General features: G+C 41.5%; 2 protein-coding genes across 7 annotated transcripts; one reads left to right on the top strand and one right to left on the bottom strand.

Moving 5' to 3' along the window:
* Positions 1-2642: 2642 nt before the first annotated feature.
* On the top strand, positions 2643-4178 carry SLN (sarcolipin). Its single transcript, XM_014877586.2, has 2 exons — positions 2643-2732; positions 3833-4178. The coding sequence occupies exon 2, from the start codon at positions 3940-3942 to the stop codon at positions 4033-4035; it is 96 nt and encodes a 31-aa protein (XP_014733072.1). The 5' UTR covers positions 2643-2732; positions 3833-3939; the 3' UTR covers positions 4036-4178.
* Positions 4179-23875: 19697 nt separating this feature from the next.
* ELMOD1 (ELMO domain containing 1) lies at positions 23876-65194 on the bottom strand. 6 transcript variants are annotated; one of them, XM_088159435.1, is made up of 12 exons: positions 64428-64629; positions 49790-49884; positions 40647-40782; positions 40145-40290; positions 39965-39993; positions 38699-38796; positions 34754-34883; positions 31607-31740; positions 30329-30397; positions 27919-27969; positions 26300-26433; positions 23876-25473 (listed from the first exon to the last, which is right to left on the bottom strand). In XM_088159435.1, the coding sequence occupies exons 4-12, from the start codon at positions 40287-40289 to the stop codon at positions 25301-25303; spliced, it is 963 nt and encodes a 320-aa protein (XP_088015561.1). In that variant the 5' UTR covers position 40290; positions 40647-40782; positions 49790-49884; positions 64428-64629; the 3' UTR covers positions 23876-25300. The 6 variants fall into 6 exon arrangements, with proteins under 6 accessions (XP_088015561.1, XP_088015557.1, XP_088015559.1 ...); XM_088159431.1 differs by lacking the exon at positions 40647-40782 and adding an exon at positions 55417-55577 and having other exon boundaries at positions 64206-64486; XM_088159433.1 differs by lacking the exons at positions 40647-40782; positions 64428-64629 and adding an exon at positions 64966-65194.
* Between the last annotated feature and the right edge of the window lie 651 nt (positions 65195-65845).

Raw genomic sequence — 65845 nt, 5'->3', positions numbered from 1 at the left:
TAAACCCAAACTGTTTGTAGTCCCTACCTAGAAAGCCCAGCAGACTGAATCCCAGATGTTTGAGGATATCTAGGCAAAGATCCTGTTATATTTTCTGTTTCTATATGCATTCCCCAGATTTCCTTACCAGTCAATGTGTTGGATTAGATGAACTTTCTTCTCATTCAACAATGAATGCTTGTGATTCTCTGTGCTCATCCATGGTCTACTGCAAATTCTGTGCCTGTAGAGGTGAGTTAGGGTGTATATTGTGTGTATTGTGATTAATGACATTTATAGTGCTGTTTCCCTGCTTTGAAGAAGGGAAATTTTCTAGCTGTCATGCAGAACATTAAAGAAGAAGGAGATGAACTGGCACAGAGGAGGAAGGAGCTCTCTGCCAGTGTGGAAGTGCAGGGGACCTGAGCCTGAGGATCGGATGGGTTCTAAGTTAAAAAATACACTTTTGAGTTTTCTGTTAGCAGAGAGTAAAATAAATCCCAAGGTTTCCATAGCCCAAGGGGAATATTTAGGCAGTGCTGTGTAACATTTAATAATTAGGGTGAATGGCATTCAAATGTTTCTCCATTTCTCTGGTGAAGATTTATGTGATTCAAGGTGAAGTAGATGGGTATAGCATGAGACATCCACAGATTTCTGCTTCAGAACATGCCAAGGGAGGAAATAGTCTAGGCTAGGCTCATGGTAATCATAATCTTGCTTCCCTCTGGCTAAAAGGAGCATTTTCAACCTGGATTTCCCAAATCCCTCTAAGTGTGGGATGTTTGTCCAATTTTTCCCTAAAGGGATGGCTCAGCAGTGCACGCATCATAACGGGACCCTGCAAACCTGCTTAGGCATGTAACTCCTGAAAGAGGCATGGGTCCTGAATGGGCCTTTGCTGTTTGATCCGTGTACTTTAGCACAAGGCTCCCAAGCAGCACAGTGGCTTTTTTGAACGTGCTGCCTGGCTGTGTAGGAGGGCAGTGGCAAGGCACTCAAACCAATGAAGAAGAAAGCTTCTACTGTTCTGATCCCCCTCCTACCTCCACTGATCCTGTGGGAAGACTATTTAGGGAGATCATCCAGCAAAATCCAAGCAGCAGTCCCCTCCACCCCCCTGGTTACCCACAGCTATTTGTTTTGTTGTGTTTTCCACCGGGTAGGTTTCCAGCCAGCTGGCCTCGCTCACCGGGCCACGGTCCCGTGATGTGAGTGCCAGCGATGGTGCAGAGGGAGAAACCTGGGAGCTCAGGAAGGGGGACGGTGACAAACAAACTTGGATACTGTCAGCTAAAATATGTCCCAGCATGCCTGAATATAAATATATGGAAGGCATCAGAATCAATAAATAATGTGCATGCTGTATGTCACACGGTGTTTGGCAGTGAGAATAAGGTCAGTGTTGTGGATAGCCTTACACACCTAAACCTGAGCAGGATCCCCCCACTCCTCCGGAGGCAGTGTTGCAGAAGTGGCCCCTCTGACTTCAGTGGAAATACTTGTATTTTCCAAGTAGGGGGAAACCCATGGCACTGTCTGCTCAGTGCATTCCAGCTCGATCTGCTGTGTCAATTCCAAGGGAGCATACAGCCACTTCTTCTTGTTCATGTTTACAGCAAGTTCTAGCAGTGCCTTGAGCAAAGATAAGGGAATGTGGGGGTTACAGCTCCCTAGGCCACAGAGCAGTCTCTTTCTGGACTGAAACACTGCAGGGTGGCAGAAATACTTCTCTGTGTGCTCACATAGGTGAAGCATTCACACCAGCACTGAAATCCAATGGGGGAAGAGCATACAAGAGTTTCAGCAGTTCTTTAAAGAAATGCTTTGTATTTTTCAGCACAAACTAGTCCCAAGCTTTTCTATCCAGCAAATGATCCTGTTTCAGTTATTTGCATTGAAATAAAAAGTGTATTTTGCTCCTATTCACTTTCTTTTAAATACATAAGAAGCTATGCAGACTATAGGTATGTGGAACAGCAACAGCTGCACTGTACTCAAAAAAGGTAGATATGTAGACAGGCTCCATATCCTGGATCCTTGAGATCCTTAGCTCTGCACACAGAACTCTTCAAGTGGCTCTTTCTTTCCCTTTCCCCACACTGGGGAAGACACCAACAGGCCAAAGGAAAGAATGTAGTGACAGAACATGGGGAAATGGCTTCCAGCTCAAAGAGCAGGTTTAGATTAGATATTAGGAAGAAATTCTTCACTGTGAGGGGGATGAAACACTGGGACAGGCTGCCCAGAGAAGCTGGATGCCCCAATTCCCAGAAAGACTCAAGGCCAGGTTGGATGGGGCTCTGAGCAACATGGTCTAGTGAAAGGTACCCCTGTCCACAGCAGGGGAGTTGGAACTAGATAATTTTTAAGGTTCCTTCCAACCAAAACTATTCTATGATTGTATGAAATTCTCTGTCAAACCCAAATGACTCCCAAGGGATGCACACAGCTCTGCTGTTAGTACAGCACCATGGCAAAAGAAGCAAATCAGCCCACAGAGCCCACTGCATAAACTGCCTTAACCAAATTTGCAGCCCAGCTTAGCCCTTTAAAAATATTTGGGGGGGGTGATGTCAGCACCTGGATTGCCAATGCACTTGTTGGTCTCCACCCTCAGCCTACTTTAGTGCCCACGCAGGGACAGAGCATTCAGACCGAGTGGGAGATAGGCAGAAGCTTGGAGGGAAAAATTATCTGCAGTGACCCAGAGTCCAGAGGGAGAACCACTGGGCTCCATTTACCTCCTCAAGGTAAAAGAATTGGCTTACTTATTAGGTCAGATTTTCTCATGTGCAAGGACATAGAAGGCTGGCAAAACAACTTGAAAATGTAGGAATTTGTTAACTGCATGCACTAGGCTTTTAATATTTAATCTGCAAACTAAAGTAATTTCAGTTGAAACTGTCTTCGTGCTGGTATGGTCCCAAGGCTTCTCATTTGCACCAGAGATGTTACAGCCTAATCTGGTTGTGTAGCTGAAATTCTTTGTCTAGACTTAATGCTTCATTTGTTAAAGGGTTCTTATTTTATTTATATGGTATGCAGAGATTAATGCATGATATTCATGATAAAATATTCTCTTTTTTCTGCATGAACTCCAAAATCACATAAAATTCGAAAATCCCTGTCATAAAGTAAATAAAAGCAATAACCAACAGAAAAGTTTTTGAGTACTACTTGAGTGGGATTTTTGAAATATGAGATTTTTAGCATTTTTCAATTCATTTTTTTTCTTTTTTTCAATTTTTCAATTCAAAATTTCAGGGAAGGCAGAAATTTTCTTGAGTCTTGGGTATTGAGTAAAGGCAGAGTATTTTCTTGAGAAAATACTATTTTATCTGTGGAAATGACTCTCAAAATTTGAGGAGTTCTTCAGAAATTAAAATGTCAAACCTTAAGTTCTCCTTGTATTTTTAGTAGTAACAAGTAATTCAGATTTATTTGTCTTTCTCCATAAAATAATAGTTTGCACTTAGTTTCTTCAAAACAATACACTGGCAAATATAGGAATTTCAAACCTCTTAACAGTACTATATTTACAATGTATACTTGTTGAAAGTTTCAAACCGGGCTTGGGCATTATTTATTTGAAAATGCTTGCAGAAAGCAGCACTGATTTCCACAGCCTGCTCACCTCTGTGCACTGTATTTTGGGTTGACACCGGGAATGTCCTTGCTGGGAATCAAAGAAGGTGATAAGCTGCCAAAGATGGCTCTCACTTCTTGGCACCCCAGTGCTTACTGACTCCTGGCCACTGAAACAACATTTATTTAGACCAACATAAAAAGCTCTACTGAATCTGCCACCTTCATGCATCTGTCCCTTACATATTTTATTTTCTTTTTTAAGAGCCTGTGACCTGAAGGTTGAGCTCAAGGACACATCCCAGCAAGTCACCGGAGTTTTCCCTTTGCTCTGCCTGCTGACCCCTGCTCTCTCCTCATTACTCCCAAAAAATGGAACTTAACACACGAGAAATTTGCCTCAACTTCATGGTTGTCCTGATTACTGTGATCCTCATGTGGCTCCTTGTGAAGTCTTATCAGGATTGAAAGGCTCTCAGAAACTCTGGAGGTGATTTCAGTGTGTGCCTCCACAGACATCAGTAACACCCACAGCATGCCACAGCAATTAGCTTTCAGTCAATTGAGGATGTCCTGAACCTTTATTTTTTTACTCTCTCCTATCTGTTGCCTGTGCTAATGTTTATAATGGGTCTGTGATGGTGTAATTCTTTCAGTCTGCAGTGATCCAGCTGTAAAATATAAGATGCTTAGGAACAGTTTGATGTGGCTGTCTCCTCCGGTAGTTTCTGTGAGTGCTGTATCCCCAGCCCACCACACTGGCTTGTTTGGCATCAGTGTTGGGTTCTGGAGGGTGTAAAACTGCAGTGTGTAATGTAAGAGCCTGTATTATCCAATGTAAAAGGCACAAACTTGCTTAGCAAAAAGGAATGTGAAATCTCTGCTTTCACTTGCACCTTTTGTTTAAATAAAGACCACATAAAATCAGTTTTTGGGGCATTCCTTATCCCTCTCCTGACCTGAGCTGATAACAGCTGTGCTACACTGTGATATAAAAGTGGGGTGGTTCGCTTGCTCCTCCTACTTACATTTTAATTTGTAATTTTTTTAAAAAGTGCTGCAGAATGGAAACCCTGCAGCATAACAGACGTATAACCACATATATGTCATATAACATATAACCACATGTAACTACATATATGACCTGTTTGGGTGACTTTTCTGTCCAGAGACACTAACACACTTGGTGCCTGTGGACACGGAGTTCCAAGAGAGCCTTTGTCCCTCTGGGACATTGTCAATAATTGCATTTTCTGAAGCTCGATCTCAGGCAGGGATTCCCACAGTTCTGTTTTGGAGCTATTTTTGGAGCTATTTTTGGAGCAGTGCCTGGAGGGATGAGCCTGGCCAATTGCAGGCATAGGTTCCTGCTGGCACCCCAGCCCTGCTGTGAGCAGAATTCCCTCTGGGAGCAGCGTGGCACGCCAGGCATCACGGCACAGCCGTGCCCAGCCTCGGGAGGCTGAGGCGTGACTGTGTCTGGGTTGCTGTGATGGTGTCGTCGCCTGCTAAAACATCTTGAGCCAGCTTGAAGAGCCCACTGCTCCTGGGCTTCTGAAACCAGTAATCAAACTCCTCCTGGGAATTCCCCATCTGTCATTTTAATGGCTTCAGAGAATCAGGATCTTCTACAAAGTACAGCTTCCTGTAGGAAGGGAGTTCAGGATGTGCCATGATGCTGATGTATGTCTCTTTCCCTTCCAGGAGCCTGGAAGGTGCAGGCAACACTGCAGGGCTGTGCTGGGCTACCCAGGTCTTTGATGGTGAGGCAGAGATGGCCCTCACAGGTGGGATTTGGGCCTGGGCTTTAGGGAAAGAGCAAATATTCTGGTAGCACCGCTTATTAAAGGTTTGTGTGGCTTAGAGTTTGCTAATAAATGAGCCCTTGCCCTCTGCCATTTGTACCATCTTTCTGGGTTTGCAATCTTGCACTTTGTGCCTGTCATTCTCCCAGCCAAGGAATCCCCACTGCAGTGCCATGATAAAAAGTCACCTCTTGTTTATTCTTGGCTGCAAATAAGCAAACTTGCCTCCAGCACTTCTAGGAATGGCAAATTTTCTGAAAAAAGTGCTGAGACATTGAAAAGAACCTCTGTCAGCAATGGACACAGCCTTTGTCTGCAGCCCACCTTGCACCAGATGCTGCTCTTTTTTCAGTATTGCACATGATCTGTTTGTGTTCAAAGCTTGGCTGAGACATGCAAGCAATGGCTGGAGAAGGACATGGAAAATCTATTTTTAAATACTGTGAATACCTGATAATTCAGTATGAAAGATGAGAATCTTTCATTGGCTGTAAGTCCCAGAAGAGACCAATACCATGAGTGAATTGACATTTTTGGGCTCATCTCATCTAGCAATGTAAAAACCAGAGGTGTAGGCTTCACTCTCTGAACCAGCAGTGGTTCAGAAACAGTTCAAAGTGATCCTAGCAGTTTTCAGATAGGAAGAATCACAGAATGGTTTGGTTTGCAAGGGACCTTAAAGATCATCTAGTTCCAACTTGCCTGCCAAACGCAGGGACACCTTCCACTAGACCACTCTTTCACTTTAGATCCAACCCCCTTGTCCTGTCACCACATGCCCTTGTAAAATGTTCCCCTCCAGCTCTCCTGCAGACCCCTTTAGGTAATGGAAGGCTGTAGAACATGTTCCCAAAGCCTTCTCTCGTCCAGGCTAACAGCTCAGCTGGTCTTCACGGGATAGGAGCTCCACTCCTCTGATCATCCTGGTGTCCCTCCTCTGGGCTCTCTCCAGCAGGTCCCTGTGCTCCCTGTGCTGGGCCCCCAGAGCTGATGCAGCACTGCAGGTGGGGTCTCAGCAGAGCAGAGCAGAGGGGCAGAATCCCCTCCCTGGCCCTGCTGCCCACGCTGCTTTGGATGCAGCCCAGGACACCTTTGGCTTTCTGGGCTGGGAGTGCACTTGGCTGAGTCGTGTTCAGTTCTCAGTATCCGATGCCCCCAAGTCCTTCTCCTCAGGGCTGCTGTCAATCCATTCTCCACCCATCCTATATTTGTGCTGAAAGACACTAAGAAAATATTCTGGAGAGTTTGGGTCATCCACAACTTTTGGTCGCCAACCTTTTTCAGAGTTGACATGCATCTGACTTTGACAATATGACTAAGGTGGATCACCTCGTACAAGTTCCTAAAAGTGAGAATACCAGCCTGAGTTGTCATGATTTTCCATCCCTCTGCAGTATAAAGGGGATGGAGAACATCAAAGGACTTCTGGGCTAACAAAGATTTGTCTTTAGTTTATCAGTCAAATTATTTTAGACAAAATTTTCATTAAAGAAACACTTTAGTGTAAGTAGCTGCTCTAGCCCCTCCAGCCTCCCTGGGTAAAGTGTTCCAGTGCTTGACTGTCCTCACAGTAAAAAAGGGTTTTCTTATGTTTAGATGTGTTTCCTGCCTTTGAGTTAGTTCCCATTTCCTCTTGTCTTGTCGTTGGGCACCACTGAGAAGGGTCTGGCCCTGTTTTGTTAATTCCCACCCATCAGGTGTTTACAAACACTGAGAAGACCCCTCTAAGCCTTGTCCAGGCTGAACAAAAAAAAAAAAGCTTTAGCCTTTTTTCATAATGTTAGATGCTTCCTCATCTTCATGGCTCTCTGCTAGAGTCTCTGCATGTCTCTCTTGTGCTGGAAAGTCCAGCTCTGGACATGACATTCCAGACATGTCTCCAGTGCTGAGCAGAAAAGGATTACCTCCCTCAGTCTACTGGCAATGTTCTGCCTGATGCAGCCCAGGAGGATGTTTGGCTTCTGCTGCAAGGACCCATTTTTGGTTCATGGTCAGCCTGGTGTCCACAGCGAGCCTCAGGTCCTCTGCAGAGCTGCTTTGCAGCTGCTTGGCCCCTCCAAGCATTTGTCTGTCAGCATTTGACCCACCAGAAGTTTTACACAGCGTGCCCACGACATCAGTGCAGCACAATTCCTTGTGCAGGTGACACTTCACGCCCCCTTCCCTCTGCCATCCCTTTGTTAAAGGCCCTCTGTGCAGCAAGAGCTGCTCATGACAAGGAAAGCAGTGGTTGCTCAGGACTGACCTGGCCCAAACCAGGTCGTTTTCACTCCAAGCATTGATGAATTAGCCACACACAGAACCAGAATTCCAGAAGCAGTCTCTCCATTCACTTTACTGGGCTTTGGATCAGACCACGGCTACCTAATTCTAGATGTTCAGATTTCAGAAGCTTGACTCTAGGCCTGGTAATTTGGAATTGCTAAGCCCTTAGCACCTCACTCCAGAGAAACTCAAGACATAGGATGTTCAGCATGCTTTTGGGAGAAATCAGACCACTAGTTTATGGGCCTGGATACCAAGATAGAACAAATTGAGGCACCAAGATCTGAAACTTTGGCTAACCCTTAGAAAATTGTTCAATAAGGTTTACCAGAATGCTTTCATTAATCCAGTGTGTTTTCAGTTGAAACCATTTTCTCTATTTTTTTTTCAAGAAAATTGTTTTTATCAAGGAAAAATAAAATTTGTCAAAAGCAAAAGTCATATATGAAAACCAACTGTGTCCATTTTGCCTTTGAATGATGTGCCAAGGCTGCTGTAGGCTGTGTGACCTGTTCCCCCTTCTCCTTTATTGCCCAGGCTCCAGGCCAGGCGGGTTCTCTATCCCATGTGACATAACCAACCACTCTCATGATGTGCTACCTTCAAGTCACAAGTTAGGAAACTGTCATGTCATGACAGACAGGTGAACATGGGAAAAAGAAGTGGTTGACACCAAGGAACTGCACGTGCTGCATTCCTAAGTGGATTGATTATAAACATTTTCTTAGTGACATTTTTGAGTTTGCAAAGATTCACTCAAAATTCAGTTTTCCATGGAAAAAAACCGGCACGCTGTGTAATCTCTGTGTTCAGCAGATGGAAATATATAACATGAAATGTGTAAGTTCTGTGTATATGTTCAGCAGATGACAAAGAAAAAGAAGAAAATGCAAACCCCCGGGTTCTCAGTGTTATCAAGGCAGCATTCCTATGTATGCACAGAATCTTTCTCTGGGTCATGCCAAAAAAAATGTGAAGCATAAATAACTTCCTCACTATGTAGCAAGTCCAGCACAGTTCTATTTATACAACTGCATTTGGAAGTGTGCCAGAGGGAATAGATGCCCTTGCAATTCAAGAAGAACTTGGCACAATCATAATCTATATTTTGCTGGTGCAGTGAGCTAGAAGGGATCAAGAAGACTGACAGGTGCTGACTCCCTGTGTTGCCATTGCAGGGACTCCTAAATCACTCTTCACCTGCACAGCTGATCTGGTCTGCCCTGTGTGCTGGGTTTACCCACGGATTAGAGTCTCACGGGTCTGAGCTGGAAAAGCCTTTGGCACGTTTCTCAGGGCCACGTACAGCTGCTGCTCAAGCCAATCAACCCTGACCTCCCAGCTTAACAGTTCAGCTGTCAGCCTCTGAGGGGAGACGACAGCATTTTCAAGCAGCCTCTGCTATGCTTATCAGCTAATGCCAATCTCTACTCACACTGGGCTGATCTGTGAGGGAGTGCAAAAAGCATAAATTCGTATGTGGAAGGAACAGAAGTGTTCATCTTGTCCTAGCCTGTGTGCTGTATTCCCCTTGCACTTGACAGTTCTTGGTTGTAGTGGGTGGGTGAGGGAGATGAGTAATAATTTGGTTTTGGCAGAAGTTGTTAGGTAAATGTAGACTCATGTTTTCTTCTACTACAGTTGTATGGCAGGGCACAGGATGTTTTTTATACGTGCTTGGATGTGCTTTAATCTTTTGGCTTTGCATTTATGCCTCTTGGTGTACCCAGAGGAGCAGCCAGAGCTGTGTCTTTTTTCCAAATGACTGTTTTCCTTGTATTTTAACTCTGCCCTCCTGGGAAGCAGGCAGTGGCTTTTCTCTCAGCCTCATGGCCAGGGATGTACACAGTCTACCAGAATAATGTCATGCCCTGCTCCACCCTGCTGTCCCTGCCATGTGTATGAAGGCCTGGAGCAAGTGTGGCTCAGGTGACCTAAAAATCAAATTGGTAGGGCCAGGATATGGTGATCCAGGTATTTAAGTTGCTCAGGAGGGACTTAATCCCTCATGGATATGTGCCTTGGGAGGAGGGCTCCTGGAGAAGATCCTACCTAGTGCTCATAGAAATCTGCATATTTCTACATGCACATGGCCTGTATGTGGGCTTGCACATCACTGTGACAGCCTGGCCCAGATGCATCACCCAAAATATCTAGAGGGAGTGACCCAATTCCTTAATCAAAACTATGGGACACACTGAGCAATAAATAATCTCGAATGGATTTTGCATGTACCTCTTTTCCCTGCTGTATTCAGCCCTTTTGCTGTTCAGCTTCCTGTTCACAGACATCTCTTGGCATAGCTAAAAGCAGGGACATAATTTTTTAATATTTACAGCACAGTTTCACTGGTGTCTGCCAGTTCCAGTAGGACTGAGCCTTGTTACCGTGTTAGGCAGGATCTGCTTCTGCTTGCTGCAAACCATTTCCCCAGTGTGCTCCAATGGAGCTGGGCCTGGTTATATCAGACAAGGATCTGCCCCTCTTGTCTCTCTGGCTCTGATCTGCCCTCCACAAAGTTCTGTTTTAGCATCACCTGGAAGAGATTCGCCAGAAGTAGCTTTAGATCTTCCACTTCAACACAATTTTAAATAAAATAATTTCACTATAAGCAATATTAATTAACACTTTAGTGAAGCTATGATTTGGAAACAGTAAGCCTCACACTTTAAATCTATACCTTTATATATTTATATATATAAATATATATAAATATATATTTATATTTTATATATTTGAAAACTATGTTTTCAAATTGCTAGGTTCTAAAACTTATTTGGCTTGGAAAAAAATAAGTAATAACAATTAACTGAGTTTAATAGATTTAGTTTGCAGCACATTTGTTTTTACAACCCCAGTAGAATTTTAAATCTAGCCTATTTTTTTAAGTGGCTTAAATCTAAGTGAAGTCAGAAGACAATAATCATTGAAAACACTAAGCCTTGGATTTTTTCTTTTTTCAGTCTAGGATACTTCTGTACTTAATGATACCTCTGGGTATTTCAGCTGCATTTTAACTTGTGTATCAAGAAGACTGTGAAACTGAAATTGTCTCATCAGATACAGTCAATTCCATGTCATACATAATGAAGCTAAATAAAGTCTCCTTTGAGATTAATAAGTAGGAACTTACACCCGTTGTCCCAGAGTTGCACTCCCTTTGTGGCCTTGGTTGGGAGTTTTGGCTCTTCTCTCTTCTGAGGCTGCACTCACCTGAGCTCTGAAATTACCAAAAACTCCCTTTCAGGCTTGGGGAAGTCTTTTTTGCATAAACAGCGAGCTCCAAATGTGCAGTGCTCAGCTTCTAGGCTTAAAATAATACCATACTGCATCTCCTGATATAGAAAAGAGTGAAAGTCAACAAAATTCAGATGGAAAAAAAACCAATCAGTAATCTCAACAAATAAAGGCCCATTCAGCCAGAAACAGAAAAAGACCAGAGTCAGGCATATTGATGGTGCTGGTTTGTTGTTGGTTTTTTAAATTATTTTTTGTTTGATATGGTTGTTTTGTTGACATTGTTGTTGTTGGGTTTTTGGTTTTTGTTGTTGTTGTTGTTGTTGTTGTTTTGTTGGATTTTTTTTCTCCCTGGAAATATCACTAATTAAAAATGAAGTTGAGTGATTTGGAAGCTGTTTGTTAACCAGGACTGGCCTATGAGAGAGGTGGGAACTGAGAGACAACACAGGACATGGTGTAAATGCAAATATCAGAGACATAAAGACAACAATATCAGTAAAGAAGGTGCAGCATACATTAAAGAAATCTTTATTGAAATAAACTCACTGTTAAAAAAAAATATAATAACCCTCTAGCCTGACATTTTAAAAACAAGAAAACTGCAATTAGGACTAAAGTGTGAGCCAGAATAAGACTATAAGGCAGGAACCACAGTGGTCATAGGAAACTCCAGCTTCACACTGCCTCCACAAAGTGGGAATATGTCAAACCGGACTCTAATTCCTGCTACATTTTTTAGCAACATAAACTATTTTTCTTTGGGCAGTCAGGCATCACAGGAGACACCATGCAGCCATTAACAGAACACAGGATCAGGATTAAATGTTACCCTTGTAAAATGATGGTGTGACAGTGACCACAACGTGCATGAGGGAAACTTCCTTATGGGACTAGGAGACTGAAAGAAGAATCAGCAAAGCACAGGGAGCAGTTATGAATAAGACACTACTGCTCAAAACACAGAAGATGTATCTACATTGGCAAAACTGAAAAGAACTCAGAAAAGTTAAATAAAAGGTTGTAAGGAGGGCAAGAAAATTGTTGATTAATACCAGGGAAGATGCATTATAAGATAAAAATAAAATACATCAGAAGCAGGCAACCTGCCAGGAGACTGCAGGGTTTGCAGATGATAGATACAGAGCAGGAGTGCTCAGAAAATATGTTTGGTATAGGAAAGGTATATTAATTACCTGCAGCTCACTGTAGAAGGGATTAGGAGAGTTTCCATGCTAGAACTTTTATCTGCAGGTGATGAGTAATGGTCTCAACTGACGGGCCAGAAGCCAATAGCATGAACGGTGATATATCAGCAGGACCAGATGATGTTCACCCGCTGATTTTAAAGGAGCTTGGATATGAAATTGCCTGCCAGGTTACTGTGGAGTGTAACTTATTGCTCACATCAGAGAAACGGGAGGTGGCAGATGAAATATCAGTTTTTAAGAGGACTGCAGAGGACAGCTGGGCAATTACAGACCAGGAAGCTCCGTTTCCACATTAAAAAAAAGCCAAACCACAGAAACCAGACAGAATTTAAAGACACATAATTGCCTTGGGTTGTCAAGCGTTGGAACAGGCTGCCCAGGGAAGTGGTGGAATCAACATCTCTGGAAGTATTTAAAAGCTGTGTAGATGTGGCACTCGGGGACATGGTTTAGTGCTGGACATGGCAGCACCAGGTAATGGCTGGAGCTGATAGTTTTAAAGACCTTTTCCAATCTAAACAATTCGACAGTTCTATGAATCTAAGTAGAAAAGTTAGCAAGGCTTCTGTAAAGGGAAATCCTGCTCTTGGTATCTATTACAATTCTAAAACAGTAAAAGTAAGCCAATCAATATGTTTTAAAAATCACAAACTGTGATGGGAGAGAAAGGGGAATTCTCCCTTTAGCTGAGTGAAAGATGGAAAGAGAGTGGCAGTGAACAGTGAAATTGCATAATAAAAGGAGGTCCACAAGAGACTGCATTGTTTAACATATTTACAGGAAAAGCAGAAGGATTGCAAAATTTTCTGGTGGTATAAATGTCATAGATGAGGGGTTGCAGAAAGTCATCTGAATGCCAAATCGTAACTGATAAAATGGTAGATAAAGTTAAAATTTGACAAATTTGAAAGAGGATACATAGGGAAAAACAACATTCCAACACACAAAATCTGCTCAGCAGACACTGGCATACAGGAAAAACCTAGGAATTACTGCAGAATTCCCTGAACACATCAGCTCCACGGTCAGTGTTGGAAAAATTGAAAAGGATAATAAAATAATAAAAAGCTTTTTAACAGTTTCGACTTGAGAAGAAATTAAGTAGATATATATTCCTTTACCTTGGAAAAAAAAAGGTAACTGAAGAAAAGACATGAGTAATAACAAATGAAGTCAAAAAGACTGGCTATTTGCAGTTTCTCAGTCCATCGAATAAGTAGCAAATATAATAGCAAGATGTAAAATGAGGACAGGCATTTGGCAAAGCAGAACTGAAATGCAAAACTCAAAAGTACAAAATGTTTTGAAAGAAAACAGAACAGGTATGTCTTAAAATGTTTAGACAAATCTGCAGAAGGAGAAAAAAAAGATATTGAGTCCTGACAGATATGAAGATAGACTTGCTGGCTCCACAGGAAGCTTAACCCACAGACTGCTAAATCTCAGTAGGTATTTTGAAGAGTTATTGCACCTTGTTTCACCTACCATCAGGGCACCAATGTGACCAGCCCCAGCAGCAGACACCAGGCACCTCACTGGGAAAGGAGATGGACCAATAAGAAAAAGAAGATTGTTAACAGCCTTAAAATATACACAACATAGCTGCAAAGAAGAAAGCAAAAAACTCCTTTCCTTGCACCCAAAGTAATGGGTTTGGATGCTAGCAACTGAGACTTCAGAGCAGTTTCCTTAGCCTAACTAATGGGTGGTGTATTTTGATTACTGTGCTACAGTGTTGACACGTGTGGGGCTACCAATGTCAAGAGATCCTGCCAGTGATCCCAAGGAATGGGTTCAAAAAACCCATCAGAAATACTTTGTAACAACTGTCCTAGCTTGGAGAGGGATATCAAGGAAATATTGAGGATTTCCTATGAAAGCAAATATCAAAGGCTTCTTTGAGAGTTTAAGACACCTCAGCCTTCCCAGCCTGGCTCAATGAAGAGGAGGACATTTCACAATGGAGAGAAATGCTAAAAGAAAGTTGCTGTAATTTTCTTACAGGAAAAAGCAAGGAGCATGTGAATAGGCCTATCTGCACTTGCTTTGATGGAAGTGTTTAGGTCACCCAGTGCAGTGTTCCATGGCGTGGAAAATGCTTGCCTCATGGAAGACAAATGCTGCACTGATTTTATTTCCTCCAGGCTGCTCCTGTCTCTTTGGGTTCTCCCAGGTCTGCAGTGCAGGATCTTTGGCAGACTATCCCCAAGCTGAGGGAATTCACAACAGCCAGCTCCTATTCAGGAAACTCTTGACAGAATAGAATCATAAATTATCTCAAGTTGGAAGGGGACCCATGAGGATCATCGAGACCAACACCCTGCTCCTCACAGCAATATGTAAAACTGAACTGTGGACACACACATTTAGAGAGCTAGGGAATTACAGCTTGGAAATTCTTTTCAGGCCTGGATTTCTCCTGGCTCTCAGGTCCATTCCCAGTCTGACAAGCTGACTACAGCTTCAGTTAAGGGAGGCAGTCTCCCAGGGTGATAACTTGGTGAAAAACAGAGAGGAATTCATAATAAAGATTAACACCTGGTGTCTTTCCAGTGGGATACATCCTGAGGTACTGTCCCAAGGATGTTTTTCCCAATTGTCCAATGAACTACTGTCCTGTCCTAGCTGCACATAACACACTTTAAATACGGGATGTCTGTACAATAAATTTGGCCTTTTTTCTCCAAAGAGGTCCGTGTGTGTTGCTGTCCTTTCTCTCTCTTTTCAGCGCAGTAACCACACTGAACCACACGGCCAAGAGCATCGTCCAGCTGCTCTGTGAACTCTGACAGGCAAACTGAGCGAAAAATCACCCAGTACAGATCCAAATCCCTGAGGGGCATGGCTTCAACATGACTGCCAAGCTCCGAATTCCATCAGAAACTCAACTACAATTCACCTAATTTGATTAACAGGGTTTTCTTGGAGATAGTTACCAAGCATGCCCGCTGCTATTGCTCCAGCACTGAGTGTCAGCAAGGGGCTGTAACACGGGCATTACCAGGAGCTGGCGGGCAGGGTGTTTATCTCTGCCCGGAGCCCCAGCGCACCCGCTCGGTGGCCCGGGGAGCGGGGCGGGCCCGGGCGCTGTCCAGGGTGCTGAACCCTCCAGCGCCGGGGCCGGGAGGGACCCTGGCACCGGGAGAAGGGCGTTATCCACAACCTCTGGCTGCTCTTTAGAACAAGAAGAGAAATGTCGTGCTTTTACGCCAGAACGGTCCTTGGTTATAACGCAGAGGGGTCAACTGGAAGGCAATTAGTAATAGAATCACCTCAGTTTGAAGGGATCCACAAAGATCACCTAAGTCCAACTTCTGTCCCTGCACTGAACGACCCAAGAATCACACCATGTGCCTTAAAACGTTTTAGAAGCCCTTCTTGAACTCTGTCAGGCTTGGTGTTGTGACAACCTCCCCGGGGAGCCTGTTCCAGTGCCCAAACACCCCCTATAGCCAACTTAAACCTCCCATGACACAGCTCAGGCCATTCCCTAAGGTTCTGTCACTGGGCACCACAGACAAGAGATCAATGCCTGCCTCTCCTTTTCCCCTCACAAGGAAGCTGCAGACTGCAGTGGGGTCTGCCCTCAGTCTCCTCTTCTCCAGGCTGAACAGAGCAAGTGACCCATGGTTCTTCATATGGCTTCCTCTCTAGACCTTTCACCATCATAATGGCCCTTCACTCACCATAATGCGAGGCTGTTCATTAAAATCTTGGTGCTTATGGCTTTGAAGTGGTCTTCTGTGTTTTTGTTTTAGTTGTGTTGGCTTTTTTTCTCTTATTATTTCAAATTCATTTTATAGTCAGACATCAGTGGTGAAGACTTAGGATATGGGGCCTTGCAAGAAGCTGAAAAGTTTTGAAGGGTGAGTGAGACTTTGGTTTTGAGGAGATAAAAATGCAGATGAGAAAACAGGCAAGGAGGCAAAACCCAAAGGTGTCAATAGTATGATGGTTAATTCATCAGAAACTAGAAGAAGTGCCAGGTATTAAACAGAGGAAGCTGCCCCTTCTGCCAGGGGTATTTGACTTTCTACATTTATGGAGTGTTGTGGTTTAGCCCCAGATGGCAGCTCAGCACCCCCAGCCACTCCTTCACACCCCCCGCCCCCAACAGTGGGATGGAGGAAAGAATGAGAAGGGTAAAAGCAAGAAAAGTCATAGGTTGAGATAAAGATAGTTTAATAGGAAAAGAAAAAGCCTCACATACAAACAAAACAAAAGAAGAAATTAATTTACCATTTCGCATGGGCAAGTAGGAGTTTAGCCATGCCCAGGGAAGGAGTCCAACACATTTAATGGCTATTTGGGAAGACAAACACTATAACTCCAAGCATACCCATTTCCTCCTTCTCCCAGCTTTATGTGCTGACTGTGATTCCATATGATCTGGAATACCTCATTGATCCCAACTCTGTCCCCTTCCAACTTCTTGTGCACTCCCAGCCTACTCACTGCTGGCTTGGTGTAAGCCCTTCTCAGCAATAATAAAAATACCTCTGTATTATTAACACTGTTTCCAGCACAGATGTAAACGCAGCCCTGTAGTAGCTACTATGAACAAAATCAACTCTCCCTCAGCCAAAATCAGCACAGATGTTGCTTAAAGGTCAGATTTCAAGTGTTGCAGGATGATGATGTGATATCTTGAAGCAAGATGAGACACTGTGTTCCATGCTCAGTGTACATATATATGGAAAACAACAAAATTCAGCCATGTCAGAGAAGTGGCTGTACAGCAGCTGAGACAAAACAATGAGATCATACCCAAAAATTGTATTCACCAACTATAAACCAAGATATTTCATTTTCAGATGGTATCCTACTTGCCTACATTATTTTGCATTGCAACTCCTTTTCTTCAAATGTGAGAAGTAAGTGTTATTCATCCAGGTGCAAGGATTTTGTGAAACTGAATTCTTTATCATGGACAAAACACTACTTGTCCTTGCTGGAGCATGGATATTGGGATTCAGTCATACAAAAGCAGTCTGCTGAGATACATTGATATTATGTAGGCTTGTGAGCAAAAAATTTGCTTTCTCAAAACCACCATATTTTTCCCATTGAAGTGTTTGCTACAGACAGTTTAACATGAAGAAAATAAAAATATTGCAACTGCTTTGATCCCAAGAGCAGCAGTGAGCTAAGGTGTCTCAGAATTAACTCCTGGCACAGTGCAAGACTGATGTAGAAGTCCCACTGCTAGTGCAGGTAATGAATCACTCTGCAGTCCCCAACTGCAATGGGTATTTCAGGCTTACCTTTTTCTTAGATAGGTACATGGTCCTTTGAATGTTTTCACTTGTGCTTATATCCCTCTCTGAAGTTTAGGCACTTGATATTAGGGTTATGTCGATTAAATTTTCATTAGCATCACAGATGACCCAAATGACATAGGCAGCATTGCCTCCCACGATGATCTAACCCAAAGGCAACTCTCTCTCTCTGGGGAAGACAGTTTCTAATTCTTGTCACTCAAATGTCTAGGAGCTGTCATTGCTGTGCCTAAAAAATAATGGAATAGAACTGTGACACAGAAGTTAATTACAATTATGTATGACTCATAGGCAGTGATTATAGACATCTATAATAAATTGAAGAGGATCACAAAAGAGGCTGTTTCTAGGCAGTGATGTTTAATGGTTTATTCTCTATTCTTAACTTGCACCTATACCTGCAAAATATAGTGCCACTATCTCCCTCTGATTTGCAGTTAAGACAGCTCTAAAATGCAGTTCCCACCATCTCTCTGTACCTTTTGGATCGCTATTGGAATTAGAAATTAGTTTAGCATTCCAAAACCACTGATATTTCACATAGGGAGAAAGTCACTGGGAAGTTTTTTAAGTAGTGTCTAAGGATGTGAATGCTTAGTCCACCCATTAATACAAAGGCACTCACACCAAGGATCAAGGGAGGCTTTCTGACCCACTCACTGTGTTGCCAGATGAAAAATCATCTACACCTGGTGAGCTAAAACAATGCTTATTCTTCAAAACCCACTGGCCTTTGGAACTGCACAATGCCCATTGTGTAAGGAGAACTGGAAAGCAACCAGCACCAGTTCTGCCAACTTTTATAAGTTCACTGATCATTCAGGTGTGACCTTGGGATTGCTGACCACCAGGGACCACCAAAGAGACCTCCAGAAGAGAAGAACACATGTGTAAAGGGAAGGGAAAATATGTCAATGATTTCAGGGAAATGACTATCATACACGCATGTTAATTCTGGGACAATAAGTGAATAGGTATGCAAAATACAGTATATAAACAGGAGCTTTCCTGTACTCAGCATGCACAGTAGTTTGGAGGAGATATTCCCTCGTGCCTCCAGACAAATAAAGAATGCCTGATCCTTAATATTACTCTGATGTTAGGGAGTTTTATTTTATTTTATTTTATTTTATTTTATTTTATTTTATTTTATTTTATTTTATTTTATTTTATTTTTTGGTTACAGCTAGATAGTTATGTTCACATCTCCCTCAGACCTGTCTTTTAATCCAGCAAATGAAGGAGGGTACCGTGTAACTTCTTTCCAGGGCTCAGGATCCCCTGTTCTTTGCTGTTGCTGGATTCATTTCTTCCAGTCAGAGTTAGAAGCTGTGTAAATTTGCTGAGTCTCACAGCAGACAGGCATGGAGAAAAAAACCTCCTGAAAATCCCCTTTCTATTCTGCAAGACAGAAGAAGCTGATTGTGCCTGGAGAGGGCCTGTTGAGAGATTGAGGGTGCTAGAGAGGCAGAACAGTCCCATGCATTGTAAGCAGCTGAGCCAGAGAAGCCCTGGGTTGTCCATGCAGCCACATGCTCCTGTCCCTGTCCCACAGCCCTCGGGAAAGGCACAGTGCAGATGGAGACAGCAGCCTTGAGACAGCCAAGCTTAGAGCAGCTTTCCTACCCCTGGTGTCACAGTGGTCTCCTGCCAGCTGGGTCAGGGCATGGCAGGAGGAGGAGGCTCACCAGGTCAGGGCATTTCAGAGCAGCCTGCTCAGACCTCTGCTCCTCCCACTGCTCTTTTTCTGCTCTTTTTTGGCCATGGAGCTCTGGAGAAGTGACACAGCCTCTGCAAAATGCCTTGCTAACAAATGTGTGAGAAGGGCCAGTGGTGCCAGAGGCATGGAAACTGGAGGTGAAGTGTGTGCCACTTGGCTTAAATTCAAACCAACCAGCCAGTGAGAATGGAAAAATGGGAGCAAGAGAAGAGGCAAATGATGGCAAATCATAACAGCTTAAAGGAACATATGAGACCATCCAGAGCCAAGTCAGCATCACAAATTCCCCTGTCAAAGAGAGAAAGCAAACTGCGTCCTTGGGTCTTCTGCATCCTGCCCCTTTGGTATTCCCCCATCCAACACATCAAGCTGAGGGAGGTTCTCAGGGGTGAGCAGGCAGGTTTCACAGCTGATGTGCCTAGAAGCACTTTCTAACTTTGGAGAACAATCGTATCTTGTCTCTGGACCATGACCAAGGCCCCCACTTTGGCCCTTGGCCTCCTCTCAGGGCTTTACATCTAGGCTATGTCCACATCTTATTGATACTTCCTGACTAGTCTCTTTTGAGAATCACAGACTTTCTTCTCATCCGTGTGGTAGGCACCAGGGATCACAAAATAATAGAACGGCCTGGATTGGAAGGGACCTTAAAGTTTATCAGGTTCTAATCACCTGCCATGGGCAGAGACACCTTTCACTATACCAGGTTGCTCAGAGCCATATCCAACTTTAAACACTGCCAGGGATGGGGCATCCACAACTTCTCTGGGCAACTTGTTCTGTGCCTCACTATCCTCACAGTAAAGAATTTCTTCCTAATATTTAATTTAAACCTTCTCTCTTTTAGCTGGAAGCCATTCCCCCTCATCCTGTCACTACATGCTCTTATAAATAGCCTCTCCATCCTGTAGACCCCTTCAGGTACTGGAAGGCTGCAGTTGGGTCATCCCAAGGGTACTCTTCTCCAGGCTGAACAATCCCAGTTCTCTCAGCCTTTCTTCATAGGAGAGGAGCTCCATCCCTTTAATTAATCATCCTGGTGTCCCTCCTATGAACTTGCTCCAACAAGTCCCTGTCCTCCCTGTGTTGAGGACGCCAGAGCTCGATGCAGTGCTCAAGCTGGAGTCTGCTATGTCTGTCCTCATTTCAGTGCCACAGTGCCATGTCCTGTTGTCCGTGGGCTAGGTTTTTCAGTCACCTGCACGTGCCTTTCTTGGTTACCCTTTCAATTGGGTGATACTACCTGCAAACATACAACAGGCGACCTCATGTCTCTTTATTCCAGCTCCTCTTGTGCTGCTCTGCTTTGCTGAGCTGCCAGCTGTGCTGCCAGCTGTGCCTCTGTGTGTGGGCCTCACGCTCCCCCATCTTGCTACCCTCTCTCATTCCAATCTGTAAGCTCTTCGAGGAATACACCACCTATAGTTTTGATGGTCCTTCAGCACAGTGGATCCCTAGTAACCAGCCCTCTGCCCTTCCTCCTAGCTCCTTTGGAGCTAAGCTGCTGTACCCAGTTCTTGCTTGGAGGTTTTGAGCTAAATCTCTTTCCTAATTATAGTTGTATATAGAGTAGAACAGTTTCCTTTACTAGAATAAGTAATGACCTGATTTCTATGTGCACTGCTCACAGGGGAAAGCACAAAGCCTGTCCTGCTATATTCCTATAGGATCTGGTAGAAAGAGTCCTGTCGAATCTTTGTTAAGTCTTACAGAAAACCCGCACTGCCGCAAACTAAGGAAAACAATGAATAATTCATTTCCTTATCTGTTTCAGGACTGTTTTCTGCAAAGTATATATTTTAATAATTTATGTGATTTTTAGCTGCACCATGCTGCAGATGCAAGAGTACAGAGGGGAACCCTACTGTTTGTCTCAGTGTGGCCTAGTGGATTCATTAGTGCAAAATTTGTGCTTCCATTGGACCAAGTTCCAAATGAGAAGTGAAATGTGGAAATCTGGGTAGTTAACAAGATTCAAAGAACAATTATCTGAAAAATCACCATTCCAGAGGAGCTCTTTCTGTGATGCCAAAATGGTCATATGTTCATGGTGTCAAGCTTATTAAGAGCCAGCTAGGGGACAGAAGGAAGTATAATCAGACTTCTTGTATTTCCCAAAGTGTATACAGAGTTTCCCTATTTCCCCAACAGCACTTGCCAAAGACATGAACTTAGAAGTTATAGAATTGCACTCCAGTTACTATTTCAGGCTGTAACTGATTCCTGTCTCAGTCAGATCCATCCAAGTGGTCGAGCTGGGACTGAGGTTTCCTCTAGAGCTCAGGCAGGAATGACAACAAACTGCAATACCCCACTAGGGGACAACCCTGCAATGCTGGCCACCCCTGTGAAAGGGTCAAAAATCTCTGGTCACAGTCTGACAAAAAGGGACAGGTCAGCAAATGACATGTTAAAAGCTAACCACAATCCATGAAGGGAGTGATTAAGAAAGAAATTATGATCACTCATAATTTGTTCATGATGCTACCAGTGATTCTTTGGGCCAGTACAGGCAGATCTGGATTAATTAACCTGACCATCAGCACTGGGTTCACATACATCCTGTTCCACCTCACTTATTTCAGCTGGGGACATGCTGAAAATGCCCTGCTTGCAGCATAGTGTTTCAGCCTGCTAAGTCATCACCAGCTGTCTGTGCCCCACAGGGCACACAGTGGGCACAGGTGCTTTTAAAGATTGCTCTTTCATTAAAAAAGGCAATAAATTAATCTCCTTTACCCTCTACATGACAGTAAATTTTTCAATCGAGCTTCAGTGCTGCTCCAGGAAACAGTCAGGAGATACAAGTGTCCAAGAGAAATCATATGGATAAGGTAGACCTTGTTTGCTTCTAAAAATAGTACATAGAAGTACCACTAGCACAAGCATTTGAAAATCTACATTCCAAAAGAGCCAATTAGAAGTGCAGCAAAAATATTTCTGCTTCCCCCAAAGAGGAAAAAAAACCCTACAAGCCAAAAACTATCAGGAAGCTGGAGCAGCACTTGCTCTCATCCTCCTGGCTGTAATCAACCCCCAGGCACAGATCCTGTCAGCTCTCACAGCCCCAGCTCCACAGATGCTGGCTGAGCACCAAGGTTCGTGAACACAAGTCAGTGTCCACCTATGTTGTTGAAGGAGCCCTGGTAACAATTTAAATACACATTAGCTGGGATAAGAAAATGCTGTGCTATGGGAAGTGTGTGAATCTGTAACTGAGAGGAATATAGGCCCCATTATAAAAGGCTGCATACAGAATTAAAGAACTCCAATACTAAATAGCCCTTTTTACCCCCGGCTTTAAACAGATCAAGGTAAATAATTCTGCATTTTAATACATTCAATCTCCCAATATTTTACTTTCATCAGTTCTCATCTGCCAACTCAAAGCAATATATATTCTAAGCAATGCGTATTCTGCATAGGTCCATCATGCTGTCTTGATATTTATACAGTAAACTAACAGCTTAGACTTACAACACAGATGTGCCTTTTTAAAATAACACCTGAGCTGAGTGGCACTGCCTATGTAAATTATTGCCTGAGAAAAATTACCTGCTAAGAAAGAAGGTGACCATTTACTTTACAGCCTGGGCAGGAAGCACTTGCTGCCCGAGGTGCAGATGGCCAGGCATGAGCCTGAGAGAAAGATGGCTGGTGAAATGAAACAACCAAGAAACTGTGGAAAGTTTTTGGAAAGATCCAACCTAAATCTTCTCAGTACTTAATTAAACCAAATTCTGTACTGTGCAGTGAATATAAACATTGATTCTTCTTTATTGAAACAACTTTTAAATACTTTTCCCCCCTTCTATGTAATTTTCTCTTCCCCAGGGAAAGCAGCATCTAGTTGCTCACAGATCAGTTTGGATTTGTACTAGTGATAGTGTAAAATTCTAACTTAAAAAAAAAGCTTAGGTTTGCACCATGGTAGGAGGTCATTCCTGGGGAGGAAGGAAGGCAGTGCCTGACAGACATCTTCCCTCAGCAGTGCCCAGCCACTTTTAGGCATCCACCAGGGATATTCTCTGCCTCATAGATTGACATAGATATTGGGAACAAGTATGTCACAGGACAAAGATGAAGCACAACAGGGCAAATTTGAAGTCACCAGCATGCAAGGGTTCCACAGGAGAAGGAATTTCACACTTAGCTTCATTAAATCTATCTTCCCGCAAGACAGGAAAAATAATCAACCAAACCAGTTAGATTATACTGATACAATCTGACACAGAGCCAGGTGACATTTTCTGATTTTGTTTGAAGTTGACACCTTGAGACAAGGCATAACTGAGAGGATCAGAGCAGTAAGAAGGTAGCAGAAACCTTCCCTCCCTCCCCCGCAACTCCATTAACTCCATTGCAGAGTATTAAAAATAAACCAGTGTAACCTAATAAATTGCTGAAGGTATTTAAGTCAGAGTGGGGCAAGGAAAGAAAGAGAGAGACTAAAATTTGAAACAATGGAAACTGTTACTAGAAACCTATTTTATAAGCTTCAAGAGTCACACAAAAAAGTCCTTGAGACCTAATGGCTATAAATAACCACTTTCCAAAATCAATGAAATTAAGTTAAACATGCAGAGTTTTTATTCCTTGTATTCTCATGCAAAATATGCAAATGTTAGTATTTCCAGTTCCATATTTCCAAATTCATTGGAGAAGACTAATTATTGCAATGCCCATAAAATTCTGCTGATTAACTCCATAAGTGCAAGTTTCCAGCAGTGTAGAGAAGTCTCGACCCCCAGCTTACATTTTAGCAAAGAAATGAGACAGCTCAAATCCAAGGAGTTTCCTAGGAAGTTGAAGTACTCCCATTTCTTTATTTTTATTTTTGTTAAATAAAGTGATGGCCCAAGCAGTAACTAAAATGATATAAAGCACATTATGTGAAGAAGCTGCGATCACACTTCAGCCTCAGGAATACCACAGAGCTGTTACAACCCATTTTACCTGATCCATTAAGTAAAACATTTTTCCTCTGTATTACTGCGTATCTCAAAAATAAAACCCACAGTGCTTCAGTTTAGAATGATGTATAATTTATTCATATAATTCACAAGTAGTTGGACACTACTCAATTTAATCTCCATATGCAAGTGATTTACACAAACATATAATACTAAAATTGATTGCTTAGAAGGTAAAAAATACCATGGGTATGAAATGCCATGGTAGATGTTGTTCAGTATACTACACAATCTTAGTGTCAAATACTTTTATTCATTTATGGTTTTAGAAAAAAGGCAGTTTGCCATTTTAAATTTTTTTAATAAGTAGTCTGGGAAACACAAGCAGTTTTGTTCTAAACCTTCTAATCAATTATTTCTCCCAGCTCTTAGGAACTGAATTAACAACCAAAGCAACATTTTCAGTAGTTCAAAGAAAAGAAACGTATTTTTGCTCCCCTGAATTCACCAAGCACCACGTGGCCAAATCGTGTTCTTTCCAACGTGTGACACAAAACACTAACCTCTGTATATTCAAAGGAATGGGCAGGAATCTAGACCATGCTTCAGCATGGTGGTGTTAGTGACAACACCTTGATGTTACAGTTTTTGGCCCCTGCCAGTATCTGTTAGTTGTGAATGTGTTCTCAGTTCACTGTGTTAGCATCACCAGACCATTTGGTATTCATGCATTTGATTGTAATTCTGCATTAACTCTTCTCACTGAAACGTGTATCTCATATGCCTCATTAATTTTTCATTAAGCATATAATGGTTGCATGGAGAAAATTGGACTTTAATGTGTTTGTCTGCATTAGATTAAATTACATTATCTTCTAGATGAGGTTCAAACATATATTTTGCTTGAAATGCCAGTAGTTATCTTAAAACATACCGAGAAGTTAAAAAGCTTTCACAATACAAGATCCAGCTACTTATTCCACATATACAAAAACACTGCTAGAGAAATACAATTCAATTGTCAATGCTGAATTATGAGGAAAGTCTAAAAAAATAGAAAAAACTCTGATATCTGGACATCAATTCAGAAGGTTAACACTGCATAATGAGGCAATATGAGCACCCATTTAAAATGAAAAATCCCCAACAAGAGAAGCATAAGGGGATCATGTGACAAAAATAGATGAACACTGCGCCAAAAACATGCACACGATTGCCATGGTCATTCAGTATGCTAGTGATGGTCTAACAGTGATCTAAACCAAGAGTGAGACGGTGCTTCCAAATTAAATCAACTGAGTAACTACATGTTGATTAAACTTTCTGATGCAGCAAAATGAGGACACAGAGCCATCTCTGGGTTCTGGAGCTGTCTCAAGATTCGCTTGTAAAATTTCTCTCTGACGCGATTGAATTCCATTATGTCCAGTGGATCCTCATCAATCCAGAATTTGTGGAATTCATGCATTAAGTAGCCTACAAAATAATAAAAAGGAAGAAGAGATAGATACAGCATGTAAAGATGACATATAAAATTAGAAAGTAGCCTGGAATTAATAATTATCATTTGCACAGAGAATCCTGGTCACTGAGATCTGACATCTCATGACACTGTGCAGGAACAAGACTAAACCTATTCTGGACAATGCCAAAATTGGATGGATACTACACACACTGGCAGAATTTCTCACAATAAACACAAGTAGTCACTAGTACTCTTGACATACGGATCCACAAATTGAAACATAAAACTAGGGAGTGTAACAACAGGGAAAGATGCTGTAGGCGCTTATTATCAGTTCCTTGCCTGCACATTGAAAAATATTAAAAGTGTTACTCCCACTGAGCAAAGATGAACAGCAGGCCTCTGCTGTAGAAAAGATGCTCAAATACAGGGGAAAGAGCTGTCAAAGCATTATTTTGGTGGGGGAGCTGCAACTCTGGTAAAGGGTGAGGAGTAACATTAGAATGTATCACATGACAGTTGGATTTAAGAGGAAACAATATTCAGACACTCCTAAAAGCACATTTGCTTTCTTCTTATTATTCAAAAAACAGGAAGATCACTTGTTAAGGTGCTCAGTACATTTTTTTTGTTTGTGTTTCTTTGGTTTTTTTACACCTTGGTTTGGTAGTGGCCTCCATCACAGCTAAGAGATGAATCCAAGCATCCTAGACAGGAAAGCACAGTCTCTGTGCCGTGTCAGAAGACTTTATTTTTTAAACTATGGGCAGTACTCTGTTAGCAGAGTACCAATTATGCACTTCCACCCCTTGCCCCATGCTCACACCCAGCACTTACAGAAGGTCTGCTGAAAGTGAGTGAGCGTTGGTGCCTCTGGAGCAACATTGTAGAAATGGGTCTTGAGAGCCCCACTCACGAGCAGGTTGTAAGCAAGGTCTGTTATGTTAATGCCCACGATAGCAAAAGAGTAGCTGTAAGGAAAATCAACAACTGTGGTTGAGAGTTCACCTTATTTCGTCACATTTTAAGGAACACTGATGACTCTGATGTTGCAGATTTTGTGTGTTACTGAGCTGTATGAATTCTCTCCTTTATGAGTTTCCAAGGTGTGTGTGGGGTGGAAAGCAAGGGAAACATTTACTCTGCATGCTTTGTATGCTTCTGCATTTTCCCTTGGGAAATACATGGTCACAGTAAAACCAGGAATTTCATCACTATGCCAGCCTTTTCAGCGGAACAGCACTGATAAATTCCTACAAAAAAAGAACAAGCACAGACGTCCTTGTGCTCCTGCACTCGCCTCTGAAACAGGGCAAGGACTCCACACGGTGGCCATGGCTGCAGGGTAGCCCATCATTTGTTATTTTTAACTGCTGGAGTTCCCACTGGAACTCATTACCCATAGTTAGGAACATCAGGTTTCAACAGCCTGTCCTATAAAGACATTCATATGGCTAAAAAGCTTGTGAAAAAGATCCAGTCGAGTCGCCTCTAATTTCTCCCAGAGAAAGCCAGAAAACAGGCAAAAACCTAATCAGAGCATGCTGGAAACAGAAACTAGAAAATCAGACTCATTAAGCAAACTCTCTCCTGCTAAGAGGTACCTACAAGTGAAGTATATTTAAGCACAACAAAACTCAGAAACTGGAAGTTAATTTGTGAGGCTGGTGCATAAGGAACTTGACATTTCTAGTAGTGACTATTTCCCAAGAAAACACATAAAGACTCACACGAACATTTAGTGATAAAAGCAAACATGTTTGGATATTCAGTGACTGGATTTTTTTCTCAGCTAAAAACAGCTGTCTTCTTTAGACTGTCCTGGGTATTTTTTCAACTACCTTTATCAAGCAAACCAAAATATGTTCTTTTTCTTTAACCTTTTTTTGAATTTCAGGAGGAAAAAAAACAAACACAGAAGTCCAGAATTAAACTTCAGCATGAGGCCTAATGGCAAGTTTCACAGAAAAATTAAACATGGGCAGTAAAATCTTGTATTACAGATTTTTAGATACATTCAGAAGGAACATCCTGTTCTATTCTCATGAATAATCCAGTTGTACCAAACTCACTGTTAAAGAAAAAACCCTCAGTACTATTTCTTCACTATTATACTTTCCTGAAAGCAGTTAGGAACCTGCCTTTGACAGCAAGAAGTGAGACTTGATCATGTCATGTGCTAAGAAGAATTAAACAGATATTAATCACCACACTATATATAGCACACAGAGTGAGTTTCTCCTTGCTACAGAATTTTTTGGTTATTTTTTCTGAACGTAACTTGAACTTTCTCCTGTAATCTTTGATCAAAACCAAGTTGTGGTCAAGACAGCAGATGTACATACACTCACAGTTCTCTTTAAGATGTAACTAGAAAACACCTTTTCTCCCCCAAATATCAGCATCATTGTTACCTGCTGTGTTTGTAGCAAATTAAAAAAAGTCTTTAAACTTACCCAATCGCCTTATCAAACTTTTTCTTCTCCCATTCAGCTTTGCTAAGGTGGCTGAGGAAGAAAAAATAATTAAAATGCAGATATTGCCAAGCACTGCGAACTGACAAATATTTTCCTTTGACTTCTCTGATGTTATAACATTGACTGAACTATTTTACCTTCTTTTACATGGCTAACCCCATTTAACACTGCTTGTGGCTGAATGGATTGATATAAAAAGACTTGAAATGGGTAACTGGTTTAGAGCATTGTCAGCAAATTCATCTCACCATTACAAAATGCACCTATGTCAATGTTCTCAACAAAAGCCCCTTGTTTTCTAAACTGACCACAAAGGTGATCCACTTTAGTTAAGCTCGAGCTGTACAAGAAGTTGAAATTATATTTAACTAATCAAAGATGGTTTTAGCTTTTCTGTGTTTTCAAAGATACATGAGATATTCATCACTGGAGGCATGATTCACCTGAGGCAGCAAACATGAAAACACTCCTCTGACAGAAAGTTTTTATGACCGGCCAAATTAGAAACCATTCAACAGCCAAAGTATAAGCAACAATGTTTCCTATTATTTGGCACAATAATGCAGTGCTTTTCAAGGACACAGAAGACGCCTCCCTTAAAATAAAATTAGTTAGGGAACAGATTGATTTTAACCTAAATTTCAGCTATTCAGATATTTAAAAGAGCTGTGTGATCCAACCAGTCAGGCAACATCCCACTAACCAGGTTTGAGCCTACTGAAATGAGCAAGTTTAGCAGAAATCATTGCCTGCATTTATAACCAGCTAAAGGCAGGCACAGAACTGATCCTAACCAGGGGCTACAACCTTGACATGGATGTGGGACTTTTGCCTTAGTAAGGCAAATCAGAGTTTGCAAGCTTTAGGTCCCAAATTATAGACAGCTGCGTGTGAAAGCATTGCTCTTAGACTATTCTTGAACTTCAATAAGTATATATTAAGCTAAAAACAATTTCCTGAGCTTCACGAAAATATAGTACATAAAAATTGTTGTCTTAAGTACTTAAGATGCTAATAGGTCATAACCATCGTGAACTGAGGGTTACTGGGTGGCATGCATGAGGACAAAACTCCAGCTCCTCAACATCTTTGCATACAAGAATACACTATTCTTTGCTCATCCTCTAAAATCTGAACCATCTTTGTAGGCAGTGGCATAACACCAGTTAGAAAACCTGAGGCAAAGACAGAATAATAAAGGTGGCACACATAGGATGTGGGCAAGTGAAACAGTTCAACTGAGATAGAAAATCCATTGATCACAATCCCATCAGAAAGCAGCACAGCTGCTAAGCAACCACAAAAGGAAGATCACCATGGGCACCACCTGCAGCATCTATATTCTACTGAATGCTCTGTCAAGACATAGGAATTGCACACGCTCACACAGCACTCCAAGACTGCTCTTGGTAATCAAACATGCAAATGAAGAGCATTAATATGTTCCAAGGGCTTTTTGTCACACAATTACCTTTAGGAACTCAACAAAAAAAACCTAAAAACCCTGAGGAGATCAAAGCTTCAGGATTTAGGTGTGAACCAGCTTTATGGATATCTAACATTCCTGGCAGAAGAAAAATATCTTTTAAGGTAACTGATTTGTATGTAGCTGGCTAAGAGGCCTCTACCCCCCCAATAATTATGGAGTCTCTTATTACCTACAACAATTACCTACAACACAATTTCTGACACTTGAAGGTACCTGATCTCTCAACAGTCAGGACAAGGGAGTAGCCAGCTTGGAACCATCATTAATCAAGGCAGACAGAGCATGTGACTATAAATAAAGGGGCTTTTCAGCTCTGCTAACAAATATTTGGCCTAGACTACTTATGATTATCTATTCTGTTATCTTATCAATTTTAACTACATCAAGCAAGGTGGATTTTCATTTTTGATATATAAGCATGTTCATATATACCCAGTGTTCCACCCCCCAGTTTGGATCAACTCTAAAGAAAAGAATATGGAACTCTTGGTGTTGAAACAAAGACTTTAAGTTTATAACAAACCAAATTGTAGTTTGATCTTTATTTATAAGTAGTTTCTCACAAAACTTAGAAAAAAGAAAAAAAATACCTTAGTTCCTTCTTAGTGACTTCCCTTTATTATGAAAAAACACAAAGAAATTAAAAGAAAGATAAATAAAAATACAAAAATCACTTGAAATCAGAAGTGAAAACATTTAACACTAAATGTAACTATATCCAAGATTTAGAATAAATGTTTGCCTCTTGCACCTGACCAGCTTCCAGGATCAGTACTTCAAAACAGACAGCATGTGGCAAAACTCAAGGATATGCCAAGAAAGACAAAAACCCAGCCCTCTTCCTCAAAGAGAGCCAGCAGAGTGCTCTCTCAAGTTACTGTTTCTGGTCTCAAGCATTACCTGTATTTAGGGTGAAGAGAATCAGTGAGAACTTGCTGAGCTATCTCAGTGTCCCATTCAGCAAAATACCTGCAGACATATATGTTGAGGGTGAATTGTTAAAAAATACAATTAAAAAAAGCATTTGAAGTAATACTAAGCTGTCTATACACACACCTTTTTAAAACTCAGTGCATGTGTTACACAGTGAGAGTAGCATCTGACGTATTAAACTCATTAAACTGCCACTCAGACCCCCAAACTGAAAGATTAAAGCAGCCACCAACTACAAGTGCACTCCTATATGAATTTAGTGAATGTGCAGATTCTCCTTTCTACCCACCCTGCAGAAAATCAGTTGTTTATGGCTAGAGTATGTCTGGTGCTGAGCTCAAGAGAAAGCAGTTCAGGCTTCTTGATCTGGCAGATTCATTAAGCAAGATAAGAGTCATCACAGAAGACTAAGAAATTAAATACATGGTAGGGATTAATTTCAAATAGAAGTTCAAAGCCAGAGTCAAGAGTCCAGATCCTCAACTGAGATTTACTAGGGAACAACATACGGACAGAGGATGATTTATGTCCTTCAATCTGTAAAAGCAGAAAATACTTATTTTTTGCCTCATAAGGAGAAGTTATTTTACCAAATGTTTCTAGGTTATGTAACTGCATGCAGCAAATACAAGGGCTGGAGAAAATAACAGGCATTAGTCAATACCCAAATCACAAAGCACAGCTGTGGCATTAACACCTGGTGTGCGTGAGTTGGAAGGAAAAAGTGATGTAAACTCACTGCTTAATTTTGAGTATCGACAGAAATTGAAGTAGTAGTCAAACTATCTAACTCTGCCATCAGTGACTGCATATCAAGTGTTTTGCTTAAGAATTCAGCACGAAATTCCCCAAGACAGCAGCTGAACAGTAACATAAACCTCCCACCTACATACTTCCAGGGCATTTTTTTAAGGACATCTAGATACTGGTGAAAATATACTTTACACATTCTTTCTGATAGGAAGAGAGTGCTAACTTACTGTATCACAGAGAAACTAAAAAAAAGGGGCTTAGCAAGTGGTATTACAGGCTTGAATTAGGAATACTAACTGAAAGAAAGCAGACCACTTTGAGAAGAAAAAAACTCCAAAAATTAGGCTAGCAAATAAATCCTTTCATTTGCTTAATATGAAGTCCCTGGCACTTTTATAAATTATTCCCACAGGTTTGCTAAAATCTGCAAGTAATGCCTGCTTTTCATGACTTCAGACACACGTAAACCCATCTGCAGAGGGACATACTTACACCAAGTTATATAAGCCCAAGAGACCCATTCCTCTGAAGTCTGTTTTAGGATCGTCACCTTGGAAACCAATTTCACACCATTGCTTCGAAATCCGAGCTTTCAGTGGTGAATTCGGCTTCAAGCATTTCCACAACTAGAAAGATTACAGGTAAAACATAATTAAGTTTCCACACAGTACAGCTTTTTTTTTTTTTTAATTCTCTTTTTAAACCAAGCTAAGTTCTGATCACGGAACAGATGACTGCAGTAATATCACTACATTGCTATCCCAGCAACCCAAACACAAAATCAAATGAAGTTCTTCTGGATGTGTGTCTGTAGGGGGAAGTCCCAAACCACTCTGAAGTACTGCAGACATTTCAGCCCTACAAGGCCCTTCTGACCTTATCACAGCTGCTCTAACATCTCACACAAGACTTGTTTTGCTCATGCTTTCTGCATCGAGGTGGTGTCTGCCTCCATAAGCACAGAGACAGGAATGGGCTGGAATTTGGTTGTAAATCATGGACAGAGCAGCAGAACAGCTCTGAGTCCCTGAAGCTCTGCAGCAATCTTTTCTATGGCATCTTTTGCAAGTCTCTGGAAAGGTTATAAATCAGGAGAGCTGAGCTGGCTACCACAGTGTTGAAAAGCAAATTGGGGAATATTAAAAGAAAAAAAAATCCATACAAGGATAACATGTGCACCATCATATTTAACTAAGGGAAGATTCATTCATTGATCTCACATAAAGAAAAGTCCAAAGTGATTTAACAAGCCAGATCATCAGCTGGAATAAATCCATTTAACTGCACTGGTCTGGCAACTTTAGTGCCTAAATATCATGTTGCTATGCACATAAAAGCAGCCTAAACTGACATATAACAAATACATGTGCCATATCACAAACTCAGCCTTTCAGAAGTGTATTAAGAAATCAGAATTTAGAATTAAGAAAGTGTATTAATCACCAATCATGAGTTGGTGAGTACATCCTCAAAAAAATCACTGAGATAAATCCTACCCAAGGGAAAGAGCTGTATGCACATTTCCCAAATAAAAACAGAAATTGTTTTAATTTTAGCAATTCTAACTGCATTTAAAATTAAGTGCCTTGGAAGGTTAAAACTTTAATGATTTCACTTTGTAATGACTGCATTGTTTAAACCAATGTTCATCTATCAACACTAAATACAGTATTAATCATTAGCCCAATCACATTAAGTTAATCTTTCTCTCATTCATAAAGTGCTCTCCTGGTAAACATGAATAAATGATAGCCATTAGGAACCTGAATTACCCATTGCAGAGATCTCTTAGCAGAGTATCTAGAAGGAATGAAAACCAACCAGCCTATTCTTCCAGAGTGAGGACTGGAAAATGAATTAAACCCTTGGACATATTTCCATTTGACATTTCCAAAAGTAGAACATCTGCTGTAAACAAGTGCTAATTCTTAGGTGAAACTGATACTTTTTTTTCAACATTATGAGTTTGCATAATGTTGCATAAACTACGCTGTTTAATCTCTCCTCAAACAAATGTTCAGTTTCCATTCTGCATTTATGCTCATGCAATTCTGTTTTTAAAGCACTTACATGACTACACATCATTGCTGACATGATTCTCAGGACCTTGTCCTCACAGGCTGGATGACAGGGAGAGACTACAGCCATCTCCTTGGTCTTTCTCACCTGGGATCCCATCCCCAGATCCTACTCACTCTCTGGGCAATGTAGGTACCCAGGGTATTTAGGGATGCTTTCCTGGAGCCAAAGGCCCTCTTTAACCTGCAGTGAGGTGCCTTTTATTTTCAGGGACCAACACAGTAGGCTGCTACCTGGATCCCTCACCTGCAAGACAAAAGCTTCCTCAATGGGTAAATCTGTGTGTCCCTTTAGTTAAAACTCACTCTACTCCCATAAATTTGTGCATTTGGCTGCACAGGGGCAGGACTTGAACAGGAGGAGTCCATCTGCCCAAGTTTACCTTATGGTTAGAACACTTCTTCAGGGCAGCTCTGAATTTGGACCATTCCTTGGTGAGACTCCCACATCCCAGCAGCAGAAAACCTTAAAAGGAGCTTTCCAGACACCAGGAGGAACCCTAACCATCTGAGGCATTTTTAGTAGTAGTGCATCTGACAATGCTTGTATAATACGCCTAGTGAGATTTTTGGAAGACCAAGTAACTGATAAAATTCTCTCTCACTGTAACTTGTACAAAGCTTTGCACTGCAAGCTACAGCATGGAAGACATCTTCATCATCATCTGGTATTGTTACAAGTTTTCAGTACTTTTGTCTTAAATTGAAAAAGAAAATCCCCCACAACCAAACAGGTTTTTATAAGAACTCTGAAAATTCTCTAAGAAGGCATTTGGCTTGTAGCAAATATTCTATGTTTCTTGGCATTTCTCTGAAGCATCTTGCAATAGCTATGGTTAAAACCAGGATCAGGACCAGGGCTTGCTATTAGACTCTTTTCCAGAACCATTATTCTTTTCTCAATTCCTTTCTAATATAAGAACTCTCTATCTCTTCCTCTGCTTATGGCTTCAAGATAGAAAAATGCTTTTATTATCTGCTCCAGTGCAAGGCTTTCCTGAAAGCATGAAGAAAGGAAAGCCCACTTGGTATGGTTTTCATAACTCTGCATGTGTTATCTACAGAACAGTTTAATTTGAAAATACAGTTGGTAACTATAAACATGTAAGTCATCAACTCCCACTCTTTCATTCCACACAATAAAAAATAGATGCTTGCCATTGGTACACACAGACATTGCCCTCAAAAATACAAGAAATTGAAGAAATAAATTTGTAATTTGGTTAATAGAGAAAAATACCCTTCTTGTGTTGGAGAAAGGTGTACTGAAGTAGGACATAAAGTTACTTTTCCAGAGCTCACTGCAGAGAACAGCTCTGTGCATTATCTAGTGCCTAGATATTGTCCAGCCAAGGGAAATGCATTTATCAACCAGGGAGTGAGCTGCTTGCTTGGCAGGTGTTATACCCAGACCAGATTTTAATGCTGTGTATTCCTGTCTTAGAACAGGTACACGGTGGAGGAAGGTGACAACAGCTCTGATGTTTCAAAGAGGCTCATGAAGCAGGCTTGGGAGCTGACATGACTAAAGGCTGCCCTCTAAGCACCTCCTCACACTCACCTTCAGCAGCATTTCCTCGTGCTGTGGATTCTCTGAATCGTACGGCTCCCGGCGCAGCTTCTCCACCTCTGCAATGAGATTTCTGTAGCCCACAATCTGCAGCAGGCATGCCTGGAGAGACACTCCCAACCTGAGGGCGGGGGCAGCAACATGTTCCAACTCAATCATGTGTAGCCACGACACAGCGCTGCCATGCACACACACAGCTAATACACGTGCCAGTGATACATCCATGAATTCATAGTCTAACACTTCAGCTGCTACAGGAAAATTTCTACGAGATCAATATTACATTAAACAAAGCATTGTGAAAGGCATTATCTCATTTAGTGCCTTCCTTAGATGATAATGTTTGGGATATTTTTAAAACCGTAAACAGTGATTTTTCACACTAAAATCCCATTATAACCATACACAGCAGCATTGAAGGCCTAGAACAAGCACATTACTGAATCTTTCTCCTCGTTCCAATGACAGCATCTCAAACAATTCCCTGAGATCAGAGATGCGAACTTGAAAAAGGCTGAGGGGGGAAAGAAAACTCAGCAAGAAGCTAAAAATAATTGTTTTGCTTCTGTGCCACAAAAGCTAGCATAAAGAAGCCAAAACCCTGAAGTAACATAGATTCAAACATCTGCCTCTAGGCAGATTTGGCTTTTGTCTCATGTTAAGAATCACCATAATGGTTCTCTTTCCATTATAATGCAGATTTTTGTATTTCCTTTTTACATTTTCTGATGCATCATCAAAAAAACCAAGCCCAACACATATGAAATAACTACCCTCAAAAAACCCTAAACCAAACTTAAAAAAAACCCACCAGAAAACTGCACCAAACAAGAGCTTTACATTAAGATTTTAAAATACAAAATGCAAGTCAAGCAGTATGCAACTGCCTTGCTCATAGAAATATTTGCTTATACACGAGAATAAGCCCTTTAATATTTAATAGTGTCTAAAATTATTTGAACATTTGGTATGAATTTGGAGGGCAAGCTAAGTGTGCACCCTTATTCCTCTGTGGAACACCAGCTGCGCTGACAATAAGCTGCACAGGTTCCTTGTCTGTCATGTTTGATACACTGAAATATTTTGTTTATTTTGTAATACTCTTAAATTTTCTGAACAGAAGGATTTTCACTGCTTATCTTTTGTGGCAGGTCCTGCTTGTCTAAATTGATCTCCCTCTATGGGAAGGTGACCTGCCTAGGATGAGGGAAAGGATGTGGATGTTTTCTACCTGAACTTTACTAAGGCCTTTGACACTGTTTTCTTCAGCATTCTACTAGAGCTGGCTGCTTGTGGCTTGGGTGGGTGCACTGTTCACTGGGTAAAAAACTGTCTGCATGGCCAAGCCCAGAGAGTGGTGCTGAATGGAGTTACATTCAGCTGGGGGCTGGTCACTAGTGACATTTCCCAGGGATCAGTTTGGGACCAGTTCTGTTTAGTATCTTTATTGATGATCTGGATGAGAGGACCAAGTGCATCCTCAGTCAGTTTGCAGCTGATACCAAGTTGGATAGGAGTGTTGATCTGCTGGAGGGCAGGAGGGATCTGGGCTGTCTGGATCCACGGACCAAGGCCAATTGTATGAGATTCAGCAAGGCAAAGCACTGGGCCCCTCCCTGCAAGAAAGACATGGAGGGGCTGGAGCGTGTCCAGAGAAGGGAACGGAGCTGGGGAAGGGTCTGGAGCACAAGTGCTGTGAGGAGCAGCTGAGAGAGCTGGGGGTGTTTGGTCTGGAGAAAAGGAGGCTCAGGGGAGACCTCATCACTCTACAGCTGCCTGAAAGGAGGGGGTAGCCTGGTGGGGAGTGGCCTCTTCTGCCAGGTAACAAGGGACAGGACAAGAGGCCTCAAGTTGCTGCAAAAAAAGTATAGATTGGATATTAGGGAAAATTTCCTTCACCAAAAGTGTTGTCAAGGCCTGAAACAGGCTGCAGGAAAGTAGTAGAGTCACTATCCCTGGAGGTATCTAAAACATGTGTAGATGTGGCACTTAGGGAAATGGGTTAGGGGTGGATTTGGCAGTGCTGGGTTAACTGCCTTCAGAATTTTAAACCTTTTCTAACCTAAATGATTCCATGGTTAATCTACAGAATCAGAGATGTCAGAATTAGTCCATTTCTCTTGCTGCAATTTTATCCCATTTGAGGCTATAACCCTTTCAGACAGAAAAACCTCCACAGTATTTTCCATCCTTCACTTCTTTTTTTTTTTTTAACATGCTTCACTAGCTATAGCCTCCAATTTTACAGAAAGGCTGCATTTCAAAGGAAGCTGAAAATCCTGACAGACTGTGAATTGCTGTAGAGTATCACTAAATCACAGCCATAATGTTTTTAACTTCTTTATAGCCTCAGAATTGTTTAGAGCAGCAGAACACCGGCTGTGGCAAAGCAGAGCAATTTTATGTTAAAAAAATACATGCTTTTAAGATCCAGGGTTCACAACACATTCAAAGTAAGCCATTTTTGCACTTTATGTAAAGGCAGTCAAAAGCTCTATGCAATGTTATTTGAGTGAGGAGATGAGGGTTGAATTAGACTCCCCCCTTTCCTTTTCATGAATGCTTTGTTGTTCTTGCCAAGCACAGAATGTGGGTGAGGTTCTGATTTCCCACATCTCCTCCTTGTCATCCTGGTGCTGGCTGTGGCTGTTCTCAGAGCACAGGAGCAAGGTACCTGGGCTTGCACTCCCACTGTACTCAGCTCCAGGTGCTCCACCAGATGGAGGCAAGTCCAAAACTGGAGCAGGGGAACTAGAGATGGTTGTTAAGTTCCCTCCCAACCCAAGCCTTTCTGTGATTCTATGTCTGCTTCCATATTTAGTGTAGACTGCACATGTTACCACCAGGTTATTCAACCTACTTGCTCCTACTGCTAAATACACACACTTATCTGGGAGGCATTGATAAAGGAAAATTACTGTGGGATGCCTTCTCTTTAGATCACAGCAGCCCACAGCCCCCAAGAACAGCCAGTGCAAGCATCCCTGAGATGCTAGTTCAGCTCTGCAAAGATGCCACATTAACAAAAATGTCTGCATACAGATTTGCAGAAACACATACAGTATGACACACGTCCCCTTGTCCTTACCCCAGGAAATTTCAAGTCTCTGCTATTGAACATAAGGCCAGAGCTTCTAAACAAGATGGATTGGATACAGGTTTTTATGTTCAGGAGCTGACATCACCTTGCCTGTTGATGCTGCTGACTACTTAAAGAAAAGCAGCTATCCATTTATGGATGCCCATTTTTAATTATGCATATCAACTTCAAGCTTAGGAAGAGGAGTGAGCCTCAGACTGATCACCTGGACAATATAGCTCTCAGCTTTCCTCCTACTGATTCCTGACCTAGACATCTTGTGCCTTAAGCTAGAAACTGTAAGGTAAGACAACCATAAAAGTGTTATCATCACCTACTCTTGAAATACACACTTGTAATGGTTAGTTGTCAATATCGTCTTACAGTAATAAATATCAGCTATATCATTAAAACTTCTGTTTGGATAATTAAAGGCAGTTATAAAAGTGCAAACCAGTATATGTATGTATCAGCTAAAACAGGATGATTTCTTCCCTACTCAAAAGGCAGCACAGAGCCTTTCTAAGAAGCCATCACTGTCTCTGCTAGGACCTGTGGTTTGGTGGTATTTTATCCCTGGGGAAGTGACCCCCATAAATCCATGCATCAACAATATACTAAGACAGAACCAGCTAGATAAAAGACTCAGGACTTGCTTATTAAGTCACCATAAAAAAATCATTCATTTTTACATCAGTTTTTTGGCAGCAAAGCTAAAATTAGAATTTTATGCTGAGCGACAGAATTCATCTTCAACTTGTGTACCACAATAACTATGGAGAAGCAGTTCTCCATGGACCCAGGAACTGAGGAAATCAGTAACTCCCACTTGCTCTGTAAGGAAACTATGAACTTACTGCGGATTTATATCTGGATTAATCCTTTTCAGCTCCATGATGTCATCTATCGTTTTTTCAATAGCATCAGGGTGAACATTTACTGATGTTTGCAGCCGCTGAAAAGAGGTTTTAAATACATATTAATTCCTACAGAAGTGGTAAATTGGATACCTGAAAGCTTCTGCATTTACAGCCCAGAAGACCCAACTGAACACATGTACATATCTTTCCAAGTTATTCAACCCTACTGACTCATTTCAGAGCACCTGCCCTGTAAGAACTCGAGTCCCTTTGCCCTTGTAGTCAGTTTATTGCATTTCTGTGGCAGCTGTCAGTGAAGATCATCAAAGGCCTCAGTGCAGATCAAGAAGCAGGTTCAGATCATCCACCTAATTACACCAGAATTTCTAGCCTTCATTTGACATTCTCTCACCCAAGATGTTGCAGTAACACAGCAAAACATTCTTTCTTTCACATGTGATTTCTATCTGTAGAAATGCCCCTAAGGGTTCAGTATTCAAAAACCAAAATGCCATCTGAAAACTTCCGAGGCTGAAATTTCTTGTGCTTTGTCTCAAGACTGCACAATTGCTAAATGCAAGTTTTTAAATAAGATTCTGCCTTTCTGATTGTGCTAGAAATACATTTGGAAGTACTATGCTGAACTACATGACACCATTTTTGCTAATGCTGAGGTAAGCTTTTTAACATCATTGACTTTTGTGACAGAGAATTTAAAGGCTGAAGGATGTTATTTAATTTACAAATGCCTTAGGGAAAAACAGGTTAGAAAAACCACTGGTAAACCACAGTAAAAAGATGAAGTGAGAGGCTTTTCTCCATCAATGTATTTAAAAGGAAAAGAGGGAACAAAGTTGGGAAAGTTGTTTTCCAGACAAAAAACCTGACTTCTTTTTTCTAAATTTGCAAGTGACTGACTGCAGATTACAGATATCCTAAGACAGGATGAGGAATCAAGCCAAGAACCTCCAAATTACAACACTTCACTCTCATCATCACCATGGCAGGTTTTTCCCTTGATTCCATCATTCAATGATTCCATCATTGCCACAGTGAGCCTGTCCCTGGAACACAGGAACTCTACCCAACTTTGCAAGATCAACTGCTATTGCAGACATAAGACCCTCTTCAGTGGAAAATGGCTTTCATGTAAAATCATATCAAATCTTAAAACGATTTTTTGGGATTCAGCAAAGAGCAGACTGAACAAACCAACAGTACAAGACACAATAGAACAGGTGAATAATGAGATCTTTCACTCACCTTACTTTTTGAACCTTTCAGGGATGCCTCTGTAAGGGAAGAGTATTTGAAAGCATCATGTCAAACAAGCATGTTTATATTGGATCAATTTAACAACTTATTTCTAATAACAATATCATACAATTTTTAGCACATGCAGAAAGTTACAAAGGTATGCAGAACTAAGTATATTGCAGTTACCTATTTTCATAGTTCTGGCAGCTCCAGGTTTGGTGTTGTAACAGATCCTTTGCAATTCACATTGACCTGTCAGTTTCCTGACCACAAATTTCAGGCAGCGCCACAAGCATTTGCAGTAGAAGTACAGGCATACCTGGACAAACATCCTGGCAAAAGAAGAAGCCTGCAAATAAGAGTCTGGAGCAGAGTTTGTTTCAACAAGGTCACCACTCAAACAGCAAGTACTTCCTCACCCCAAATTCCCATTGCCTAAGGGCACCTTCAGAGCAGAAGCAGCAATGAAACTACAAACATTTATACTGGTAAATGTTAAATTGTGCATTTTAGTATTAGCCAACAAAACAACCCACACACACAGCACCACAACTAGAAGCATAAGTAAACTCCGGAGTTTTAAAAGACTACTTGTGGAAAACTCTTTGTCCTCTTAACATAAAAGGCTGTATAGTTCCTTCCAATGCTTTGGGGAAACAGGACTGCATGAGAAGGGAGTACAGCTCACCCTGATATAATGGATGCTGACAATCCAGGAAGACATTACACCTTGGCTTAGTTTTGCCTCAGCAACCATCTGCTCCAAGCAGAGTGCTTGGTTATTCTGACAAACTTGACATCCTGACAGCATTCATGTCATGTCCCTAAGGAGGAAAATTAAGGCAATCAAAGCTTCTCCCCTTTCAGAAGAAAAGGTGTTTAAGACTCTGTCCTAAGGAATGCCAGTTCTTCCCAACACCAGCTGTTACCCAGCACTGACGCTGCACAATTTTTCAAAGTACAGAACTGACAGTAAGCCAAGAAACTCCTTATGTAGCTACCTAAACTAGTTTTGAGCCCCAGCAACAGAAGACAGACTTTGACAAACTGGACGTATTTCAGTGAAGATGATAGGGCTGGAGTACAAACCCTGTGAAGAGAGGCTGGGAGAGCTGGGCTTGTTCCACCTGAAGTAAAGAATCAGAAGGATCTAACAGCAGCCCCTAGTGCTTGTGGGAAGATCTTGAAGGAAAAAGAGCTGGGCTCTTGAAGGTCCTGCAGGGCCAATAGACAAGGGACAACAGCTCTAAGCTGAAACACAAGAGAATCAGCCTTGCAAGGAGAAGCTTTTTCCCCCTGAGGACAGGCAGGCGGTGGCACAGGTTGCCCAGAGAGGCTGTGCTGTCTCTTTCCTCAGGTTTTTAAGCCTTGACTGGAAGAAGCCCTGAGCAGACAGTCTGGTCTCAGTGCTAACCCTTTTGTGAGAGGGAGATTGAACTGGAGATCTGCTAAGGTCCCTCTCAGGCTCGACTGGGATCCTACCAAAACCTGAAAAAGGCTCCATATATAAGAAACACTCTATTTTAAACTCGGTTAGCATTACAGCTGCTACCAAAGCCCACATACTGCTACCACAATTATATAACACATCCCAAACCCATATTTTAATGGGAAATAACTTAATTGGAAATAATTTATCTTTCTTGTTTCTATGGCTATGATGGCACAGCTCCTGCCACATTACCCAACTATCTGTTCAACCTCCTGGGTTACACATGGATCCAGCCACAGTCCCTAGGTTCAGAAAAACATCTCATAAAAGACAAATTGCAAAGAACTAGCAGTAGGAACATTGCCATTTGGGCAATGTCCTTAACTACAGGTGATTCTGCTAGAACAGGGGGATGGACTAGATGATGTCTACAGGTGTCTTCCAATCTCAGCCTCTCTGTGATCATATTCTGTAATTATATTATATGAAACATCAATATAACTTTGATATGCTAGCTCAATTCCAGATACTCAAATCAGTTATAAATATGTATATGTATGTATGTAAAGCCTGAAGAACTCCATCACTTCTTAAAAACTTCCTGAAGGACATGGTGTAGAAGGATGTTCAAGGAAGGGAAGATGAATTAACGTGTGTTAATGTCCACACAGGAGTTTAATCTGCTTTATGTTGGCTTCAGCTTAATCATCTTTGAAGGAGGATTAAGCTATGGGAACTAAAGACATTTTATGTCAAAATGGAAAGCATCCACACAAGTATTTAAAATGCTTTAAAAGCATCTACTTTATCTTCAGACTCCCAGTTAATTCACTTAGTACTCCCAAATGCCTGCATGCAGGCAAACCTCCTTGGTTTTATTCAACAGGAAGCCTCTATTTTAGATGCAAATTGACACCTAAAGAATGAGGAATCAGTCCCATGACAGAACGAAGTTTTAGACAAGAGAGAAGTTTCAGGTGCTGACATCAAAGTATTTGTGTACTCCCTCATTCTTGACTCAAGACATGCCAGAACACACTACTCTGAGGAGTTAATTTGTGCTTCACAGCAGGTTATCACCTTCAGTATTAAGAACAACACTAGGAGGGCAAGGCCATCATCAGGCAAGCAGCCATTCTTTAAATTTCCAACAGTTGGGAGTAGAATAATAGAATCAACACAGAATGATTTGGGCTGGAAGGGAACGTAAAGATCATCTTGTTCCAAACCCCCTGTCATGGGAAGGGGCACTTGACCAAGAAGTATTCAAATACAACCTATAGCCTTAGTTTCATCAGCACAACTCAGCCCTGTAGCCAGGTTAAAAGCACAGGAAAACACCAAGCTGGAAAGTGGAGTATGGTAAAACAAAGACCTTAATTTTCATAATATATTTGTAGGAGAAATTAGAGTTGCTTTCTTTTTGGTCTGCTTTGTTTCCAAATGTAAGGCCTCTTTTAAAGGGGCCTAAAAAATACATAGAGCTCATTTATATGTAAGATGAGGGAAAACTCACTTAACTTCATGTTAACAGTCCATGCAAGATTTTCTTCTAATGAGCAAGATAGCTCCTGTAAAAACCACATATCCTTTAAGAAAGTTCATGCCTATACTTAATTGCCTCCAATGCTGAAACATGACAATCCATTTCATTAAAAAATGTTTTGAGTACCATATTGTGGATAATTGAATACTGTGTGCTTTGGATAAGTTTTAGGGATTTAGAGGAGGGAAGGTATCAGGTGATTTGAACTACATATTTTTGCCTTAGGCTCAATGACAGATCTGCAAATTGAAGGAAAACTCCAAATGGGATAGACCTGCGACCACGTAATTGCAAACACTTTCTCCACTAAAGTTCTGCTTTGGAAGTGGCTTGCACTAAGATTAATTAAAATGCATCTACTAAAAACATGACACTACAGCACCCAAACACATACCTCTGTGATTCACTAAAATATGCTTAGCAGCTATTACTAACAATAAACCAAACAAACACACTAATTTTGACTAGGTAGCTTATAGAAGAAAGTTAGCCATTGTGGGTACCTCCAGTTTTCTACCACTCATCCATCTCAAGCTTACAATAGTTGAAACCTTCCATTTGTAACATGAAAGATGTAAAAAGTATCACAAGCTGTTTATAAAAGGGAATTCTTGCTTGCAGAAATCCTGTAATAAAAGCACACTAGTGATTATGCAAGGAAAGTTTTATGATAGCCCCTATACACTGTAAAACAAAACACAGCGTATCATGAATGGGAACCCCCCAAAAGCACAGCCATGATCTTCGACTGTGGCACAGTGACATTAATTTCTGGTTTGTTTTAGTGTTAAATTCCAAACCTCCTCTCCACTCAGTCTCCCCTGTGTTGGTTTTTTCCCCCTTTAGTTTGTTATCCTTCTTTGTTTTGTGGGTTTTTCCCCACCTGCTTGCCTTTGCAGGTTTCTCAGCACAGAAAATAATTTATGTGGTCATGTACACCATTATTTCAGATCCTGAGGTGAGGTCTAAGAACAGAAGTATTACAGAAATGAAGGTTTTCCTCAGGGACTCACACTCTACTCTTTCCTATTTCAATTCAAGCTCCTTTCCCCCTCCTGTATTCCAAGCAGCTGTATAGACCTGAATATTTGTGTTTCTACATGCATTAAAACAGTTCATATGAACATTTATTCAAGTAAAACAAAGAAAAAACTTCCTAATAAGATGTCAAATCAACATTCAGTTTCTTTGCCAAGGATTCTGCATGACAAAACCAATCAAGCAACCAATCTCTATCAGCAATAATGGGACTCAAGAGATTCTGGAGAGCTCTCTTCTGTGACAAAGAAGACAAAGGGAAGGGTTTCTACAATTGCTCAGATCCTTGTAAGACAGGGAGAAATTAGAGCAAAAACCAGCATAAAGTAAGAGTACTGCTGCACCAGAGACACTGCTTCTATTTTCCACAGCATGTCCTGCTCTGCCTGGGGAAAGAAAGCACGTGGCAGCAAACAGCAGAGAGCACTGAGCAAGTTGTTTCACACCCCAACACTGCAAAGGGAAAGATATAAGTGCTTTTCAACAAAGGGTTTCCAGCTTTGCCCTTGACTAGCCCAGCTGATGTGTGACAGTGTGATTAAAATGGCAAATGCATTGGCTATTAGAATTTACATCTCTCTCCAATGACAGTATGACATCACATCTTCATGTACTCTGGCTTTTTATTTAAAGGTGACTGGCTCTAGGGATAAGCACAGCCTTCTCCATGATAAACTGTCAGAAGCAAAATTGTGCAAAACTTTCTGAAGTTGCCTAATATTTCTGTAATCTCTTTCCTGTGTAATCTATTCACTTAAATAGCAAGATGTATGTCTAACGCAACATGAACTACTTCCTGAAGAGAAGTAGAGATTAATTACTGTACAACATTTCTGAAACTAATATAATAGAACTAATAAAATAGAAGGTGCTTATTCCCTCCCTCAGTAGTTTCAGAACCTTAGTATTTTCAGAGCTAGTAACTCCGGCTAAAATGAAAGCTTAGATACTCAGTGCTAGTTACTGGACTTAAAACTGGGGGGGAAAGCAAGAAAAAACCCGAAACAAACAAAAACCCAAACCTATAAAACAACAAGCCAAAATGTCCACCCCCACCAAAAAAAACCCCAAACACAGAACAAACAATAAACCCAACCCTAAACCAAAACAAAAATACTCACTCCCCCAAACCCACTAGTTTAAAAGAATGAAAGTCACTGAGCATACTTACACATCATTTTCTTTCCTGTGTGTCATGTTTTAGGTCCTATGGGTACTGAAGATTTTTACACAATTATTTTCCCTTAAGGACATAATTATCTCAGAAAGGAGTGCATTACACATCAGTATTTCCTTTCTGAGAATTCTAACTACAGTTTGAGAAGTCAAGGACACACTAGCCATGGCCGAAAAGCTGGCCAGGGTGAGTAAGCAAGTGATACAACCCTGTTAGGAGCTCATTAACTTGACCATCTTTGGTTTATGTGCATAATTTACAGTGTGTATACAAGGTTAACCAAGAAGTAAGGTACCAATCACCACTTCTGCCATAGGCAGACCTGCTATTACTTCTTTAAAACACAAGAAATTGCCTTCATTCTGTGTCTTTGCAGACTTGACAACTGAAACCAACCTTATCTCCCTGTTTAGACATGGGAGCAACTCAGTGTGGCAACTAGGGGAGGCGTAAGAGTAATTTTTAACAACAGCTTTCCATCTATTCACTACTCTTGCTGTTTGCTGATTTGATTTTCATTTTATCTGAAGACTCCAATACATTTAAAATCTGCTAGAGCTTACAGATTGCTTTGCAGTAGAGCAAGAGAAGATGTCAGATTTCTAGGATTTACTGAAAAGAAACCTGTCTACTACAGTTTGTTCTCCAAGTTGTTATTATTTCAGATATTTAAGACAAATTACAGTCAAAGTATAAGTGTTGCTGACAGACTTCGCAGAACCCCTTTACAACAAAAAGAGAAAGCCTTGAAAGATTAAGTATTTAACTGAGAAATAGTTTAATTTTTTCATAAGTAATATTTCAGATGTCAGAAATAATTCATATCAGAGCAAGCTGAAAAAGAAAAGACCAACTACTTTCATTTGGACATTGCCTTGAATTGGAAATATGAACATAAGGGTCTAAATTTAGGGATTTAGGATTACTCCAACTACTGGACTGTTTAATAGACAGACTCTTTCTCCAACCAAGTTGTGTGGGAGTCATGATCTACTAGAGGCAGGAAGGCTCTGCAGAGGGATCAGGACAGGCTGGACCAAAGGGCCAGGGCAATTGTGTGATATTCAACAAGGCCAAGTGCTGGGTCCTGCACTGGGGTCACAACAACCCCAGGCAGTGCTGCAGGCTGGGGGCAGTGGCTGAGAAGCTGCCTGGCAGAAAAGGACCTGGGGGTACTGGCAAACAGCAGCTGAACATGATCCAGGGTGTGCCCAGGTGGCCAAGAAGGCCAATGGCATCCTGGCCTGGGTCAGCAATGGTGTGGCCAGCAGGAGCAGGGCAGTGACCGTCCCCCTGTACTGGGCACTGCTGAGGCCACAGCTCCAATCCTGTGTTCAGTTCTGGGCCCCTCCCTGCAAGAAAGACATGGAGGGGCTGGAGCGTGTCCAGAGAAGGGAACGGAGCTGGGGAAGGGTCTGGAGCACAAGTGCTGTGAGGAGCAGCTGAGGGAGCTGGGGGTGTTTGGTCTGGAGAAAAGGAGGCTCAGGGGAGACCTCATCACTCTACAGCTGCCTGAAAGGAGGGGGTAGCCTGGTGGGGTCAGCCTCTTCTCCCAACACAAGAGAAAACAGTTTCATTTTGTTCCAGGAAGGGTTTAGATTGAAAATAATTGAAAAATTTCTTCACAAAAATAATTGTCAAGCATTGGAACAGGCTGCCCAGGGAGGTGGTGAAATCGCCATCCCTGGAGATATTTAAAGGAAACATAGATGTGGCATTCAGGTGCATGGTTTAGTGGTACACTTGACTATGCTGAGTTAATGCTTGGATTGAATGATCTTAAAAGTCTTTTCCATCTGAAGGAATTCTATGATTCTAAAGAAATGGAACAGGTTTTTCAGGGAGCCTGCAGAATCTCCATCCTTAGAGGTGCTCAGAATGTGTCTCAGCCTGGAGCAACCTACTATAGCTGACCCTGCTCTGAGCAATGGGATAAGGCTTGATGATTTCCAGAGCTGTCTTTCAACCTCATTAAACACAACAAGTTGGATTTGAAGTCCACTCTTCAAGGTCCTCCTTGGGTCTCCAGGTGAATATCTGCTGCATGAAGTTGCTACAGGTGAAGTATTTTTGCTATTTAGAAAGCAAAATCAAGGTTAACTTTAAACAGGTTAACTTTCCAGAGATGAAAGCCCTGTTCCTCTCAACATCTGTTTTATGGCATTTTCCACGTTGCAATCAACAAAATGACTTGCAGTTTGTGCAGACTTAAGTCATTGTTTTTAAACACAGAGATAATCTATGCCATCAGCATCAGCTATTCTGGTGTCTGTTCCACACTGCTCAACAAGGAAAGTACTGTGCCATTGAGCAGTCCCTGCCATCAGAATTCCACATTTCAGCCCTGCATTTGATCTTCACAAACAGCTAAGGATGTTTTAAGCTCCCAGGTGCTGCTGCTATTGGTAACAGACAAACATGGGGACACAATAAGTATTAACTTATTTTCCAACCGATTTCCAAGCTGGAAGGCTTAATATCCTTGTCTTGCACATACATGTCCCTGCAGTTCCACATTTCACTGCCTTATTCCCCATCACACAAACCTGCAACTGCAGGTTGCAACCCATAGAGCAGAACTCATTATCCCCAGTAAGTGCTTTCCTTGGAGGATTTTTGCTCCTTAATCCCTTTGGGTTTTTTTTCTATATTTACAAAATATGTGGAGGATAGAACTCTTATCAGTTCATGTCAAAGGATTAACATAATATAAGAAAATCCAGATGCTTGTAAGTAAATAGAAATAGCTTTCCTATTTCAACACTGTGTTCACATTTTTGGTGCTCGGTACTCTCCTCCCCCCATCCCTTAATCCAACTTTCTGTTCAGCATTTGAAATACTGGACTTTCCATAACAAAGTCCTAGACTGTCCTGTTTAGATAGGCCACTGTTTTTCAGAAGATCTACCTTGACCATTTAAAGAATCTTTTAGGATTTTCAAATTAGGATTTTTCAAATCTTTTAGGATTCACTGACTTCAGGAATAACATGAAGAGAAGTAGAAGGTAGTTTCTCCATGATAGCCTCAAGAACCCACATATTCAAAACAGCACTCTTTCTCCAACATGGAAAAATCCTCAAGGGGCCAGGAGAGAAAAGGGGAGCAGAACAGGTAGTTTAAAAGGAAGAGAGCTGGCAGCTTAAAAGTTGTCAACAGCTCAGCTTCTCCATCAGAAGGGAGCAAAATTACTTTATGTTCAGAAAATGCGAGATCATTATGAGAGCAAGTGTAACACCCTCTGTGATCCCAGCCAGAGGCTCCCACCCCTCTCACAGGATGGTAGGGTTCACTATGAAGGACTCAAGAACCAAATCCCATATGGAATCAATTTGTGACCTTGGGTCAGGCTGCTGAACAAGTCTGTATAGAGACAAAAGGCAAACATTATGGAGGTAGGACTGTTGAGAAGGAAATAATTAGCAGGATTCCAGAACAAAGGCTCTGACATGAGATGTTACAAAATTGTAAAGGGAAAAAGCAGTGCAAGGATGTAAGTCTGGCTACTTGTGAACTTTCAGGTCACTGGATCAGTACAAATGGAATTGGTGGAAGACTTGTGACTACTCAGATCTTGGGCCACAGAGCTGCAAGGGTCAATTCTTTCCCTCTTAGCTAGTGCCTATCAGGTGGTGAGCACACTAATGTTTAAATTAAAGCTCAATTCACCCTTGGCTGTGTTTTGTGGATGTTAGTAAACAAATAGCTGCTTTATACTTTTAATCTGTCTATGTTCTGCTTACAGAGCCCTTTTGCAGCTGGTTCAAGATACATGAGGAGGTTGGCCCAAACACTCCAGAGAAATGCTTAAGCTATGTCTATCTTGGCAGCAAAATCATTACAGATGATCACCTAGAGATATGGTGCTGATATCCATAGTGTGTAAGATTCTTTGCTATAAACAGTCTAAAAAGGGAGAAAAATATAGTGACAGATGCTCTATACAGAAGCATATGTTTTAGTCCTCTTGAAAAGGTTCCTCCCACACAGACAGAATGATTCCTTTGGTTTATACACAAATTGAGCTCTTGATCTGTATTAGTTTTGAGAAGTGCTCAGCTCCCTCCACTGACTACAGAACAAATACAAAATGGCCTTTCTGCACCTACACCTGCTGTCTGCAAGTCCCCCATTTATAATTGGTTTATAGAGGAATGACTGCAAATCATATGTAGGAGCAAGTAATTGGCATTTCTCCTGCAAACTGAACATGATCAACTTCAAAAACACTTGCACATCTTCAGCAAGCATCTTGGCTTTCAAAAACAACACTCCAAAAATCCAGACAGCGGACAAGAGCAGGAAGGAAAAAACCCAACATTTTTCAAGCACTGTTCTATGTTACTATTTCTTCTCTTTTCCCCTGACATATCAGGCACTACTGATTTGATACATCACTGCTCCAATCCCACAAGAGAGTTCCCACATTCTTTGCTTCTATAAAGAACTGCAAAAGAAAATTTAAATTAAAACAGCTTTAATTAAATAGTGAAATCTATGTCTAGGTGAACAGAAAGCAGCCTAGTATAAACTAGTTTATACCTTCTGTAATACTTGTAACAGCTAAACCACTTAGCTCACTGCAGCATAAAAGTAATTAGAATAATTCAACACTTTTAAGAAAATACAGAACAGTTACCTCAGGAAGTGTTTCATGGTGATGGTTTGGTTTGTGCTGCTAGAGCCGTAATATATTGATCACTGATGACCTCCTCTTCACAGGTGATATTAATGCTGTAGAAATAGAATTGAGACTTTTTACAGATAGAAAAAAGGGATACTTCAGTTTTTTAAAATTGCTCTTGAAGCAAACATCTATGTAAATACAAGGGAAATATAAGAAAAAAATCTCATGTAAATAAAAACAAAATTAAAAATCAAACTTCAACCTGAGTGCATACTTTGACCAGACTATTTCAGAGAAGTAAAAAACTTGAACGAGAATACAGAAATAAGTGAGAAAGCTTGAAGAAGTATCTAGACATTTTCAAACGCTTCTTGTGTTCTTCAAACACCTGTCTGGTTCAGAGCAACTCCCAAGTAGCAGCTTCAAGAGACATTCAGTTCACTCTGCTGTTAGAAGTCCTCTCTTCACCATAATTTGTATAATATATCTCATAGAATAATAAAATATGCTGAGTTGGAAGGGACCAACAAAGGTTATTGGGTCCAACTCCTGGTCCTGTGAAGGACACCCCAAGAGTCACACCACGTGCCCAAGAGCATTGCCCAAATACTTCTTGAATTCAGAGTTCCTAAAATACAACTGACCAGGCTGCCCATGGTTCTGTGATCTTGTGTCCTATGGTTAATGTTCATTATAACAGAGAGTTCTAGCAGAGGAGAAAAGGAAGAATTCATGAAGAAACTTCACAAATATAACCCTGTGTACTGTAGACTCTCCCCAGTTGCCACCTCTTTACTTAAAGTTTCTAAAATTAGGTATTCATAGACAAGTGATATTTGGCTAAAAGATGCAGACTTCTCAAATTACTGTACTTCATGTCCTGTAAAAGGCAGTAAAACATTTTTACTTGCTGCCAGAAAATGAGACACTGCTACACAGGTCTGCTGTCAGGATAACTTAATCCAACACTTAAAGGGAACAAGATCATGGTTCAGAGCTCTGAACTGATACAAACCACACACAAGGGCCTGAATGAAAGTTCTGTTGTTAAGAAATCATTTAAGAACCCATTTTTCCTTAGCACTGCATGCTGAAAATTACTGAAGGCCTTAAGAAATCTGACCTCTTTTATCACAAATTTAGAAATCTAGAGAACTTCAAACCTATTTTCTTCTGCAGGACTTATCAGTAATGATGGGATAAAAATCTCCTTGCCCTACCATGTTCTCATATTCTTTCCTCTTTGTAACTTGCAAGTTTTATACTGCTGTATTGCCTGTTGACAGGAACAGAACAAGCATTTAAGTCCAAAAAATACAGCCTCTTGTTGGATTATATCACACACAGCTTGCTAAAAATATATAATCCCTGAACTGTGAAAGCTTCCTCCATTTATATTGTTTTTGACCGGCTGAATCATGTTGCTGTCCCCTGAATACAGCTGTAATTGGGGCTGGCTGCAGTGACACCTGCTTGCAAGGGCAGAGAGCTGCTAACTCTGGATCATTAATGAACACAAGAAGCAGGCTCCAAACACTTTCTGCTACAGCTTTTGATAGGTCTTCTATGGCAGCGAGCACAGGAGATAGGCAAAAACTGGAGGGGATGTAACCTGCTCCCCTTCTCCAGTCCAATAATTTGCTGTTTAAAAAATATAGTTTGTGAAAGATTCTCACAGCTGAGTCTCAGCATTTTAACATCAACTTGAACAAAGGAAGCTGCGCCACCAAATTTGACCCATAAGGGAATCAGTGTAAGGAACACAATAGAAGTGCCAGAAGCTGTCAAATCAACCCCCTCTAAAAGTGCATGCTAGTCTCAGCCTCTGAGGTCAGCTCCTTCCTGATTCTCACCAAGGTATTTGCTGAAAATTATGCTGTTTCATTATTACTACTTTAAAGTGAAGAGAAATTCCACTTGCCCCAACTCCAGAAACAGCTCATACAAACATGGCATGGTAGAAGCTTCAAAATACTATCTCTTCAAGAATAGTTACCAGCTCCAGCCAACTATAAATTATAAATCTGTCCTCAATGCTCATTAAAAGTTAGAGCATCACTGTAGCTGTTCACAGACCCTTGTCTTCTACACAGAAAGCTAAACTGAAAATAGTTGATTGGAAAAAAAAACCAAGAAAAACTAAGTGACACAACAAGCATGACAAGTGGTTAAAAATGCTTATTTTGGATCTCTTCAAAAGCCCACAATTGAAATTACAATAATAAATTTTCCTTGCTCTCTCCCTTTTAATTAAAATGTGTGTGGGGAAGTCTACAGAAAGAAACTTTACTGCTTAAGACCTGATGCCACAGAAGTCAGTATCAAAGCCCTTCAGTGTGGGGAGAAAGAGTTCACCCTGCAAGTTCATCAGCCAGGTCCCTACAGTAGAGTCCCAGCTAATAACTGGGTCCATAGGAAGGCCATGGCCTCAAAAGCAATTTCCTCCACAGGGGAACAAAGCAACCAAATCCCACCAGACTCTATTAACAAGAGGGCTTTAAGATCTAGAGGCAAGACTTCCAGCTCAAAAAAAAAGTATAGGGAATCTATGCTGCTGTCTTGGTTCATAAGGTAAAAAGTTAAATTTTTGTGTATGGCAGGAGCCTTTCTAAATGCTGTCATCTGCTATGTACAGGGATATAAATCAACACTATGCTCTGTGGTTCTTGCAACAATAAACTTCTGTGAACACACACATACAGATAGCATTAAGCTATTTACATCCTGGATAAACTGAGAAGCTGAATCAGGTGAGAATTTACAGTCATCTTTAAACAAGTAGGACTGGAGGGCAGCATTCTCTGTTTCCATATATCTCCATAAGTGATCCTCTAGAGTTCAGTAAAGATTTTCTGTGAGGAAAACAGTATTTAAACTCTTAAAAAGGATTATTACCACAATTTACAGCTAAGTTCAACTATTCATAAACCTCTAGAGCCAGAAGATCTTATTTCTGCCAATCTCTTTTTATCTCAAAATGTAATAGGTTTCTCCTAAGTGAAACTTCCAGTGAGGTTGTTATAGCATCTCAGTGAACAGGAAGAACAGCTCTAGCTTAGGATGATATGTTCTATCAACAATTCAGAATTTACAAAAAAACTCATTTGCCATTAAGTTTGAAGTTGGCTCTTTGACATGAAGAGATCATTCATGTTCTAAGGCTCTATATTGCGAATGATGGGGTGAGGATGAAGTGTTGGGTTTCCCACATGCTCACGTTCTCAGCTTGCAGGATTTTATCCCATACCACATCACTTCCACAAAGCAGCTTCCTACTCCCTCCAAAAACACACCCACGTACCCATTCACTGCCAATTGTTTCATCCAGTTTAATTTAAACTAGACAGCAGTTTCCCCTCCTAAAACTAACCACAGCTTTTCTTGGAAGAGAAGCAGTACTACCATAATCACATACAACAGCAAAACTACTGCAAGATCTGTCTCAAAATATAAATGAAGCTTTCCTTAAATAAACATAAACTGTATGAATTTCTTGTGACTCTATGATCTTTTTAGTCATATAGCAAAACATGCATCAATCTGAAAGGTTAAAAGTTGCTGAAGGCTTAAAGAAATCACGAGTAAGCCTAAAATATCACCTCTTTATCTAAAGCTGAGAGGGTTTGCTTTGTTTGTCTTCAATAAAGCTGCAAATACAGCTGCAGAGAAAAGTTGTGTTATTTAATATAATTCACCATACTTTCAGAGTAAAATATAACTCCAAGGTAGTTCCCTTCACAATATTTGTTTTGCAAGCTAATGGGTATTTGCAATCTGGTATATTGCAAACACTTTTAAATGTATATTCTGATTATACAGAAAGAATAAGTGTGCTGAAGAAAAAGAAAAAAATCTGAAATATTAATGTGAACAGGTTCGATATAATTCTTTGTTTATGTGGATCATTAAATTATAAAAATTAAAACAACCAAACAAAAATAAAAAAAAACCAAAACAAACAAACCCAATAAATTTATTTTTAAGTTTAGCTGTTGCAGTTTAAAGTACACTTTAAAGTATGTTCTTCTGAATGCCACCACCACACTATTGACTTCAGGTTGCCACTTAACTTTCCAGTAGTATCCTGGGTTGGCATCTACTCCTCATTCACCTCAAAAGCCTACATTTGTTTATTTCTGAGGGACAATAGGCTTGAGCCTTATGTCACCAAAAGTGTTTTGTTACTGTATATTCCTTTCTCTTTTGCTGATGGGAATGTTAGTGCTTCTGTATCTCGAACACCAATCTGAGATAATTAGAATTGGAAAGGGAAAGAATAGCTGATACACGTTATGAAATGTCCCTTGAGGTCCTGGACGATAGCAAGCTGGCTGGAAGCCAGCAGGATGCAAAGACAGACAACAGCACTCTGAGCTGCATGAACACAAGCAGAGCCAGTAAGTAGATTGAGGGAACAGATTATCTTCCTCTACTCAGCACTCTGGGCCATATTTAGACACTGCCTAGTTTGGGGCCACAGCAATACACAAAAGACACCAACAAATTTAGGAGAGTTAAGCAGAGGCCACTGGCATGACAGGGGTGAGGCTAGGGGAGATGAGCTTCAGGCAGGGACAGGCAGCTTTGGAGAGATGTAACAGCATCTCCAGTGCCTATGGGGATGTCACTGAAAAGTCAAGAGATGGAATCTTCACAGCAGTGCAGGACAGCAAGGGGAAAAACAACAGGCAAAAACTTACACAGGGGAGGTTCAGCCTGGATACAAAGCAAAATTCTTTTCCTAGGAGGACAGTCAGGCAGAGGCACAGGTTGCTCAGAGACACTTTGAGGTTTCAAGCCCCAGTTGACCGAATGCAGCCCTGGGAAGCCTGAGCTCAAAGCTGACCCTGTTGTGGGCAGGAGGTTGGGCCAGAGATAGTCTGAGGTCCCTTCCAGCCTTGATTCTCTGCTTGCCCCACAGACACTCTCATGGGGTGATCTCAAATACCCTGTGTTATACCAAATATTTTAGTACTACAGTGCTATAGAGATACAACTGACAGGCTGCCCAAATTCCTGCTATTTTATCAGTTTAAGAGCTACTCAATCCTCAATATATTTTGCAATGTTTCCCAAGAAACAAGCTTAGATTTAGGATTGAACAAAATAATTTCCTCTCTCATCTCTCCCCACTCCTCCCACCAAAAGCCTCCACCATGAAATTTGACCATAAACAAGTCTTATTATGGTTTACAATTCAAGAATGAGAGTCTACAAGAGTCATGCCAAATATAAATAATAAAATACAAATACAAATAAAACTTCAACAACTCTCAGTTTGGTAAGCCATTCTAATTCTAAGCAAGTGTTGTTTATCCAGCTATTCCATGGAATAGACATATACCTTCTTGCATTCATGCCCAAAGGTGGAATAAAAATCACTTCAAGTATATTAAACAAAATAGTAAAAACAGAGAATCTTCATCTCAATCACAGAACAATAATTTATAGGTCTTTGCATGTTATAGCAGCAACACTGCTCAGACCTCTCCAACTCAGAGGACATGCTGGGAAATGGCTCTATTGCCAGAAAAGCTTTCAAGAACAGGTCACCTGTTCCACACAGTTCAAAAGTTTTGTGATGGCTCAGAAGTGGCTTTGGCTGACTCTAAATGGATGCAGCCATTGGCAGGACTCACCTTAGAGATCAAAAGTGGATGCCTGTTTTGTGTGGGCTCAGTTTCCCATCTCAGTACCGAAGGGTATTTTCATTTCTACATGCCAGCATGAGGCTGTATTCAATGTCAGGCATTCTTTAGAGGAAAATCTTGGAACAAAATGTCACACTTGATTGATGACCCTAATAAGCAAGACTTGACTTCAGTCACACTGTCACAAGTAATAAGACTTTTTCCACTTCTAATCTCCATCACACATTAACATTTTACATTTCTGTATTTCACCAGGAGAGTGAGAGCAAGGCTAGATATGAAGTAAAATTTAACTGAATTTTAGTCCTTTGAGCATAAGTACATACCACACAATTACACAATAAAAAGAAGAAGAGGCCTGAATAAAAGGTTAAAATCACAGCAGAGTCAGAAAGTCAGAGGGCACAAAACCCCCAGCTTCTCTCAAGCAACAGAAGAGTGCTTTGAAAGCCTCTAATTTTGTAGTTCGAACTTAGCATTTCAGTCCATTACTGCCTCTTCAAAGCATTATGACTATAAGGAAGGATCAAGAGGGTCTTACAATTCTCATAAGAGACAGTCATGTAGGATTGTATTCGGGTTCAAGAGAACTTACTTGTCAAATCTCACATGGCAAGTTACCTCTAACACCACTCAATTCAGCCTACATGCTGCAATTCCTCTGCAGATTTTGCCTCAGTGACACCCCACAGTTTGATGAAGGTAACATCAAACCAGAACTCAGCATTGTAGAAGCATCTCCATGTTTCATTGTAGATCTCTGTCCTTTAAAAGAAAAAGGCTGGGGTTCCCTACCTGACTATTCAAAGCAAACTAAATCCCAGAAATCCAACAAAGGAAATGTTCATGCATAGAGACGCACTTTGCATGCAGAACTGTGACAATAATCTACTTTTTCCAATTTCTATCAGCTCTGCTCTATTACAATGTTGAAAGATGTAAAGAAATGACAAAACTATATGAAGTCACTTCAGGTCACTGGTGAAGACTTTTCTGGGTACTAATCATTGTACTTCTAACAGTAAGTCTATTTCTAATTATAAATACAAAGGTAAAAATAGAGGAAGCTGTCCACAACCCAGAATACCATAAACTTCTTGAAATGTAATCAGATGCCTAAATTCAACAGGAATTAGAGCATCCAAGTCTTGCCTCTGTCTATAGTGTGTCCATCCTTAACAAGCTCACTTCACATATGGAGGAAAGTGTATTTTATCCAGAAGGGCACAGAGTAAATGACTTATCAGCTAAAAATTGAGTTCTCATGCTTGAAAACAGTCTTCAAAGTATAGCAACTTCCCCTGCCCCCCCCCACCCTTCATACATTATAAAAAGGCATCATTTTTAGTCTTCTCATGAATTTTCTCTTGACCACTAACAAGTTCACCCAGGAGAACAGCAGCTTCATCTGGGTTGCTCACATGTGTCTACATGGTTTGCAGTGGAATGTTTCTGGCCCACTTGCTCTGTTGCCAGACACACTGTACGACAGCTTGTATTGCAAGGAAGCGTGTTCTAAATAAAACATCACACTCGGTAGCAAAAAATCCTTCCAGTTTAGAATAAATCCTACAAGGCTAGATACATAAAATCCAAAGAAGCTGCCTGGCTACCTCCCAGACTAATTACTGCATAAGTTTCACAGAAAAAAACCCCAAATTACTATTTCTAGAAGTGAATAACTGATGTGCTTTAGCTCTCCCTCCCTTCTAGGTTTCCACTCCATTGCCTAGAGATGAGTGGAGGGTACATGCTAAAATGCAAAGATGAAGTATTCTCTTGCCACCAAAATTAACTGAAGTCTAGACTTGCTTTAGAGCCCTATCAATTCCTAACAAACAGTAGACTGTGGGGAAGAAACATTATCCCATCAACAGGTTACATACAGGTCTGCAATGTCAATAGATTTACACCAGAGATTCCATTCCCCTACCTTTCCAACATCTGTTATGTTTTCTTGGACCAAGCAGAGTTAACTCAGCCATCAGATTAATACAACCTCAGACCAAGTATCAGCCCGAAAGCATGTAAAACTAAGGACTGAGATTTAGTTTGTTAACTTCTCCCCCAAAAAAGTTAAGTCAAGGATACCAGAAGTGTCAGCACAAAAGCCAAACTCAGCTTTGAGCTAGAGGAGCATAAATCAATTTCTTTACCCAGGAATCTGGTGAAGATCAGATGCAATTCAAAATGATCTAACAGAAAACTTTTGCATGTGGTGCCATCCTCCCATCATTTCACCAGATTACTTTGGCAGGAAGTGGCAACTTTTCCACAAAGCTCTGAGAGACAGACATGCAGGAGTAGAGCAAAGAGGATCCATGAGAGTTTCTGCATTTCCTTCTGCATTTTCACTAAGACAGGATTCAAGAATGATGACCTCCCATGCAGTCAGCCAGTTAGATGATGTCATGAAGCACCACACTTGCAAAACCATAAGCATCCTGTAGTGAGTGCTATGCACCAGCTGCTTGCTGCCTGCTGTCCTGCAGCCTGCAGTGGGATCACAATAAAAGAGGAACAAGCTTATTCAACAGACAGGAGGATCTAAAATCCCACCACAGTTATTTTGCAGACTTCATGGCCTACAATTTAATCTCCCAGTTGCTGCTCAGTGAGAGATTCTGCATCCCAGGAGGTAGGAAATCAGGACAACTCCAAGTACATGACCTTGTTGGAAGCTCTGGTTATGCATTTGCTGCCCAGAAGGACACATGCAGGGTAGATCGCTCTGGTTTTACCAACGTCTGAAGTGAGGAGAAGTGGAAGAAATACTCCTGTTTTTTCACAGAAAGTAGAAACTTTTCTAAAGTTTCTCTAATATGCATTACAAACTCCATGCTCTGGTTGAACCCTTTAGGGACCCTTTTCCCTTTTTTAGGGAAAAATTTTGAATGGCAACACTGCACAAGAAAAAAACCCCAAAACCTAAAACCAACCAACCAACCAAACAAAAAAAACCCACAACAAAAAACAAAGAAACCCCCCAAAAAACCGTAACTTCAGCACATCTATCCAAATCTGTTTTCCAGACAGGCCTATGTACCAGCCATTATCAGAGTCAACTTGGAAGAGTCACAAGTATCTTACCAAATTTTTATTTCTATTAACAAGAGCTCTGAACAACTGTAAAAATGACTGCACTAAGACTCCCTTAACTTTCTTAAGGTAGCTTAAGATACCTCTGAGTAGCATCGAAGTCAAACACTGCTTCTATAAGCAGTGGAGAAAGAAAGCTAGGATGGAGTTGGAGACAGAGACAGCCATAAAAATTAGGGATAAATCAACACAAACACCACATTAACACGACAAAGTAAGAGGAAAAAGCAATGAAGATCTGCAAAAGGTAAAGATGGAAAGAATGGTTGGAAGGTCAATGAACTCACACCAGCTGTTACACAAGACCTATGAAACACACTTTCAGGCATGGTGTAGGAACCATGCTTATGGGGCAATTGCCCAAAATGTATTTTCTCAACTAAGTAGGAAAAAAAAGCAAGTGACAAGGGAAGTGCAAGGTGTTGTGGTGCTCTTCTTCCATCTGCCACTTCTTGCTTGGTTTAACCAGACCTTTACATTCTTTTGGGTGCCCACTCTCAGAGAGAAAAGGATGCTGGCAAAGATTTGATAGTAGAAAACTGCAAAGATGGGAGAAGACCATGTGGGAAGAAAAGAGAAAGAAGAAACATGAAGACCGTTGAAAACTGTTCCTGCAACAACTTTACCGATGGGGGAAGAGGAACAAAGTGGAGCCAAGGGGAATACAGAGTAGGACAGGATGATTGACTGGATTGCCATAAATCATTTATTCTTAACACACTGCAACACTGAAAAATTTCTTCCATCAGTGTCTCTTTCTACTTAGAAAAGTGGGCATTCTTTTATTTCTTATAGTCTTACTCTTAACCTCATAAGTGTAAAGTGATAGAAAAACTTCTAAAAGGAAATACATTAAACAAGTTTCCAGAACCCTTGCAGCAGATACACCCATAATAATTCAGTAGTATGAAGTGATCTTATCCTTGAGATAGTAACCTGTACAACATAGCACACGTTGGTCTGGACAAACAAGGTGCAAAGAAGAACCTGACTATCCCAGACCACTGGAGATATTGCTGTAGTCCTACTTGAAAAAGTGGGGAATAGGTTGTGTGGCCTTTTCCTAATTCGTGCTTATGGTATGTTCTGTTTTCCATGTCATCTGCTGGGAGCACCACCATTTCTTTCCCTTCCTCACTCAGTTCAGCAAGAACTCCTTGTTTTCCTCCTTCAACCCATCTGTTCTCCTCAGGCTGCTTTAACACTGACAGCGTGAGCGCCTAGCAAGCCCAAAATTAACAAAACCCACATTGATTTTAGTGTTTCAGGGGAACAACCTGTTTGATGGCACACATCCAAGCCAATGTTGATATGGATATAGCTTTGTGAGAGCAGAGTGGGAGAAGGAATAAGAGACTTGCTCTTATAACTGCCTACCAGAAGAGGACTATAGTTTCCATGACCACAGGACAGCTTTGTACTAAGGGGCTCAATTTTTATCACCTACACACCCACATGACTGTGCAAGTATTATCAGTGTAGTAACAAATTGTTGCTGTGCCATGGACAAGTCTCAACATCCAAGTCATCCTGGAAGATAATGAAAGATGGGGATTTAATTCTATTTTTCAAATATATCAATAAGACTACTAAAAAATAAAGAATAAATAAAAATAATTAGAAAACTTATTTTCATCATTAGTGCAATCTGTAACTAGCCACAGAAACCCTTGCTCGGTTGAGCAAGTACAATAGTATCAGTTTTGGGGTCCTAGGAAACTTACTGATTCACTTTTGGCAGACACAGGCATGGGCACAGACATACAGTGGGAGCTTAAATGGCAGATGGTATATATATGTATTTATATTAAGGAATAACTCCTATGTCTGTGAAATTGATAGTCAGCTGTACACAGCCCTAAACAAGCCTTCTTTGCAGAAGCTGCCTTTCCTTCTTATGCACCATCAGAAAATATTGGTTCACCACAGCCAAGTTAGAAGGAGGATATAGAGAGCTGTGGATACAGAACTTTGTATAACTAATGTATAACTAATTCGTTTGGGTTTGGTCTTGTCCCTTAATTTACCTGAGTATCCTTCTGTGGAAAAGCAAAATACATATAGCTACTACAGCAGCTACAGCTGTATCAGTGCAAAGCATAGGCCAACAGAAATGTTGCTGCCAAGCACTTGAAATTGAAACTGCATAGGAGATGGGGAAAGGCAGTTTGTTTTTAAACAAAACACCCTACACAAATGCTGGAGTAGGTCCAACCAGGTCCCTGGGGCTGAATACCAAGTTGCAATTGGTGTGCTCCCAAAATATTTTCACCTATTTATTCTCAGGTGTTCCAAGAATACACAAAGAAAGGTGAAGAACAAAAGCAAGGAGATTTGCTTGAAAAACGTTAGTGTAGACATCTATATTTAGACTAAAAATGCCTGTGAAGTAATTTCCTATCAGAGAGGGAAGAACTTACAGGTACAAAGTTTCCTATAGACACAGTCCTGAGGACCACTACTGCACCTACTTTGCTCTAACAAGTTGCAATTTCACCTGCTTATATTGTCAATTGTTTTCAATTCCAGTCTTTGTAGCTCCTATATTTCTCCTATTCTCCAGGCTCCTTTTGATGTCTGTGGCTGTATCTGTCTGAACTAGAATGGAGTGCTCAGCCTGCAGATGTGCAGACAGATTAGGATGAGGTAAAAACACTATGCCAAATTGCTCCATTTCACTTAGGTACTTTAACTACTGGGAGGGCTAGAAGCTATCTTCTTGAAGGGCCTCTCAGCTGAAAGAAAGCTGAGAAGTGTTTGCTCGCATTTTGCAGAGGAGTAGGATACTGTGCTCTAGAACAAACTGACAGAAACACTTGAAGCTGATGAAGCTGGTGTGGGGCTTTTCATTGGCTTTATGCTAAAGTGGATGAGAACTACTCACTAGACTACAACTGGGAGATAAACCAATACTTTTCATAAAAGGCCCAGTATTTGAATGGGAACACTCCCAAAGCAGAAGTCCTGGCGTAGTTTCAATGGGAGAGTTCAGGTCTCCTGCAGCCAGACTGCTCTGAGACCTGAACCACTGCAAGGCAACCGGAGAAGGTCTTTGGAGGATGTGTCAGATACTTAATCCGGATGCAAGCCAAATCACTAGTGCAAAGATATCCATAATGTGTCTCAAGGCAAAGTCAGACAGGTCAGCTTGTCACCAAAATGCTTGCTTTGCCTTGAAAAGGAGTGCTCACGCAGTCCCAAGTACCACTAAGTAGTGACTCGGGAAGCTGCTCCCACAGCTTCTGCTGTCATACTTCCCTTTCCACTGCCTGGCAGGAACAAGCAAAATTTCCACCCCCAGCTCAGGTTTGGCAAATCCTGCGGTACAGCACAGCTCAGCACTTGAGCTCAGTTAGGTGGCTGAGCCTGTATCATGTTAGATGGATGCTGAGGATGATAAGCCTGAACCATAGCCACAGTCCTGCACAACCACAAACATTCTCCGCATCTCTTTACATCAGTCTCATGTTTCATTTTATTTTTCCTTACTTTATCCTTCTTGCCTGTTTGAAATCTCACCACCTGGTTTCCTTCTCAGTAATCCAGTATGCTCTGCTCTAGAGTTTACTTTTCAGGCCTCCTTCCCAAAGCTTGTATTCAAAGAGTAATGTATTTCATGCAGACCTTTGCCCTGCACTACCAAGCAAAGGATTTAAAGGAATGTCAAATGAAAGCAGATTTCCAATCAAGAAAGCTGAGCAGATGTTAATAAAAAAAAATTAAAATGTAGTCTTATGAGCCAGAGGGCATTAAATCCAACAAGATTTGATCTCCAGGCAACCCAAGCTTGTTCTTCTTGCAATTTTCTGCTAACACTTCAAATGACCCCTTGGGAAAAATAAAGCTTGCCTGGCTCTGTATAGTTATAATGCCCTGACAGTACAACTGAACATAATTTTTGTTTAAATTGGTTTATAGCTGATCACAGCTTAACTTTAAAATACAAGATTATTTAAATACTAGCAGCAGTCTGGAGCCCTACATACACCAGCATTTGTGCAACAGCATTTTCCCTGCAGCCAGCAGCAAGTCTGTTTGTGCAGGGAAGATGATAGATAACAAAATAATCACTTAATGCAATATAGCCCTGAAGTTTACCACTTAAGTATAGCTTAGCTCAGGGGGCTGCAATTCCCTGTCAAGAACGACAGGAAGATGTTTGATCACCGGAAATTCTTGGGTTCACACATGTCAGTGAAGCTAATGTGATGCTGTCCCATGGTTAATAAAGCCCTGTCTCAAAACCTGAGCTGGTTAAGGATTCATAGACACTTTGGTTATGTGCTTAGCCATAGCAGGTTTTTACACTAGCAAAACACGTTCCACTGTCTATCAGTAGGCCAATAGGAAAGTTAACGAATGCATTCCGTTGCACGATTTTTCCATTGTTTGCTGCTTTCCTGGAATCATCTTCTGCCCATTTACTGTTTAGAGTGATATATACAGCATCTGATGCTGTCACATGATTTCACTCTTGAAAATCATAGGTTTCCTGTCTCCAAGCTTCTATTAGCCTTGATGATAAGTCATTTGCTACAGCAATGTAGTTTTGCATTAGTTTTGGTTGAAATATTGCTTAAAATAATACACAGATTATGAGAACTGAACAAGTCAAAGAATATTTCTAGATGTAACTCCACCTGTTCAGTTTGGCAACACAGTGGTCCACATTTTTTTAAGACAATCAGAGGAAAACAGGCTCTCCTAAGAATCAGTCTCATCTGAAACTGCACTTCACTAAATAGATAAAAGTATGCAACACCTACCAAATTACTACATATAATGAGGCTTTTGCTGTTCAGTTCCTGGGGAGATGAGATATTCTTATCACACTCAACTGATTGAACTATTCATCGATTTCTGAGTACAAAATAACATTCTTTTAAAATGTGCAATGAAACGTTTGGAACAGAAGGCAATCAGTAAGCTTATTGTAGAGCACAGGGATGATGCAGGATTTCAGAGATGCTATTTTTTCTATTCTATTTCATTTTAGGATAAATTAGAATAACGGGGAGCGGAGGGGGGGTGGGGGAGAGCAGAAGAGAAAAGAATGAAAACCTGGATTTACTAAAGCATGCAAGCCACAAAATAATATTTTTTCCATTTCTAAAATGGCTTCTTTGTTTCAAATGCCTTTGTCACAAAAAAACCAGCTTGTTGTGATCTGACTGTTGAGTTGACTGAATTGGGACAAAGGTGTTGCTCTTCCCTCTCCCCCACCGCCCCCATTCTGACATACACTTCTTCTACCCTCTTTTAGCCATTTTAAAGGAAACTGTAAGAAAAGCAGAAATGGTGAGGACAAAGGGAAACATCAAAGACATCAATCCTGGAATAAACTCGGAGCAAGTGTAACTTCAATACACAATGACCATGTGGGGGGATGAAGGGGAGGCGGGGAAGAAGAGAGTGCCACGGAAAAAAAGAAGTCATGGTTATCATGTGCACCCGCTGGTGTGACTGAGGTGCACAGAGCCCAGGGCAGGTGCGGCGGGACAAGCCAGGCCAGCGCAGGGCGGGCTGCGGGGCAGGGCAGGGCGCGGAGCCCACTGCGGAGCCGCAGAGCCGTGCGCCTGGCGGCCGCCCAGTACCGGCCTCCTCCTGTGCGATTATAAAGGATGGGGCCGTTAGAAAAAATAAAAATCAAATAAATTTTTTAAATCAACTACAAATACCCCAAATGCGCAAGCCACTCAGCGCCTCCAAATTTCTTTACGCCGCAAGGTCTTTCCAGAAAGCGTCCCGCATTCAGAGGGGCAAAACTTCTCTCCCACCGCCGGGCGGTGAACGGGGGAGGGAAGCGGTGCAGGGAGCTGCGATGCGATGCCCGGAGCCGCCTCCCGTCGCTAAGCGACCCGCGGGGCCGCCGCCGGGGCCCGTCGCCGCCGCGCACTCACCGCTCCGCACCGCTCCATCCCCGCGGCGCAGCGCGGCCGCCGTCCCGAGCCGTCCTTCCGAGCCGGGAGGGACACGGAGCTGCCGCCGCCGCCGCGATCTGGGTCACCCGGCGCGGCGCCCGGCGAAGGTGAGGAGGAGGAGGCGGCGGAGGAAGGCGGGCGGCGGTGCCGCCTACCGGCGAGCGCGGGGGGAGGCTGCGGCGGGGCCCGAACCCGCCCCGCGGGGAGGGGAAGGGGCCGGGGACCGACGGCAGCCAACGCGCGCGGGGCCGCTCCCTGCCATCGGTCCCCGGCCCCCAGAGCAGCGTGTACCTCTCATCCCTGCGCTTCGAGACCTTCCTTCCCCCCACCTCGTTGTCCCCGCGCTTGCCAAGGAAAGGCGATACCTGGCTGCGCTTCAGGGCAGTCCGGCCACATTAGTACGGTTAACGTCCTACAGGAAAGAGGGGAACATCTCCTAGGTGTTAAGGTCCCGGCTAGCTGGGGTAGTACTCGGCGAGTCAGTATCTTTCCTCCATATCCCCCCCATCCCACCGACCTGTCAAGCAGTTCAGTGTCCTTTCTCTCCCAGCAGTATATCCTGAAGGCTTTTGATCTTCAAAGTTTCAAGTCAGCTAATTGGGATCATAGGCATGTCGTTCTATTTATATGGCTTTCCCCTCCAGGAGAATAACAGCTGTTGTCTGCAGCATCCACAGAATCATTTAAAGTTGCCCAGTGCAGTATCTACTGCTAGTAGGCAAGTAATCTGTGTTTCACCCATCCTTACTGCTGCATACATCTGTCCAGATGTTCCTTTGAAGCAGTAAGCAGCCTGTCAGGCCACACTGGCATCCCAACATTGGCCAGTAGTGTCATGATTTAGAAGTCCTTTGAAAATCCTAATTAACCTATTTTTCTAAGTGTTTTCTGTGCGTAATTCGAAAATAGCTTTCTGCATGCCTGTTTCAGGGCCATGGTTTAATTTCTTCTGAATCTCCCTTTTCAGTAATTTCAATCCCATAATCAACTGTCACATTTAAGAAGCGTGGTGAAAACACTTGGGTCGTTGTGATAAACATTTAACGACTAGGAAACACTGTTCATGTCTTAAGGCAAAGCAGACTGGTATTTAATTCTCCTCCTAGCTGGAGCTATGCAGTCTCTCTTCCACCTGCCATCAGCATGCCCGATGCACCTGGCTGGCAGGTGCTGTGTCCTGCAGAGCTGATCGAGTGGCAGGGACGGAGGAGGTCCCAGCAGCCTGCACTGCAGCTGTGTTCTCCATCAGCAAATGAGGTCTGACGCTCAATGGAACAACTCAATGGTTGGTATCAGACTACAGCTTTACCACCTCATCTCTTATTTGCATCATGCTCTGCACACTGAAGTAATCTTTCAAGATTAATTCCATGCATTAATGCAACTAGAAAAGTAGT

This window comes from Sturnus vulgaris, chromosome 2 (genome assembly GCF_052056855.1).
Source record: "Sturnus vulgaris isolate bStuVul1 chromosome 2, bStuVul1.hap1, whole genome shotgun sequence".
NCBI lineage: Eukaryota > Metazoa > Chordata > Aves > Passeriformes > Sturnidae > Sturnus > Sturnus vulgaris.
This window is presented reverse-complemented; position numbering and strand designations above follow the sequence as displayed.

Bases quoted from the DNA above. Each gene is read 5' to 3' on its own strand.
- ELMOD1 (XM_088159433.1), bottom strand. The intron at 34,884-38,698 runs GTAAGTTCATAG...CCCCGCCCTCAG, and splicing joins AATCCAGATATAAATCCGCA to GTTGGGAGTGTCTCTCCAGG. The intron at 25,474-26,299 runs GTAAGTGCTGGG...ATTATTTTGTAG, and splicing joins TCACTTTCAGCAGACCTTCT to GCTACTTAATGCATGAATTC.
- SLN (XM_014877586.2), top strand. From the start codon at position 3,940: ATGGAACTTAACACACGAGAAATTTGCCTCAACTTCATGGTTGTCCTG.